Source organism: Coptis chinensis, chromosome 8, assembly GCF_015680905.1.
Source record: "Coptis chinensis isolate HL-2020 chromosome 8, ASM1568090v1, whole genome shotgun sequence".
Lineage (NCBI taxonomy): Eukaryota > Viridiplantae > Streptophyta > Magnoliopsida > Ranunculales > Ranunculaceae > Coptis > Coptis chinensis.
The window spans coordinates 55,645,906-55,717,994 of NC_141463.1; the positions used below are offsets into that span (position 1 = coordinate 55,645,906).

At 36.7% G+C, this 72,089-nt stretch overlaps 4 protein-coding genes, 2 long non-coding RNA genes and 1 pseudogene across 12 annotated transcripts; 6 read left to right on the top strand and 1 right to left on the bottom strand.

The window, feature by feature from the left end:
• The first annotated feature begins 585 nt into the window (after positions 1-585).
• Positions 586-8,474, top strand: LOC147482017 (uncharacterized; annotated as a pseudogene).
• Positions 8,475-15,804: 7,330 nt separating this feature from the next.
• Positions 15,805-18,084, top strand: LOC147482018 (uncharacterized). Its single transcript, XM_086579162.1, has one exon. The coding sequence runs from the start codon at positions 15,805-15,807 to the stop codon at positions 18,082-18,084; it is 2,280 nt and encodes a 759-aa protein (XP_086435288.1).
• A 6,968-nt stretch (positions 18,085-25,052) lies between these two features.
• Positions 25,053-26,090, bottom strand: LOC147482019 (uncharacterized). Its single transcript, XM_086579163.1, has one exon. The coding sequence runs from the start codon at positions 26,088-26,090 to the stop codon at positions 25,053-25,055; it is 1,038 nt and encodes a 345-aa protein (XP_086435289.1).
• Positions 26,091-29,554: 3,464 nt separating this feature from the next.
• On the top strand, positions 29,555-35,116 carry LOC147482020 (uncharacterized). 7 transcript variants are annotated; one of them, XR_015204019.1, is made up of 10 exons: positions 29,742-29,880; positions 30,233-30,344; positions 31,149-31,204; positions 31,282-31,335; positions 31,605-31,830; positions 31,916-32,056; positions 32,178-32,335; positions 32,411-32,473; positions 32,615-32,674; positions 34,896-35,116. It is a non-coding gene; the product is annotated as an uncharacterized LOC147482020 (long non-coding RNA). The 7 variants fall into 7 exon arrangements; XR_015204017.1 differs by lacking the exon at positions 31,149-31,204 and having other exon boundaries at positions 29,618-29,880; XR_015204018.1 differs by lacking the exon at positions 31,149-31,204 and having other exon boundaries at positions 31,592-31,830.
• Positions 35,117-52,214: 17,098 nt separating this feature from the next.
• Positions 52,215-53,272, top strand: LOC147482021 (uncharacterized). The gene is made up of 3 exons (XM_086579164.1): positions 52,215-52,365; positions 52,621-52,769; positions 52,868-53,272. The coding sequence occupies exons 1-3, from the start codon at positions 52,215-52,217 to the stop codon at positions 53,270-53,272; spliced, it is 705 nt and encodes a 234-aa protein (XP_086435290.1).
• A 192-nt stretch (positions 53,273-53,464) lies between these two features.
• Positions 53,465-54,168, top strand: LOC147482022 (uncharacterized). The gene is made up of 3 exons (XR_015204204.1): positions 53,465-53,648; positions 53,758-53,815; positions 54,016-54,168. It is a non-coding gene; the product is annotated as an uncharacterized LOC147482022 (long non-coding RNA).
• A 5,515-nt stretch (positions 54,169-59,683) lies between these two features.
• Positions 59,684-65,273, top strand: LOC147482023 (type I inositol polyphosphate 5-phosphatase 8-like). Its single transcript, XM_086579849.1, is given in 12 exon segments — positions 59,684-59,915; positions 60,535-60,649; positions 60,753-60,837; positions 60,924-61,001; positions 61,232-61,319; positions 61,629-61,733; positions 62,188-62,632; positions 62,733-62,923; positions 63,168-63,276; positions 63,463-63,611; positions 64,434-64,641; positions 64,644-65,273. Coding segments are annotated over 11 exon segments (1,608 nt in total). The 5' UTR covers positions 59,684-59,915; positions 60,535-60,619; the 3' UTR covers positions 64,764-65,273.
• The last annotated feature ends 6,816 nt before the right edge of the window (positions 65,274-72,089 follow it).

The following is a 72,089-nucleotide window of genomic DNA, read 5'->3' on the forward strand; positions in this document are numbered from 1 at the left end:
CCTCCATATCGGATGAGTCTAATTACAGATTACTAGAACAAATTTCTAAAGGACAACTATATGAAGTTATTAATGTATGGATTCACTTCTCCATATGAAGGGATTCATTAGAAATAATGGACTAAGAAGTTGAGTAATGGTATACACTTAGATGCAAGTAATAGTATCCTCCCTATCGGAGTCACTGCTATTATTTGTAGGACCAAAGAAGATCAGCATTTTAGTTTTACTTGTCTAGATGGCATGTGTCCACTCTAACTAGTGGTGTGTTATTAAGTTGACGAGAAGTAGAACTAATAGGAAAAACCTCTCTACACGAATGTAGATAGGGTAAACGTCCACACTATCGTGGCTTACTACATCTCGGTGTGTAGGGTGCTGATGGGTTAATTAATTAATTTTTAAGTTAACTCCATAAGTATTTCCACGAATGTAGAATGGTAAACGTCCACACTATCGTGGCTTACTATTTCTCGGTGTGGAAGGTGCAAGTGATGGGTTGATTAATTAATTAATTTTTGTTATTAACTCAAGAATTTTTTGCTCTACATAATAGTTATTTTATATGATTTTCAGGTTTTCAAAATGGTTACTTTCAACCCACTAGCAACTATTCTTAAGGAAAACAAACTTCTTGGCCCTAATTACATGAAACGCAACTTGGATATTGTGTTGACTGCTGAAGAGTACAAATATGTACTCAATGAAAAATGCCCACCTAAGCCTGAAGATATTGCTGGAGAAGAGGAGAAAGAAGCATTTAAGAAGTGGAACAAGGCAGATGAGATGTCGCGGTGTTACATTCTGGCATCTATGTCAGGTGTGCTACAACATCAGCATCAGGCCATGACCATGGCTTATGATATGATGCTCAATCTCAAGGAACTCTTCGGACACCAGAATAGGGCTGCTAGGCAAACTGCCATGAAAAACTTGATGACCACAACTATGACTGAAGGGACTCCTATAAGGGATCATATACTCAGGATGATGGCTTATCTGAATTAGTTGGAGATCCTTGGAGCTGATATCGATGCGGAAACGCAAGTCGATATCATTCTCATGACGCTACCTGAAAGGTTTGAACCGTTCTGCCTTAACTACAACATGAACAAAAGGTTGTATTCTTTGGCGAAACTGATGACAGAACTTCAGTCAGCTGAGAGTCTCTTTAAGCAAAGTTATGTTCAGGTTTATGCTACTGAGAAGGTTTCTACTTCTACGCCTAATAGCGGAAAGAAGAAGAATAATGTTCAGAAGCATAAGAATATGGCAAAGAAGGGCATGGGACCTCAAGGAGCTGTGAAAAAGCTAAGGTCAAATGCTACAAGTGCAAGCAGTCAAGACACTAGAAGCCAGATTGTCCTCTTCTCAACAAAGAGAATAATGGAGGTATGTCTCATGCACTAGTAGTTTAAACATGTTTAGCTGTGTTATCTACCAGAACCTGGTGTGTAGATACGGGAACCACTAACCATGTCTGCATTTTCGTTCTTAGGTTCCAAGAAACCGAGAAAACTTAGTCTTTGGAGAGATTGCCTTATCTTTGGGGATGCTACGAGTAGTAGGCTTTATTGCGATGGGAGATGTTTGTTTATCTTTTGGTAGAAATAAGACGAAGGTGTTAAAGAATTGTCTTTATGTGCCTAATTTTAGAAAGAACTTGATTTCAATTTCTATGTTAATTAAGGATGGATATTCTGTTTCTTTTAAATGACAAGATTGTCATTAAGAAAAATAAACTTTTTATCTGTTCTGGTACATTAAAAGGCAATTTATACATCATTAATCTTATTCCACCCACAGTGCATTAAATTTTACCCAAAGTAGTATTATTCTAGAAGTATTGAGAGGAGAGACATTAAACTACTTCAGTACCAATTGTACAAGAATAGGAACCACAACGTGTCACCAATGACATACAAGAACAAGAGGTGCTTCGTCGTAGTGGGAGGGTTGTTAGACAACCTGACAAGAAGATTGGTTTGGGACTGTCTACAGACATAACCACTGATAACCAAGATCCTGATCCCTAGACCTACAATGAAGCACTCCAAGATAGAGATGTAATATCTTGGCAAAAGGCAATGAATTCTGAGATGGAATCTATGGATTCTAATCAGATCTAGGAGCTTGTCGAGCCACCCAATGATGTAAAACCCATTGGATGCAAGTGGGTCTATAAAATGGATGTCAAGATAGCTTTCCTTAATGGAAGTCTTGAGGAAACCATCTATATGGAGCAACCAGAAGGATTCATTGAAAAAGGTCAAGAGCATCTTGTTTTGTACAAGAAATTTGATGGAAACATAGTGGTAATTCTTGTGCTTTATGTAGATGACATCTTACTCATTGGAAACAATGTGAAGGTGTTGTCAGGCATAAGGGTATGATTATCAAACCAATTTGATATGAAGAACATGGGAGACCCACGTCCTTGGGATCAAAATTATAAGAGATCGCAAGAAAAAGATGTTGTGCTTATCTCAGGCTACCTATATTGATATTGTGTTGACTCGTTCTAACATGCAAAACTCCAAGAAAGGTTTTTGCCTTTCAGGCATGGAGTTCCTCTATCAAAGGATATGTGTCCCAAGACACCAAAAGAGATAGAGGACATGAAAGCGATTCCTTATGATTTACCGTTTGCATGGTTAGCATATATCAGAAGAACCCAGGACAAGGGCACTGGACTGTGGTAAAACATATACTGAAGTACCTGAAAAGGACTAAGGATTATATGTTAGTATACCATGTAGATAGTTTGGTTCCCTTAGGGTATACAGTTTACACTATCGTGAACTCCTAAAAGTATTTCCACAAATGAAGAATGGTAAACATCCACACTATCGTGGCTTACTACTTCTCAGTGTGGAGGGTGCTGAAGGGTAAGATAGGGACAAGAGTAAGTCTACCTCAAGTTGTGTGTTTACCTTGTGAGGTGGAGCCATAGTATGGAAGAGTGTCAAGCAGAATTGCTTGTCTGACTCCACTATGGAAGCTGAATATGTGGCAGCCACTGAGGCAGCCAAAGAATCAGTTTTGGGTCCGGAACTTCTTGTAAGCAAGTAAACACATTGAGCGCAAGTACCACCTAGAAAAGAGGAGATGTTTATGTTACCAAGATAGCATCAGAAGATAACCTAGCTGACCCCTTGACAGGCATGTTGAGGGGATGGGAATCAGATGCTTGGCAGCATAGCTTTAAGTATAAGTGGGAGATTCGTTAGTAGTATACCAAAAAGCAATGCTTTGAGTATAAGTGGGAGATTGATAGGGTTATATACTAAAAGCATTACTTTTGTATTAATTCTAATTCTTTATATTTTGAATGAGAATCATATGGGCAAATGTTATGCATATTATATATGTTATTAGTTATATGCATGTGTCTAATACTTTATGTTGTAAATGATATGGTGTGAACACACAGAAAATTATATCATCAGTACGTTATAAAGTATAAGTAATCGTTCACAACCTAGATGGATTTGGACAAACCATTAGTACGGTTGTAGTATAATCTAGTATTAGTCTATCTTGACTATAGGATTACACTAGTACACTTTGTGTATATTGAACAGGACCAAGTGAAGTTGTTTCTCCTTATACTGACTATATAAGAGAACAAACGCCTCTGTTATTATGGATGTTTGTCCTCCTAATCCGGATATAATAACGGGCACTTACATGCATTGTACATTGCTTTAAATCATCAATGAGTGAGATTCATTTGTGAATCAACAAACTCGATGGATTGGGTAATGATATTGTATGTAAAGTGTGATGTTGATTATAGAAGGAATCCGTGTCCCGCAAGAAGTCGGGTTGATGATGTCCCCTTGAAGAGCTCAAAAAGATTGTCATGTAAACCCTGCAGATGGATTTATTCTGACATGACAATGAGGTTGAGTGGTACTACTTAAGGACATAAGAAGTTGATTAATGTAGTTGTCAGTAATTTGACTTAATCAACGGACATTCGATATCTTAAACACGGGGATATCAATGAGTATATAATATGGAGCCCATAAACGCTGACACGTAATTTGGGATTAGGGCGGTAGTGCAACAATGGCCTTTAGTGAAATAAGCCATTTGTTGACGGACTTGGGCCGTGTGTTCGGGGCGAACATGGGAAGCCCAAGCCCGTCAGGAGGCCCAACCCTAATTTCTCCTCATGGTCCTTGTTATAGCCTATAAATAGAATAATCTCTCTCTTCCTGAAATTAACTATTCACTATATTAGAAAAAGAGGCAAGGAAAGATAGATCCAAAATTGGATCTAGCTTTGTGAGAAAGAAGGGGATTGGTAGATCGTTGTCCACACAACGTCCAATTTGTTCTAAAGGAATACAACAGAAGATCAAGGGGTTGATTTCAGATTTGATAAAGCTTAGATTTTCATAGTTATCTAAACCGATTCTCAAAGGTATGTTTTCCATTAACAAATCGTGGACACCCATTAATTCCGCTGCGCGTGGTGTTCGCGGTTTGTAGAAATATTGATTCTGAAAATAACGGTTCCTGCAGTATCCACCACGACTTCATATTAACACTATATCAACTTCCTGGTACCTCACTCCCACCATAACCACAGCTTGAATTCCCAACAGCCCCATCAATATTAAATTTGTGAAAGGTTACATGAGCATAGAGTTGGTCCATTTGTCACAGACAACATTCTGATGTTTAGACATTTTTGTTCCCTCCTCACCTCAATGGAGTCTATGCATGACTTTAATGTATTAGTTAACCGATTGAATTTGTTTATCCATGATTTTCGTATAGTCAATTACAATATTTGTTATACACCCTTTTGTAACTAAGCGTTCTTAAAATATTAATTGGATACTCAGATGGAAGCAGGCTGGAAACTCAATTATAATCAAACTTCATAACTTACGCAGCTCATGTGTTTAAAAGCTACTCTGATGGTTTTTTACCACTAACATTTTCCATTTCTAATTTTAACACTAAAAAAAAATTAGTGTACGTTCGTTAGTTGCTATAAGAGTTCCTTCAACACCATGAAACCTTTCAAGACGTAAAGGAATCGTAACTTCTCTCACTTTTGTTCCAGTCTTTGTAACTCCCATGAAAAACTTGGGGCCTAGCCTCTTATCCCAAGTTAAAGTTCGTATAAATTGGTTTACTAGCCAGACTATTTATCTTTATTTGTTTTGTGTGATGGTTGTTTTGTTTTCAACGTCTTCAAGTTGCATATAAAAGCCACATATTGGTTGAGTATTATTTGCTTATTTATTTTTTGCTTTTGGCATAGTTATGTAGGAAATCAAAATATGAAACATAAACAGTTGAAAATATCCATCGTTTACTTCTTTGTTGTGCGATCCTAGGGAATAGAAAACACATCAAAAACTAGATTTGCCAATACGTTTAGGTCCCAATCTCAGTATTTCCTTCTTGCATGTGTAAGTGTGATGTAGTTTGTTTTTTTTTTCACTACTATAAATAAACTAACTTTTTGTACTACTGTTTTTCCTAGCTTTAAAGTTTCTTCAGTCATGGAATCAAATGATAGGCAAGTTATATCTGTAGGAACCGTTATGGTTGCAGTTTATAAACCGTGAAAACCATGCGCAATAGAATAAAGGTTCTCACGATTTTGGTTAGAATCATACATTTTAGATCAGCTGTGATTTCTCTGAGAATTCGAATTAGCAACCTCTTGATCTTCTGTTGTATTCCTATCCTTAGAATGGACGTTATGTGGGCAATGATCTACCAGCCCCTTCTTTCTCTCTTGGCCTCTCTCACTCACAAAGTTAGAACTGATTTTGGAACTCTCTTTTCTTGAGCAAAACCTGAGTTTCTCTTAGTGTAAAAACGGCCAAGAAAGAGGGGTTTCTTTTTATAGGCTACAACAGGAACCATGAGGAGAAATTAGGGTTGGGCCTCCTGATGGGCTTGGGCTTCCCATGTTCGCCCAGAACACACAGCCCAAGTCCTTCAACAAATGCCTTATTCCGCTAAAGGCCATTGTTGCACTACTGCCCTAATCCCAAACCGTGTATTACGTTTCTGGGCTCCATATTATATGTTCGTTGATCTCCCCATGATTAAGTCAAGTTACTAACAACTACATTAATCAACTTCTTATGTCCTTGAGTAGTACCACTCAACCTCATTATCATATCGGATTAAATCCACCTGCAGGGTTTACATGACAATCCTTATGAGCTCCTTAAGGGGACATCATCAACCCGACTTTCTGCAGGTCACAGATTCCTTCTATAATCAACAGCACACCTTACATACAATGTCATTACCCAATCCATCGAGTTTGTTGATTCACAAATGAATCTCACTCATTGATGATTTAAAGTAATGTACAATGTACGTAAGTGCCCGTTATTATATCCGGATTAGGAGGACAAGCATCCATAATAACAGAGGTGTTTGTTCTCTTATATAGTTAGTATAAAGAGAAACAACCTCACTTGGTCCTGTTCAATACACACAAAGTGTACTAGTGTAATCCTGTAGTCAAGATAGACTAATACCAGATTATACTACAACCGTACCAATGGTTTGTCCAAATCCATCTAGGTTGTGAACGTTTACTTATACTTTATAAGGTATTGATAATATGATCTTCTGTGTGTCACCACACACCATATCATCTACAACATAAATTATTAGACGCATGCATATAACTAATAACATATATAATATGCATAACATTTGCCCATATGATTCTCATTCAAAATATAAAAAATTAGAGTTAATACAAAAGTAATGTTTTTAGTATATAACCCTATCAATATCTATGGCAAAAATTTGGTTGAACATGGAGACTCTTTATTTTGACCACATAATACTAAATGAGAGGAAACCAACCTATGGAAGAGAATCTCGTTTTAAGACATTTGTAGGTGAGGTTTTTATTCAACATGGCACCTTTGACGTACAGAAGTTCTGTCTATTGGAAGCAATATTAGAGTTTTTAATACCAGTCCAACAATTTTTTTTTTTTTTTGGTTATGAAGAACACTAGCATGTTTCCTAGTACACCAGTTTGTATTATGGATGTTTCTATAATCAAAATTGTTGCCGCTAGACAAACTGTTTCTATAATCATCTAGGCATAGCATAGTGAGTATGCACAATGGATCATGCTTATAATGCCTCTGCGCTCCTTCACCATGCACTCTGCACCTGTTGCTAACTACTCGATCATTACACTTAATTTGACTATCAAAGAACCAACATTCCATTGCATTATATTAATCAAGTGGAAGCCCAAAACCTGCCAAAGTTCTGCATGTGGAGTTGGGTGCTAATAACATTTTCATAATGGGGACCAATAACCAGTGTAAGAATTTATCAAAGGATTGTGCGACAAATAATAGTGTGAAACAGATGTAATTTAACGATGCGACTAGCATCTATAATTTCTTCCTTTTGTCGCCTCCATACAGATGGTTTGAAAAAATCAACACTCCATCATTTGAATCATTCAATCTCCATACACTACAAGAGATGGGACATTTTGCGACCATATTATTACCGACGCTTTCAAACTGTTGCTGATATACAGCATCTGCGACGCTTTTAAGGGTAGCAAATAAATTTTGGTAGTGTACATTGTGGGGCACTAATTGCTACGCTTTTAACAGTTAGTAAAGATATTCCATATTTTATTTTCTAAAGAAAATAGTTTATATTTTGCTAAAGTTCAAGAGTAGCAACAGCTATAACATCGGCTACGCTTTTGTATACGTCGCTAGTGTTCTCTAAGGTAATAGATGCTTTCATTTTCTTTTGGCCCCCCTTTTAACTACGCTTTTAAGCGTCGACAATGATAATAATTATCAGCAACGCTCAAATGGTAGCAACAACTATAACATCAACTACGCTTCCGTATATGTCGCTGGTCTTCTTTACGTAAGTGGTAGATGTTGTCGTTTTGTTTTTACCCCCCCTTTTAGTTATTTGGCCGCTAACTTTTCACTAAACGTGCCCAATGTTTCAGATATTTTGCGCTTATGTTTTCAGGAAAGTTGAAAAAGAAAACAACACAAAACCAAAACTTCAAAACTTCATCAGTTTGTCTCACGCCACCACTACAAAAAGCAAAAGCAAAAAAAAAAAAAAGGTTACAACTTGCGATTTCCAGTCTGTCTCACACCACCAGTAAGTCTCTCTCTCTCTCACTCTATATATATTTCTCCTCTCTCTCTCTCCAATTGAGAACTTATGTATTTATGAATATTCTCCTCTTCCTGTTGGCAGGTATATCCAAATTTTCATATTGTTGCTCAGGTATCTCGAAATTTCTTCAGTTTTTATCTCAGAATTCCTGTTGGCAGGTATTTTAATTATTTGATTATGACTTCAACTGTTACTAATTTTGGGTTTTGTTATAGTGCAAATTATGACTTCTGGGGTTTTGCTATAGTGCAAATTATGCTTCAGGTGTTTTCAGTTTTGGGGTTTGGGGTGTTTAAATTTTTGATTTTTTTTTGTTCACTTAGTGTTGGTTATATGATCTATGAAGGGTAGTGAAAATTTACACCTTTCTAATGTGAATTGTTTGCTTCATTTTGCTATAACGTGGGGTTTGTTTTAATGGAGTTTGTTTAGATGGGGTTTGGTTAATTTTGGGTTTTTTTTCTTCAATACTCTAAAAATCAAAACTTTTAAGTTTATACTTCAATTGCTCTCTTTGTCTACTGAATACTACTTTGTTTAGATACTTTAGGTAGAAAAGCTAAGGCTTTGTCGCAACCGAAAAATTTGCTGAAATAGTTCTTTAGCGGAAAAGCTAAGGTACTTTTGGGGTTTTTGTTCTAATCACGCTAGAATTTATTTTTTGGATTATCTTGTTTGATGTGCTCTTGACTATTCTTTCAGAAATATCGTTGTACTGTTGAAATGAACTGTGTTGTAGAATCCATTGCTAGATACTTAACATTGTCTGAAATTTGTGAATGTGTTATTTGATTAAGTGCATGTAGGGGGTTCACTATTACTATCAAAGCGATTGTCGGAAAAAAAAAAAAAAAAAAAAAAAAAAAAAAAAAAAAAAAAAAAAAAAAAAAAAAAAAAAAAAAAACTATTACTATCAAAAGCCGAATTTAGTTGACCAATGCATTTTTTTTGAGTTTAGACTTGAAGTTGTATTCACTTCACTCTATAAAAAAAAAATTGGGTAGATTCTTTGTTTGAATATTAATACAAACTCTTGCTCACTTAGTAAGAAAAAAAAGAATAAATTTGGTCGATATCTAGAAGCATAATAAATCTTGGTCGATATACGACCCTTTTAGTTAAATATGTTATAAAGGGACAACTCAGGAAACATGTCTTGAAGTGTACAGTCTATAATTTGGTGGGCAAAAACTAGAGATGTAATTTGGCAATGCTATTTTTTTTTTTTTTTTGTCCGCTTTGCAAGTGTAGAAGTAGTATAAGTATTTGATTATGAACTTAAGTTTGGTCCACTCTGTATTTTTTCTTCTTCTTTGCCATGTTCTTGGACAATCTCTTGAATTATTAATTGAGCTGGAATTATTATTTTCTTAGCTTGAGTGAAAGGGGCTGTTCTTCTTCTTCTTCTTTGCCATGTTCTGGGACAATCTCTTGAATTATTAATTGACCTAGAATTATTATTTTCTTAGCACCATCAAGCTTGAGTGAAAAGTGGGGGAGGTTCGGTCTATTAGGTTCTTTCTGGGTTCTGCCCAGAGGATGGCGAAATAAAAGGTTAACTCTTTCCAACACTACATAAAGACGAGATATACGGACAATACAAACAACTAAAAATCTATTACCATTCAGAAAACTAAAACTGGCCTATCTCGGCTCTATGCCGCAAGCCATCTCGAAAGCTTACAGGATTTCTCCTTGGTTAGGGTATCTCACGTGGCTATCAAGAATGAGAATGCCTCTAAGAATTTATTCCTTTTCTTACTATGTGGTACTCTTTAGGGTAAAAATAGATTTTAGTACTCCCTACTGAGTTATCCTAGCAAGCGCCGCTTCCCTTCTAGTTATTCCACTATATGTTAGTTGGGTGGTCCTCTTCTTCTTCTTCTTTGCCATGTTCTGGGACAATCTCTTGAATTATTAATTGACCTAGAATTATTATTTTCTTAGCACCATCAAGCTTGAGTGAAAAGGGGGGGGGAGGTTCGGTCCATTAGGTTCTTTCTGGGTTCTGCCCAGAGGATGGCGAAATAAAAGGTTAACTCTTTCGAACACTACATAAAGACGAGATATACAGACAATACAAACAACTAAAAATCTATTACCATTCAGAAAACTAAAACTGGCCTATCTCGGCTCTATGTCGCAAGCCATCTCGAAAGCGTACAGGATTTCTCCTTGGTTAGGGTATCTCACGTGGCTATCAAGAATGAGAATGCCTCTAAGAATTTATTCCTTTTCTTACTATGTGGTACTCTTTAGGGTAAAAATAGATTTTAGTACTCCCTACTGAGTTATCCTAGCAAGCACGGCTCCCCTTCTAGTTATTCCACTATATGTTAGTTGGGTGGTCCTCAGAGTAGCGGCTCATTATTGGCATAAAAGCAAAGAAAGAATTTGAAGAAAAGATTCCGCTCGTGTTGTGTACTATAAGAAAGGGGTTTTACCCCAGGATTTAGTTTGATCCTTTCTCTCTACTCTTTATTAACTAGAATAGCTCAACGCAATAGAAAAAATGACTAGAGGGAGCGGGATTGCCCTAAATGAGAACCGAGACTAGGCAATGGAGAAAAAAGAAGCGAAGCGAGAAGTAGGAGAAGTGCATCGCTTGAATTGAATCACCATTTAGTGGGCGTAGATTGGCCTTTCGCAGCACTGGTTGATGTAGTTAAATCAATCAAGTGATTTTATTCGTTCGACGAGCAAGCATTAGTAGGACGAAGCCCTAGTTGATTGATACCTAGGGTACGCTTTTCTCTTTCTTTATTGATTCCTTTCACTTCCTCTAACCCTGCCTTTGAGAATGAATATCGGGCCTTCCGGTCGGTATACCATGGATGAGGAAGAGGGCCTAAGCCATCTCTGTAATGTAATAGAGAGCCGGCCCTGCAACATTGGAATCAGCCATTCACTTCCTTTTCGCCAGGTTTCATTTTTGACATAGCGAGCCAAAGGCTCTTGCTTGAGGGAACATTTTCTGCTTTGTTTTCTCTGGGTCTTCCCACTGCCCTAATTATAGAATCTAGTCATGGAAATTGCTTTTATCCATCAATGGCCAAGGGTGAACCCTTTAAGGCAAGGCTAGCCTTCCTTATGAGCCAGGATCAAAGCCCCACGTTTACAGCTATTGTAGAAGGGAGTAGTTCCCTTGTGGCAGACGCAACACTTAACATCCTATTTTACAACATCAGAAGGAAGGAGTATGCCCAGAATCAATCATCTGTACATCTTTCATCTCAGAAAAGCGCACCTATAGCTAGGCTAGAATCCGGTGTGTTAAATACGGCGTGAAATTTTGTTCAGTTCATCGAGAGGCCTTGCGGAAGTTGGTATGTCATAAATACGATCATTCCCTATCTCCTCCCGTGGAGATGCATGTTAATCATTCTTATAGACTGTTATTGATTTGTTTTCTTTCTCGTTAGCTAGGAAAGCAAAGCTTCCCTATGATTCAACAACTGTTCCTGTTTGCGTTCGGGCCAACGGGACTTTTCCCACTTGCTTGGGATTGCCTCTCCCGACAAACTGTTGGAGCTTTTGCTTCGTCATGTGAGAATGTATTAAGCATGAATAGCAATAAAGGTTCATTAAAAGAGGCTTTTTCTTCCAAAGGCGCTTTCTCTCTTTAGCGTTCAATCCACAACTCAAAGCTCACAAAAGAAGCTACCCTATTTCGCTACTTTATGTGTTTTCACACTTAGAAAAACACTTTTCTTCATCCTGCCTACACCATCTATAGGCATTGGTCCATCTACTGGTTCTTCCCATGGAAAAAAACAGAATGATTCAAGAAAAGTCGAAAGCGATGTTGAACTCATGCATATTTGAGAAAGTCAACACATAGAGTTTGACTCATTAACTGCTTTCTTATCTAAAGAACACGTTTTTTACCTTCCATGCACCATCTATCATTAGAGTCTTTAAGTGAACTATCTTTGTCTTTCTGATTGATTGACTGAAGCAGGAATGTCTCCTATGGTATGGTTTATTCCCGTGCTGTTCTCTTTCATTAATCTCAGATTGCTATCTTTCAACCCCGGCTTGGTATGGTACAGTTCGGTACGGTATGGTTCACTCGGTAGGGTCAAGGTCGGTGCGCAAAGGAGTGCTTTTCCGCAGGGGCGAATGGACAAGGGGACTGTCCATCCAGGTATGCTCTTATGTTATGAGATCCCAGACTCGCGGTAGGAACTTTCGATTTCTAGTCAGATTCAAATCTTTCAATGTGACGGGGTGCATTTTCAAGAAGATGCGAGTGAGATTACTACCAGATCAGACGGTTCAAGGTTAGGAAGGCGCTAGAAGCATCAAGTGGGACAGGTTAAGTGAAGTTGCAAATGGAAAGAAGATGGGCTCAGATCAGACACCTCCCCTTCCTGCTTTCCGTAGGGTGGGACATTGAATTGACCCAATGATCTTCCTGAATTTGCCACCACAGTTACTGGTTTGTTGAAGGGGCTTTCCCCTCTCTCACACATAATGCCGAGAAAGGTTTTCCGCTCTCCGATCATGTCCTGAATCTCATTTATGCCGAGAAAGGTTTGTAGTTAAGGACGACTTTACCGATGCGTGAATACGCATTCACGCAAGGAAGAAAGGGCAGGGCTCACCCGAACCGATCTTACTGTTGTTGTTCCCTTACTCGCATTCATTCTCCGCGGCGACCATTCCCTTCGTTGGCAGAATGTAAGTATTCAAGAAATCTCGATTGGTGTGAAGCAAGCAGGAAGAGCCCAACCTTATATCCCTGCTTGCTTTCCCTTGTATCCCACCCCCTTCTCTTATGAAGTCAAGCAGGAATAGATAGCCGTAGGTTCACATCCCTGTACTCTTTCATCAATCTAGGCTCGGGGAAGGAAGGAAGAGAGAGGGCAAGTAAGCTAGGAATTGCGTATTGCATAGTGTAATGCACGCGTGCTACATTGACGCTTCTACCGCGCCGTGTGCGCCACGCACGTTCTTCCTTTCGCTTCGCCCTCTCCTTAGTTTAGGGAATTAAAGTAACCCGGGGAATGAATCCTATCAACAATTTATGTAGCTTCTGGGGTACGATCCAGATCAGGCTCCCGATTACGAGACTCGTACTCCTCACCTCTATAACGAACCATAGTTTCTCCTCTGTCAGAAGGAATTACTTCGATCTATAGACCATTTCTCCTTAGTTCAAAGGCGTCTTCAATCTATCCCATCCCTGGCCCGTTCTGCCCCCAACTCTTTGCTCTCTAGGTTAGCTATAGGTCAAGTTCTCCCATAGCCGGAGACACCAAAAGAAACTGGGAATCTACAAGGAAGGATAGACATCTTTCGACAAGGTTATTACCGTGTTGCAAACTAATTGAAATCTTGCTTCATTCCTTATACGATTCCTCGAATGATTGATTGAAAGAAAGAATAAGTGCAGAGTTCATCCCATTCAGAAATGAACCAATGAATGCCTATGGGAAATAGTGAGTGCCTATATTGCTATCACCGGACGAGAGGTTGATAGCATCAAGTAACGTCCGCCTGTACTTTCTTACCTTTGGTACTTTAATTATACCCCCCGAAGTTGGGATTTCCTTGCTTCATAAGGATAGGACAATACTAGCAATTGTATTCTATCTACGGGTAAATGAAAGTGAATTTCACTTTATTACGATTAATGGGTGGTTAGAAAACAACAAAGGATGGTCTTAAGCAAATGACTTTGGTAAATCGAGTAGAGAGAGGCTCGAGAAAAAGTCAATGTCTGGCTAATGAAACCTCATGTTGTTAGGAGAGAGGACAATTCTGGACAAGGCACACTCTCATTCACGGTCAGTTCCGAACATTTACAATTCACACTCAGTTGGGAAGATTGACTATCGATTGAATAGAAGGGTTTACAACTAGAGATTGAATGCGACGTTTTACAAAGAGTCGAAAAGAAAAATATTTTGAAGTGGACGACAACAGGTGTTTTAAGTTTTGCATCATATATGTGAATAGTTGATCCACTTGTCTAAATCAAAATAAAAGAGAGTCTGATCGCATTGAAAAAGAAAGAGATATATGTGAATAGTTGATCCATTGCCTAGTCTCGGTTCTCGTTTAGGGCAAGCCCGCTCCCTCTAGTCATTTTTTCTATTTTGTTGAGCTATTCCGGTTAATAAAGAGTATGGAGAAAGGATCAAACTAAATCCTAGGGTAAAACCCTTTCTTATAGTACAAAACACGAGCGGAATCTTTTCTTCAAATTCTTTCTTTGCTTTTATGCCAATAATGAGTCGCTACTCTGAGGACCACCCAACTGACTTATAGTGGAATAACTAGAAGGGGACCCCGCGCTTGCTAGGATAACTCAGTAGGGAGTACTAAAATCTTTTTTTACCCTAAAGAGTACCATTACTTAATTTGATCCTGGGAATAGAGGAATAAGAGGTGAATGTTAGTGTTTTCTTTTAAAATATTGTTTAAATTGGTGGACAAAAACTAGATTTGTAATTTGACATTGCTACTTTTTTTGTCCATTTTGCAAGTGTAGAAGTAATCTAAGTATTTGATTATGAACTTAAGTTTGGTCCACTTTATAATTTTTTTTCTTCTTTTTTACCATGTTTACAATAAGATTGAGCATTATTTTTGCGACAAACTCATGAAATGTTAATTGATCTAGGATTATTATATTCTTAGCACCATCAAACTTGATAACGGCTGAAAATATCATCTATATGGCTAACACGTGATAATGGGATAAGCTTATAATAAATACTTTGTATGATTTGTTGGTCTGTTTGAACCATTTGGCTTGTTTGGTTGAGTTTTGTTTAGCTAGTTTTGGATGCGAACACCTTTTGAATTCAAATTGATTTTGTTCAATGTGGGTCTGTGTACCTTAGTGCCTTTAGAGAGCCGGGGGGGTTGATAAAGTCTGATAGTATCATCTATATGGCTAACACGTGATAATGGGATAAGCTTATAATAAATACTTTGTATGATTTGTTGGTCTGTTTGAACCCTTTTACTTGTTTGGTTGAGTTTTGTTTAGCTAGTTTTGGATGCGAACATCTTCTGAATTCAAATTGATTTTGTTCAATGTGGGTCTGTGTACCTTAGTGCCTTTAGAGGGGGGGGGGTCCTTACAAGTAGTCTTTTTCAATTCAATGTTCTTTAGAGAAGCCACTTACGTGTGTGTACTGCTATTAACATATTGTTTTCACTTACAATGTTGAGTTTTGTTTAGCTAGTTTTGGATGCGAACACCTTTTGAATTCAAATTGATTTTGTTCAATGTGGGTCTGTGTACCTTAGTGCCTTTAGAGAGCCGGGGGGGCGGGGGTTGATAAAGTCTGATAGTATCATCTATATGGCTAACACGTGATAATGGGATAAGCTTATAATAAATACTTTGTATGATTTGTTGGTTTGTTTGAACCCTTTTACTTGTTTGGTTGAGTTTTGTTTAGCTAGTTTTGGATGCGAACATCTTCTGAATTCAAATTGATTTTGTTCAATGTGGGTCTGTGTACCTTAGTGCCTTTAGAGAGGGGGGGGGGGTGTCCTTACAAGTAGTCTTTTTCAATTCAATGTTCTTTAGAGAAGCCACTTACGTGTGTGTACTGCTATTAACATATTGTTTTCACTTACAATGCATAGCAATTGCACGTAAATATGGACAAGAGTTGGATGAATCTGCCAGATCGGTTAGACACTCAATTTATTGAAGGCGTTAAGGCATTCATTGTGGTTGCTACTAATCATGCAGATAGCGCTGGTAGGACTCTTTGCCCTTATAAAATCTGCAATAATAGGTACTACAAGCAAATCAGTGAAGTAAGAGATCATTTGCTTGAACATGGAATGGACAAGCATTACACTCATTGGCTCCATCATGGTGAAGGTTATGAAGAGCACCTTGCTGATGACGATGATGATTATGATGATGCTGGTAGTGATGAAGGAGTTCGTTTTGATGGGTTGGAAGACATGCTTCAAGATTTAAGAGGACCAACTCCTATGGATAATTATGTACCATACATGCAATATGGGGGTGGAGATAATTATACTACCACAACACAACATGCAGATAACTCTTCTGGTCTTAATGGGGGTAATGGTGACAATCCGAATTTGTTTGATAAACTTTTGAGTGAAGCACGACAGCCTTTGTATCCAGGTTGCCAAAAGTTTTCCAAATTAGATTATCTCATGAAGTTGTTCCATCTGAAGGTGATTAATCGTTGGAGTAAAAAATCATTTGATATGATTCTTGAATTGATTAAAGCTGCATTGCCTGCGGGTGAGACGCTGCCAGAGTCCTATCATGAGGCTAAGACATTAATGCCAGAACTAGGACTTGGGTATATTGCTATACATGCATGCAAATACGATTGTGCTCTTTTCTGGGACAAATACAAAGATTCTCAAAGTTGTCTGGTATATTGTGAACCGAGGTATAAAGCTTCTGAAGGCAAGTGTAAGAAAGTACCACATAAGGTTTTGCGCTATTTCCCACTAAAACCAAGGCTTCAAAGGTTGTTTAATCCAAGGATGACTGCTATAGATATGAGGTGGCACAAAGAAAAACGAGTCCCGGAAGAGAATGTATTCAAGCACCCAGCGGATTCTAAAACATGGAAAGATTTCGACAAGGAGTATGAGTGGTTTTCCAATGATCCTCGCAATGTCCGCCTTGGCCTTGCAAGTGATGGGTTCAACCCTTTTGGTGCCATGAGTACCTCTTATAGCATGTGGCCAGTAATGCTTGTGCCTTATAATTTGCCTCCTTGGAAATGTATGAAAGATCCTTTCCTTTTCATGTCGCTTCTTATTCCTGGTCCCAAATCCCCAGGAAATGACATTGATGTATATTTACAGCCTCTAGTAGATGAATTAAGAGATTTGTGGGACAATGGCGTGGAGACATACGATGTTGTGACTAACCAAACATTTAAGTTGCATATTGCATTATTGTGGACCGTAAATGACTTTCCTGCATTTGGGAACTTGTCTGGTTGGAGCACCAAAGGCAAAATGGCCTGCCTAAATTGTAACAAAGACACGGTCTCTATGTATTTAAAAAATGGCCACAAGTTATGCTATATAGCCAATCGTTGTTTCTTGCGACCACGACATTCTTGGCGAAGACGTGGTAAAAATCTGTTCGACGGGAAGGTTGAAAACAGACCAAAACCAAAGGATTTGGATGGGGATGATGTGTTATCACAAGTTGATTTGGTCGAGGAACAAAAACTTGAAAAGAATCCGATTAACAAGAAAAGGAAGCGTACCGAGTTTGAGTTAAATTTGACAAAGAATAGTGTATTTTTTTATTTACCATATTGGCCATCCCTTGAGTTGCGTCATAATCTTGATGTGATGCATATTGAAAAGAACGTTTGTGAGAATGTGTTGGGAACATTGTTGAATATTGATGGTAAAACAAAAGATTCATTTAAAGCTCGACTAGATTTGGCTGAATTGGGTATTAGAAAGGAGTTGCATCTAATTTCGAATGGTAATAAGTATATCATGTCGGTTGCATCCTATACAATGTTATCTACCGATAAAAAGGTATTCCGCGAATGGCTGAAATCTGTGAAATTTCCAGATGTTTATACATCAAATATATCTCGATGTGTGAATGCCAATGAGGGTAAAGTATCTGGAATGAAAAGCTATGACTGCCATGTGCTTTTACAACTTCTTCTTCCAGCTACAGTACGTGGTTTCTTGTGTAGTGATGTAGCAATTGCATTGATTAAGTTGGGTGTGTTTTTCCAAGAGTTGTGTTGCAAGACACTAATGTTAGAAGTGCTCGAGAATATGGAGAAGGATATTGCCGTGATACTTTGTAAACTCGAACAAATATTTCCACCGACATTTTTTGATGTAATGGTTCACTTGGCTGTTCACTTACCACACGAGGCACTACTTGGTGGACATGTATAGTATCGGTGGATGTATCCCATTGAAAGGTAACATGTATATCATTTGTAACTTTTAATATATACTTTGTTTTGCTTTCAATTAATATAATTTGTTAAACATGTTTTTACATACTTTAAAACAATATGTCAGAAACAAGGTGCGTCCAGAAGGTTCAATTGCGGAAGCATACATCGATAATGAATGCCTCACTTTATGTTCCATGTATCTCCAAGATATTGAAACACGTTTCAACCATGAAGAACGGAATTTTGATGGTGGCCAAGAGAAACAACCCACAGGGCTGCTTGTTTTCTCACAGAATGTGCGACCATTGGGGGCTTTTAAAGTTATCAGCCTAAGCTTAAACGATTATGACAAGGCCCGTTATTACATTTTAAATAATTCTGAAGAAGTATTACCATACCTTGAGTAAGTACAGCTTTTAGTAAGACACAATATATGCACATTATTAACATGTTTTCTTATATATACAACATTTTCTATATGTAGTGAACATAGGGCAGAGCTTATTACGCAAAGTCCACATAATATGGAAGAGAGGCAGGAACTATATTTTCTTGAATGGTTTGAGCGACGAGTAAGTTTTCACAGGAAATACCTTCTTGCGGTTTTTCATTATTATTATATTTTCTATTGATTGTTGTTCATTTTGTTGATAGATGCATGAATTGCGATCTCAGAATTCCCCAGAAGCTACTGATGAGTTATATTCATTAGCTTGTGGGCCTGATCCTCGTGCAATTCGATATAGTGGCTGCATTGTGAATGGGATCAGGTTTCACACGAAGGATAGAGAAATAAATCTTTGAACACAAAATAGTGGTGTTGTTGTCGAGGGGTGTCACCAATCAAAAGAGATTGATTTCTATGGTGTTTTAACTGATGTCATAGTCTTAAACTATTTATCTTCCAAGAAAGTTTATCTTTTCCAGTGTGATTGGGGGGATGTCGGCAACGGAAGGAGTGGAATACAAACAGATGGCCATGTTACTAGTGTTAATGTCTAACGAACTTGGTACAAAGATGACCGATTTGTGCTAGCTACCCAAGCAGGTCAAGTCTTTTATGTGAGTGATACTAAACTGCGAGGTAGTTGGCAAGTTGTCCAGAAGATAAAGCCTAGAAATGTGTACGACGCGTTCTTTTGAGAGGAAGAGATTGTAGCAGGGCATGGCGTCGCATTTCAAGAAGAAGAGCAGGATGCAGTGGATGGCATTGTCCAACACTATCAAACACTTGAAGAAAGTAACAATGATAATATTCAAATGGAAGAACTTGCACCTGTACTTTTGAATAGGGATGATTTGATCCCAACTGAAGTTGATGCGGATGTGGTCTTGACCAATATAAATAGAACCCAGATGGATGATCATTTCATTGTTGATGACGAATCTGATGAAGAAGATGATATGCTCATAAACTATTGTAGTTCTAAAGAAGAGAAAGTCATATCAAGTAATGATGATACTGACATAGATTAAGTTTAAACGTGAAAGTTTATATGTGTTCTCTAAAGTGTTCTCTATGTTTTGAATTCCTTGTTAGTAATGTCAGTAGCGACTTCCTATCTACTTGTTTGTATTTGGTTTTTTGTTTTTTGTTTTTTGTTTTTTTTCAGTTTTAGTGTCTGGCCACACTTGGGAGAATTGAATGCAGCTATTTACACTTGAAAAATGATTTCTGTTCAATAAGAATTTCTTAATTTTCTGCTGGTAAGTATATATTTCTTGTACAGTCATGGGCCCAGGTAGAAGAACCACTAGAAGCTCTAATGCACAGCGTCAACCTCAATCTATGCCAAGCTCCCAATCAGCAGATGCTTCTCTTGGTGGTATGATATCAATTTTTATTGGCATCTTTGTTTTTAGTCCATCTAAATTATAGGTTATATTGAGTTAAAGACTTCCAACTTTTCTCTCCATGTATATTTTTTTGTAGTCATGGAACCTGGTGGTCATATTGTAAGTTATCGTACACTGCCTTAGTCTAGGCCCAATGTTTCTGCAGGATTGTCTAGCGGGTCTGGTGCTGGTAAGACAATTTTTTTTCCCATACAAACAGCATAAATGGAAGAGGTAAAGCAAATAAGAAGTAAAACTTTTAGCTTTTTGCGGCATACTGAGTTTTTTTTTTTTTTATAAACAGCTTCGACACCATTACTCCCCACTAAAAAAACAGGTAAAGCAAAGAACACAACTCTAATCAATCATAAAGCAAGGACAGGTCAAAAACTGAGAATTAAGATTCCACCAGGGAGGTCAAAACCTGTAGGGAGTTGGAGTGAACAATTTGCTTATGAAGTTGGCATAATTTGCCGCAGGTATGCACCTCTAGCAGTTCAAAACTGGAGAAAGGTGAAGAAGGAGTTCAAGTCAAAAGTTAATATGATGCACGAACATATAATGGTAATAAAACATCATTACTAGTTATATTGTTTCTTTATTTATCTTTTTTAACATTGTATTGCATGCATAACTTGTTTGCAGAAGAGCTTTGACATTGATATACATCTGCCGCATGTAGAAAGGGTTGTTAATAAGTATCTTGGGCAGCACCTCAAAGAGTACAGGTGCAGGCTGCACAAATATTACAAAGGTCTCCCAAATGACCAACGTAGACGGGAGCCATATGAGGGGATGGTCACACAAGGGGATTGGGAATTGCTTTCTGATTGGTTTGAAACAGAAAAATCCAAAGTAATTTATATGATTTTTTGTAATTATCTTTTATTGTATTTCTAACTAAATATTTCCTATGGTAGAAACTCAGCACAAAAAACAAGGCAAATCGTGGGTAGAAGAAGGTTAATCACCATGGTGGTTCAAGGTCCTTTCTAAATCACTGAGCAGATAAGGTAGTATAAACCGTTTATTATTTTTTAGTAGCCTTCTTTTCATCTGTTACTTTTTCTACTTCAAGATTTTGTATCAACATATTGATGTATCTTTCTAAGCTTGTTACAGGTTAATGCAGAGACTCAACAAGAGCCCGGAAGGATTGAATTTTATCGCATGATGTATTATAACCCAGGCAAAGGCTTGTCTGGCCTTGTAGCTCAAGAAAATTATGTAATGACCAAGTTTGGTTTTTCTTATTTGTGTGCAATTCTAGTTTTATGAATAGTGTATTCATTTAATACTTGTGTCGTATTTCAAATCATAGGATAAAATGTTGGAGATGCAGACTTAGTCCCTACAAGAAGGCTCTACCCCTATGACCGAGGATGAAATTGCTGACAAAGTCTTAGGTACAAAACCTGGTTATGTCATGGGTCTTGGATACGTCGTGGATCCACTATCATCCTCCAGTTACAATAATCCAGAGGTTGAAGACCTTAGGATGAGAGCTGAGGCGGCTGAGAGACAGGCTGAGGACTATGAGAGACAAGCGCAAGAGCTCACAACTCGCTTGCACGAAAATGAGGGTAGGGTTGAGGAGCTACAGAATTGGAAAACGACTTCTGAAGCTAAATTGGAGTTTCTCATGGTGCACAGTGGGGCCCATTTTTCTGTGGTATGAATTTATACCCTGAACACCACCAAAGTGAAGCTGAAAGCTTGAGGATGGAAAATGCTGAGTTGATGAGGGATAATAAAGAGTTAAGGAAACTTAGTAAAGATTTAAGGGGTGAACTTGGTAGACTGACGAGAATAGTTTGTGAAGAGAGTCTAGAATATATGTTTGAAAATCATGAACATAGAGATGTAGATATAGTTGAAGGGGTAGAGAACTGAGATGTGGATTTGGTTGAAAAGGAGGGCAAAAGAGAGTCTGAGTTGTCCGAGAAAGAGTTGGCTGAAAAGGAAGAGTTGTCTGAGAAAGAGACATGTGGAGAGTTGGTTGAGTTGGCTGAAAAGGAATAATTCGAGTTGGATAGAGAAGAGGAAAGCAGCGAGACAAAGTCAGATGAAGAGGAGGAGGGAAAAGGTGAGGGAAAACCTAACTCGATGTTTAAGAAAGTGAAGGAAAGGGAACGGATGAAGAAAACATCAACAATATATGAGTTCAGAAATATTAAGAAGCAAACAAGGAATACTAAAGTTGTTGAATTGGATGATGAACCAGTGATTGATGCAGATGATTTCGAGACTCCACCACCCTCGCCCATAGGAAGGCCTATGTCAAAACCACATTCAACCAAGCTGTGGAGTCTACTTGATAAAGAGAAGTTGACATTGGTGGAAAGTTTTTTCAGAAAAGCAAACCAGAAGTAAAATTTACTTTTCATAAATATTTGCAAGTTTTTCTTATCGTCTATGTAATTGCACAAATTGTTTTGATCGTGTATGCATATTGCAGTACAATTGCGTTGATGGACATTCAAATGCACTTGAAAATACAGGGGGAACACATGAACCACCTGATGTTGAACTTCTTCGTCAGTGACAAGGTAAATCTTTTGAAATGAAAAAACTTGCAATTTAGTAATTTTTCGTACTGTTTATGGTAGATCATTGATTGGTACGTGCACTTCCAACTCTCCAAGGAAGTGGAAAAGCTAATTGGATCTTCTCCACCAAAGTGTCTCCATTTCTCATCATTTGCATGGGTAAGCATCTTCCATGTAATTTAATTACTGAAGTTGAATATGTAAATTCAACTGAATATGCATACAAGGCATAAAGATGTTGTTGTTCTTATTTGTTGTAGCTGGCTTTAAAAGATAACCAGAAACAAGGCATGAAAGTCTATGTCACAGATGTCCTAAAACAGTTGGACAACAAGGTCACTCATCAATTTTTCATCATAAATAGTCCCAAGTTAAGAAAATTCAAAAATGGTTATCACTGGACTTTGCTTCATGTTGATACTTTGAATTGGGAATGGGCACACTATGACTCTTTAAGACCAAGGAACTACGAGAAGAAGAAATACATTCCGTTAGAATATGCTAAAATGTTGGTAAGTGAAATTTTATTTTAAGTTACTTTGTAAATCTATATTTACATAGGTCAGTTACTATGTAAATATAGATTTGCATATATATTTACATAGTTTTGGTAATTTTTTGTTCAATTTAATGCAGCAAGAGAGGGTGGTGGAAGCTATTAGATGTAGGCGTCAGGAGCTAAGGTTGCCAGATGTGGATTTGATGAAAGATATCAAAGTTGGAGCATGCCCACAACAAGGAGAATCGTAAGAACTTAACTTCTCAAACTTAAATGTCTTTTTAATCTCTTATCTCTTATCTTAAACTTCTTTTTTTGCATTTTCAATTCAGATTGTGGTTTTTTCGTCATTTTGTTTGTGAAGGCTATAATATGTGGAAAAGCTATCCAAGATATAATGCTAGAAGCCGTGAAACAATTGAGGGTTAACCTGACATATGAGATCATATCAAGCCAACAAGAAAAATGGGATCCAAAAGAAGAATGCAAGAAATGAAGAACTGATTTTCCGTATTTCTAGTTTATTACGTTGTGCTTATTTGTGTTAAAACATTGGAACCATTCTAACTCGGGAGTGTTCGATTATGATGTACTGTTACTGTTAATGTGTTGGAGTTATTTAATATTGGTCTGCATATTCTGCAACTAGCTTCAGATTGCATTTATATATAATGTGGTTCTTTATGCATTTATATTTACTGTCAATTCTGTTTAATATGTTTTTCAACTCTTTAGGTCGTTATGCTCTTTTAAATGTAATATGTGCTTCTTGATATTTTAATGTGCAAAATACAGGGACCATGGTCCCGCATTTGTGCTTCAGAGATTGCTAAATGCATTACAATAGAGTCCCATTGTAAATCCTTGGTTACGTAACAACTGAAAGTAGGTTATGCATTTCGCAATCTGCACAAAGCATTAACAACAACAAAGTAAGTTTCTGGAACCATGCTTGCTATAAATTACTGGTTAGGTGATTTTGGATTGTAGGTGAGAGGTGAGCCTTTAGGTTAATGATGTTTTTTGTAGGAAGCTTATTCTTGTATGAAACTCATCTAGCTCAGGCAACTGTTAAAATGTAACATTTTTCAATTCTTGACCCAACAAAGAAAATCTAATTACCAGTAATTTCTCTCCTGTTATATGCTTGGCATTTGCATACCGAAGGAGTTTTGCATAGACATCGGGCCGACCCCAAAGGAATAGCTTCACTCACTCTTGAGTTCGATAAAATGAGTAGTATAGCTTCAATCACTCTTCACTCTTGTTCATAACCTCCCTTAGATATAAGAGCCAAACACATGACGGCTACCTTCCTGTTCATTTCATTATTTATTACCTTTGTACAAGTGCATGACCTATGTTAGCGAGAAAAAAAAAGAGTCCATGGCGTATATGTCCATTTTATGTTAAAGCCAAGAGTTATCATGCATGCACAAGTTTTGCTCTTTTGTTGTCATCCAAGGTTGTGCAAATTGGAAAGACGACAAACCTAAACTCCTGGAGTGGACAGATTTAGTATATATGAATCCAACTGATCACCATTTCATCTCAAACATCTACTAAATTGGATAGCAAAGCTAGCTCAAACATCTACTAAATTGCAAAGCAAAGCTTAAGTGTCTATGTAAATATAGATTTACATATATAATGACTATGTAAATATAGATTTACATATATTCTGTCAGGTGTCAGGCCAATTTCATTCCCAAAAGGTATTATGTAAATTTAAGTTTGCATAGCTTTAGTGACTATGTAAATATAGTTTTACATATATATGACTATGTAAAAATACATTTACATACATTTGGTCTGTCTGGAACTTTTCAATCCCAAAAGTTATTATGTAAATATATATTTACATATATAATGACTATGTAAAAATACATTTACATAAAATTTGTCAGGTGTCAGGTTAATTTCATCCCCAAAAGTTACTATGTAAAACTATATTTTCATTCTCCAACTAAAAAACGTAACATATAAAATCCAACATCAAACTATAAAATCCAACAAGTTCATTGACATCTTGTTTTTCATATACGAGCAACATCAAAGAATAGATGAAAAAATGCAAATTCATTGAACCGGTGCAGAGCATGTTGTAGGAGTGGAGCCCACTCTTGGGTTGTGGTAGCCATAGCAAGGGCCCTTGTTCTTCTTCCTACCTCTTGTAGCACCCGTGCTGTGCTTCCATTTCTTGTCTAGTCTCCCCATCTTCTTTTTCAGATCCGGAGGTAGTAAATCAGGCACACTTGGTATCTTAGCAGGCATTTTACTATTCTCCACAGGTACTATATCTCTTGAATAACTATCATGGTATGTCTGAGAATAGAAGAATTTATCACAGTAAGTATACACATTCAATCCATCAGCCAAAATAGAGCGCAGTGCGTGTGCACAAGGGAATCCTTCGATTCTCCACCAATTACAAGAGCAGTGACTTCTATTCAAGTCAACCAAGTGAGTATGAGTAGCATGCAACTCAAAAATACCCTCCCTTGACTTGAGAACCACCCAACTTCTCCCCACCTCGATCCTCTCAACCAATAAAGTTTCCATAGATGGACATAAGATAGTAGTCCAGCTCCTAGCTAACTCCCACCGATCAGACATCATTTTCATAATTTTTCCACGGATCTTGTCCACCATTGCAGTGATAGGCAAGTGCCGTTCTAGTAGGATCCAAGAGTTGAAGCTTTCAGCAATATTGGAACACATATCGCCATATCTATTTCCTTGAAAATAAGCATTACACCAATGCTCATAACCTATGGTGGACAAAAATGTTTTCACTTGATTGCCACAAACATCTCGAAAATCAGTCATCACTTTCTCAAACTCATGGTGCGTCCCAGCATAGGTAAGGTCTGAAAAAAGATCCAGGGTATACAAGCGGAAGCAATGGTTGCTGGGCATAGCTGAATTAAGATTATTTTTAAGGTGCCACAAACAATAACCATGATGGGAATTAGGAAAAATGCGAGGGACACCCATGAGTAGACCATGGTTTCTGTCAAATATAAAAGTTAGCCTACGATCTTTGGAGACCACCAACCTAAGTTGCTCCAAGAACCAATCCCAATTATCAGCAGTTTCAGAAAGTACAACCGCCATAGCTACTGGAAAAATACCTGGAACACAAATAAACATCAATTACTGATTTGGTTTTGCGTACCATACTCATTATGAAAACTTAACTCATATATATAAAAATAAATTTTCATAGACTAAACATCTGATGTGAACATAAATTTTCATAGTTTATGCTTGTTCAGTTTTACAAACTACTATGAACTACTATGTAAAAAGTCACAAACTCAAAAAGACATACTCCTATTTGCATTTTTGGCAGTAGCTAACAAGACACACCCTTTGTATTTTGTTTTCACGAAAGTTCCATCCAAACAAAGCATAGGACGACAGAAGTTAAAGCCGTGAATATAAGCACCAAATGCAACAAATAATCTCTTGAACTTTCCTGCTGTTGATTCCTTTTCCAAAACAAAATGACTCCCTGGATTGGTTTCTTTCAGCTTTCCAACATACCAATGTAACTGATGATAAGATAAAGCATAGTCCTTATGTATCTCCTTCAATGCAACATCTACGCCGATATGCCCAAAGTAATAATTCAAGTTCACACCATATACCCTTAGAAAATGGTCAATGATTTCACCTGGCTTAATCAAAGGCTTGTCTCTCACCATATTTAAAACAATACTCTTTACAAGTTTACTATTCACTGGGGGATTGTTAACGTCAGCGAATCCAGCTCCACATGTGTGTTTTGCTTCCATTGTCTTTATTTCAAAGAACTTTGGCATCTTATACTTCTTGGATGCGTGAACTCTCCATAGACACCCGGTTTCAGTCTTCAAATAACACTCAATCGTGACTCTATCAGGATAATTCTTCTTAGTAAGAACTCTATAATTATTAACAAGACAATGGCGTAAAAGCACAACACGAAAATTGGCAGCACCACCAGGAGATCTCTGTCCCACACCAGTCAAAATAGGCAAAAAAGCGACATTAACATATTTTTCATCATATGTAGCAGAAGACATAGAAGAACTAGAAGTACAAGAAGAAGCCTGAAGAGAGATTTTGGAACTAGAACCATCGTCACACAAAGCAAAAATGTTGTTATAAAAAATGTATCAGAACTTTTAACCAAATTGAAGCAAACAAGGGATTGAAGCTCCGAGTCAGTATCTATCACAATACGCTTTGAATCCCTTACAAAAGACAGTTCTATAGACAATGGAGTAAGGTCTGGCCACTTTTCAGAAATCGTACGCTTCAAATCAGAAATCATATCGTTAGTCCCGACACGGACGCTCATAATTTGCGTCTCGTACATAATAGCAAAAAGAGCAGTCCCATCCATGTCTGCATTTGCGAAAAACAACAAAATCAAATTAATGAACATATGTAAATGTATTTTTACATAGTCAATATCACCACCGAAACAATATTTTCAGCAATTTAACTTTTAAATTTTCATGGCCAAATTGTGTTATCCAAGCAATTTAACTCATAGATTCATCGCAAAGAAGATGGAAAAGAGGTGAATCTCTTCAGCGTCTAACCTTCTTTCGTCAATTGAGAAACAAAGTAAGTCAAATCGTGTTATACAAGCAGATGAATCGGTGTTTTTCTCAATTGAGAAACAAAAGAGGTCAAATTGTGTTATCCAAACAGATGAATCGGTGTTCTCTGGTTCTTCTTGGTCGAAATTACGATGAATATGTAAAAAGGGTAAAACGGGTAATAAAATAAAATAGGAAATAGAAATCGGATTGGATTTTTGCTGTTATTGGAAAGCAGGGAGTTTATGTAATATGGCCGATAAATAGGGAGGTTATGTGGTATGGGCCAATAGAAAGGGGTCTATACTCATCCGGATCAAAACCAAAGGGCTGAGCCCCATTTCTTGGTGATGAAGATGTAGACAGTGGGAATGTTGACGAGACTTCGAAAGAGAGACAGTCTTTGATATTTATCCTCTCTCTCTCTCTTTTTACTTGTAAATTGGTGAACTGCTAGTTTGTCTACGTCGCTATGAGAAAGGACTTATTTCTAGGGTGTGACAACATTCTAATACTAATAGCTCAATGAAAGGGACGGAGAAATGTAACACCTCGCCTTTTTTCCAACTCTTTTAAGTTATTTTGTAAAATAGGTGTAGACTAGGGGTGGGAATTTGGCCCTAACGACCCTAACCCGGCCCTGACCGACCCGACCCTAAGCCCTATAAAGCCCTCACAACTAAAGCCCTCACAGAGTTTAGGGTCGGCCCGGCCCGGCCCTAATGCCTTCTAGGCGTGGCTAGGGGCTAAGATTCTAAAACATAGGCCGACCCTAATTCAAATTACTTTATTAGCCCGAATTCCAACCAAGCCCTAACCGCCCCTGTTTCACACTTTCACTATAAATACACATACCATAATTGTCCAACTCTTTGTTAAATATTTTCAATTAAAATAACATTGTCCTTTGTAATTTATCACTTACACCCAAGGGTACTTCCAATAACTTGTCTTATATAACAAAAACTTGTCAACTTAATGTACCATGAAGAACAATGAGCACTAGCCTAATAAAAATAAAACTTTATTCCTTTGATCATCAAGTCAAAGTCCATAACTTATTATTCTCAATTTCTTTTCTCACTTATTTCTTATAAATTATATTTTTATTCACATCCAAGCCAAGTCTAAAACTAAAGATTTCCTTCCACACCATTAAAAAAAAAAAATACTGAGCGGACATTTGTAACATAGAAACCAAAAAACAACCTTTGTCAAAAAAATGACATTTGTAATCTCAAACCTTTCTCCATCACTTGTTCAAAAGCCAATATTTTCATTTCCATATACAAAGCTTGAATCACTTTTTAAATTAGAAGAAAGGTAATATTATATTTGTTTGAATCTATTATAGAAATAATTTATGATATTACAAATAGTTTAACAACTTCCATGACCCTTAACCAAAACTATTATGTTTCTTCTTTATATCTATTACTTCTTCCTTTAAAATGATAATATAATTATTTGTCTATGTATTTCAATTTAAAATGTAATTTTAGTGAGGTTTGAGTCTGAGGAAGAACAAATTCGAACTCTCGATGTCTTGATTCATTAGATTGTGGATGTGCATTTTAAATTTTGGACTTATACAAGATTATTACTAGATTGGTTGGACTTTGAGTTTGTAGATTATTGTACATTTTGTAATATAAATGAGTTTTAAAAACCCGATGTAGTAAAAAAAAAAGAAAATATATAGGCCCAGCCCTAAAGCCTTTAAAGAGGGCTTAGGGTAGGGTAAGGGCTTGAGGTTTAGACTTGTGACCCGGCCCTATACTAACTTTAAGGCCGGGCCGACCCGGCCCTAATATTTGAAAGACTTTAAATGTTTAGGGCCGGGCTAGCCCGACCCGGCCCATTGCCCACCCCTAGTGTAGACTTGGTGAGTGTTCAGTTTCGGTATTGGGCCTTATTCATGACATGTATGGGTCAATGGGTCGGTTTTGGATTGCTAAAGAATATGGGAAGGCTTTAACTGTTGGTGGGTTATTCTTTAGTAGAGGGGGGATCGAAAAAAAAAAAACTCAGTCGTGTTGGAAAAGAGGAGGGGGACGTACAGGAGAGGCTTATATATCACCTTCGAGGGAGTCAACAGAGAGACTAGAAAAGGAAGAGGACGAAATCATTCTTATGCCTTCTTTCCCTCAAATTTTTCTTATAAGCAATTGAGGCTTATTGCCATTTCTATTGGGGTCCCGCTTTTGTGAACTTCTTGTATTTTTAGAAGTTTGTAAGAAAAAGAGTTGGTTTTCTTTTGTTCTTATCGATCATGTGAGGAATTAGAGGAAGCAAGGAGAAAATTACTAAGGGTGAAGTATAGAGGAACATCATCTCTTCTATTTTTCCAACATATTTTAATTGTGGCTTTTATAAATCCTTATTAACCCACCTTCTTAGTTTATTCCCTATTATTTTAGAAAGCTTTATATAGACAATTGAAAGTTTGTTTGCTGTTAATAATAGTTGGAGGTTGAAGGAGGTTAGCATATAATTGTTACTAGGGGATTTTGAGGGACTATTACAATCATTTAGAACAAGCTCTTAGTTACTCTTTGGTGAAATTGACACTATTGGCATCTGAATTAAGGATTATTTTGGGTTGCTGAAGTGTACCTTCAATAAACATGAGTCTGATTTTATTATTTGCTTGAATGATTGAAGTTGAAGTGACTCAAGTGAGTACCGTACCAAAGTTTGATGCTGGACTCTTCTTTCTTGGAGACTTCAACTTATCAAATGTTGGAGGAGACGTTTGAATTGCAAGGAGGATCTGGTAAGTATTATCTCAAATGTTTCATATTGGTGGTTCATTTGCTATAGAATTAAAACTTAGAGAACACTTGTCCTGCTGCCTGTCCTGGAATAGTTTCACTGGACTGAGTTTATGCTCGTTTTTATCGTAGTTAGAGTTGGATTTGGGTTTCAGTGACCTAGGATGAAAAGTTAGGTCTCTATATCTAATTTCTAACGGTTCTAGTGCTGGGAGTTATGGGTTTTGAAAGTTGGACTATTCCAGCTCAATTTCCTACACCTTTTGCATATAGTTATTTTAATCTAATCACCACCATGCACTGGTCTGATCTTTTCTTGCTTTCTTTGTATCTTTGGATGTTCAAGGGTCAAGTCAGTAGTTACTCTAAGGTATCCATAGTCTTGGTTTACAACTTGTAGGCTTAATAGAAGGATGGACACACGTGTCGTAGGCTGACCAGTTCACTAGTACTGGACTGATTTCCAGCTGCGTTTTAGCATAGTTAAAGAGTCAAATTTAAGCTTCAGTGACCTAGGCAGAAAAGTTGGCACGTTGTCCGTATTTTCAAACTAACCAAGTTTCATTGCATTTGAATATGGGAGTCAGAAGTTAGCTTTGTCGAATATAGGTGGCCAACTGAATTTTACTTGTTGGTTTAATTCTTAATGAATTTAAATTGGTATTTATGTGATGTGTTGTAGTATACATTATGCTCTATGGCTTCCTTCTGTTTGTAAGTCAAATGACGATATAGGATTTAGATGACATCTCGTCTTGAAACAGTTAATTTAAAATGTACGTCTAATACTGATTTACTGGTCGTAGTAACTGCAATTGGTGCAAGTTTAGTCGATAAAGTTGGAAGATGATCCCTTCATGTGGTATGTGGTAGTAATAGTGCACTGAAAACCTTTTCTTTGAACTGAGTAGCTCTTATACATGGGTTCATTCTCAATAGGAATGGGAGCAGTTCATTGGGTTGTAATGTCTAAGGGAGCTCTACTGATGAATGGTATGATCATTTGTTTGAATGGTACAAAAAATGTTTGGTTTATATACTTGAATGCAAACACAATTACTTTTAACATGAAGAACTAGAATGATAAAAGTAGAAAGTAGAAACTGAGTTGTCAACTGGTGTTAGTTACATTACCTCTTGGACTCACTAAACGGACACTAAACGTCGATCCTTCTTCCACCAAATGACATGTTCAAAAAATAAATGCATTCGTCGTATAATTGCACTTGAATTATCATTTCTTACTTAGGCTATGTTTTTAGTCACCGGAGTTGTGTTGAATGGTTTGGCAAGGATTGAATGCTACTTTGAAGCAGCATCCGCCTTCTGACTGGGCTACACACTACATCAGGTGGAGGACCAAGTTTATTTCAGAACTGTTTGGCTGCATGGTCAAATATTCTATCTAGGGTTAAGAATTTTTCTTAAATGATGGTGAAATGCCATTTTCATAAGGATCATCCAAGTCTATGAAACTAGCAGATGAAGGTATTAATGTCAAATTCAGAACTAGTAGGTTAAGATGACTTAAGAATTAATTGGATTTTTGATGATGGGTATTTTGGTTTTGCAGTTTTGAATAAAGAATATAACTCTACCTAAGCTGTATGCTAAGATGAAGTACTGTGTTTCGTGTGCGATTCACTCACATGTTGTGAGGGTTCATTCTCGTACTAACAAAAGGAACCGTGAGCCACCAGAGATTCAGACGCAGGTTATAGTTATTAATTTGGGTTTTGTTAGTTTTTTTTTTTATTATTATTGGTTGATTGGTATGCATCTGAAGGTTGTTGGTTTTTACTGTCTTGTTGCATATTATTATTATTATGACGCAGGTTATTATTATTATTGGTTGATTGGTATGTTTGAGAAGCTAGCATGTTGCAGAAGCTATCTTCACCAAGTTAAGATATATACTAATGGAGATGCAACACACTCTTCTGTCTTGGAAGATCGAATTGCAATGCCACACACAGATCACTCTCACGGAATGGTACATTTTTCATGTTTATTTTCTGATTAACTGCCCAATCTATAGGTTGTTTTACATTTTCCCTTTTAATTGCAGGCCAACTTAGCTGATAGAATCAAACAATTAGAGAATGATAAGGAGTCTTTGGTCTTAGAAGAGGTAATCATGTTTTATTTTAATATTAGCTGTGTTTCTTTCAATTTTTTTAAGGTTTCCAGAAGAGATTAGATACGAAGAGAACCAACTTGTGTCGTGTCCTATTAATAAGCATATTGTTTTTCGGCCTCTTGCATTTGACAGAATCTATTGAAGGAAACAATTGCTAAGATGACTAAAAATCAAATGGAAGTACAGGCTCAGGTATGGCTCATTGGCTCCACTGGATAGAGTCTATCTAGAAACATTAAATACTTTTTTGATATAGCATTGTCTAGGCTGTTTGTTGAACTGGACAAAAAAATCGTAGGTTTAAAGGTCAGAAAAGACCATGTTAAACCACCAAGGAATACAACAAAAAGTGGAGCATGAGAAAACTGCCACTGACCTCAATATCAAAAAACTTAAAAACCTTTTTATAATAGAGGATGTTGCTTACAAGCAACTAGGTGTAAAGAAATTACTCCCCCCCCCCAAATGTCAAACTGTAAAACCCCATTTTTGTTGGGCCTTTGGATGAGTTGGGCTTTTGGGCCTAAGGCGGATGGATGGCAAGGAATGAGGGGATAAGGGCAGGGGAAAACAGAAAAAAGGGGGGATACTCTCGGTCTTCTCTCTCGCTCTCTCTCTGGAATTTGGGGGTTTCTCTTCCTTGGTCTCCTTCTCACAATTTTGAGGATACACTCATCCACCTCGTACAATACAAGCTAGGGTTTTTAGTGGGGTGTTGTATTGGAAGCGAGTTCTAAGAAATTTCATGAAATTGGAGTAATTAAGCACCATGGGAGTTAAGCTAAGTAATCTCTACCATAAATCCCTTAAGTTTAATTAGAAGTTGAAATTTCTGAGTAGAAATATATGTAACGACTATTGTTTGTCGCATGCTTGTTAGATAAACATTTTTTGTTATTCTATTCATAGTTATCATTATCGATATGGTGTGACATGTTTGAAATGCATGTAGCTAACTACTAAAATCAATTTGATTGGTACGACGAATTGCTTGAGTCGAGTGGTGGTTGTATAAGGGATGAGTTGTTTAATCATCCCATAGTTTGGTTTTTCACGTTCTAATGGTATGTGCAGGAGATTATAGTTTGATATTTATGGCTTTTATAGCTAAGGTTTTAGTTTGTGTATGACTATTGTTAAATTTTTATTCTTGGCATTGAATACGCATGGGACCTAGTATTCTAATGTTGAACTGTTGAGTTCTAAGGAAAAACTACGTATGGCTTGATCCCTGAAAGGGTACGTAGGCAGCCACCTGACACAGCCGCTTCCATAGATACCCACCCTGTAGAGTTTTTTGTTTTTAATGATGGATCGTTGTTTTATTTCGTAACTATATATGTTAGAGCGTGCTTAGTGTGATATGTTTAATATCGAATCCTTACATATTTTTCCTTAGAACTAAAATTAAGTGATTCAAGTTTAATGTTTTACGTATGTCATTTGGTTACAAATAGACAGATACGGGAATGACACTGAGAGTAAGTTTTACTATAACTAAAATATTTATTGCTATAAATGTCATAATTTCTAGTCATGTATTAGGGTTTTTGGGATGTTTGTATATTTATAGTTTTCTTCTTGTTCGAGGATTGGTTAGTTGACTTAACTGGCATTGGTCGAGATAGTTAAGTAACTGGTTTTACGAATTAGTATATCGTTTAGTAATTGAATTTACGACTGAGTTATGAGGTTTTATATTTGGTTTGGATGTATTTTTATTAAATTTTCAGGTTATGACAGGTTTTATATTTATGAAATGTCGAAAATACAGAAGAGATTTTGTCGAAATTTTACTATAAAAGTCACGTATCTTAGGTATATAATTGCATGAGATTTGGGGCGTTACACAAACCTAGGACCTCCGGATACAACCACGAGAGCCTTAACTAGATGAGCTATTGGACACTTACAATACACACATGGTTCGGTGGATATCATCTTAAAAGTCCTAAGATCACAGTCTCACTATTAATTAAATAGAAATCTTGCTTTGGTATGTGGATATGCATAACCTGAGTTTTTGTGTGGGGTTCAAAACTTCGATGATCTTTCCATATCTTACAGTTACATGTTTTGCTACCTATTAGTGGAAAGGTTAGGTACTATTTTGCAATTTCATTTAAGGAACCTCTATAGTTTATATGTTAAGTTTTTGTATGTTAGGAAAGGTTGGTTCCCTTGGAAGTTATTAAATTTTGAATGGCATATAAACTATTTTATTTCATTACGAACGTAATTTAGATTTTATCGAGTTGTTTCTAGCTTAAACCCTTTTGACCTATTACGCATATTTTATAGTTTCTTAACGTCTTGGTTTTATGAATCTAACTTACACAAATTTTACTTACTACTGTGTATCGATTCTATCTATTTTCTTAATTTCTTTTTGGTGTCATTGGTCTGGTTGCAGGTGTCGATAACTTTTATGATTGCTAGAGGAAGGACAATATGAGAGATCAAAAAGTTTCGTTTTAGAGCTATTAGAACTTATTCTATCTATGTATCAAAAGACTTAATGAGTTTTTGATTGTTATTATATTTTTGGTTATTGTCTCATTGTTGAATAAAATGTAATCAAAGTTAAGACTTGCGATTTATGAATGAATTATGGAGTATATATGTTTGGTTTAAGTGTTTTCGTTCTCGTTATTGTACCTAAGTGTATGTTTAAGTTTTTAGTGGGATGGATAGGCTGTGTATAATATGTGGGATATATGTATGTTAGAAGGTGACAGGAACGATTGGGGCCAGAATATTTAAATATTTTTTTCAGATGTTTCCAAATTTAGCAACGGTTGTGTATCCGTTACTAATGGAAGCATATATAACGGTTACGTATTCATTAGAAATGAAAATTGCTAAACTTTCATTTGTTGGAAATGAATTAAGAACAAAATTAATAACTGTTACTAATAATTTACTAATGGTTGATAAGTGTGGTTGAAATTAATTTCAGTAACATTTGCTAACCGTTGGTAAATTTGCTAACTCTTTATAACCGTTACTAATATCCGTTACTAATATTTGTCACGTTTTTGTGTCGATGGAAAGTAATCATTATTAATATTTTTTGTAACGGATATACATCCGTTACAAATAAGTTGTTATGATATAGTGATTCCGAACTTGAACATGTTTTCTTGTTGTTCAAGTCAATAAAGAAAACTTATTGATTTGGGAAACATAAACTTCTAGAAAAGTCTGGATAAGACTTTACAAGAGATTGTTTCGTAGTTAAACACTAATTACTTAATTCACAAACAATTATGGAAACCTAATCTATTCTTATAAAGGTTTTTTAGACTTTGGTCCTACACATAGTTGATTTATTATATTTTGCTCCAGAAAAGCTTGAATATTAGACTTTAGTCCTAGTTTTGTTTGTTGACTGACAGTCAACTCAATCGTATGTAAGCCAACTATGCGTAGGACCAAAGTCTAAAAAACTCTTCTTATAAATAGGATAGGTGAACTACGTTTTGAGTTTGATTTCTCTTCACAAGATACGTAAGTAGCTATTAAATAACGTGGTTCAACTCATCATCTTCTAGATATATCTTCTTCTTAATGATTCAATACTTCTCATTGTTCTTTGATCATTAACAAAATATTTGTGTTCCTAGATTAGGAAAAATCATCACACATGAATCATCTGTGCGTATTGCCAATAGCCTAACCTTTTCAGGGTTTTTTATCTATTCAATTATTATTCCAGCTAATAGAAAAACTACTTTTTTTATTATGTAGTAATTGGTATTTATGATTGAAATCCTCAACATTCTTTCTCACTGGTAGTTGTTTTAAATTAATTGAAATAGATTTTATGATGTTAGTGGTTGGTTACTTTTCCAATTTTGATAGTAGATCATGACTCCAAACAGCTGTATCACTCTGACCTCTTAAAACTATAGGGCAGAGTCCAAAAAATGATGGAGGCAAATGGAAAATTGTGTTGTTTGACATTGTATAACTAAGCCTGAAAACATGTGATAAATGCTCAAAAAGTGCATTTTAACCCTCAATTATACCTCTTGTTTAGCCATCTTAGTAGACTAATAATGCTTATAAATTATGTTTTATGATTCTACAGGTGAAAAAGAGAGTTTTGTAGAATATTAGAAAAAAAAAAAGGGGGTAAAACGGAGCATTAAGGATCACATGCGAAGCCCGTGGACAATCATGGAGAAGGCCAACATATTGAAGCTATGAAATATGCGACTTGGACCTATTTTAAAGCCTATTTGGAAGCCCAAGGCGAAAGGATTCGTTGCTTGGACCAAAGCCCACAAAAGAGGAAAGAAGGATGGAGCAAAAGAGAAAAATAGACTCTCGCGTCTGGGACACAAGGATCGTGCATCCAGATGCGACTCTCGCATCTGAGACGCAAGGATCGTGCATCTAGACGCATGAACCAACACTGTAGCCACTTCTTTCACAATTTTGGAAATGAAGTTGGACTCTCAAAGAAGTTGATTTGTATTAGGAAACAAACCACGATTTGGGATGCTTCTAGAACTCATTATAACCCTATAAATAGAGGACCTAAGTGCCTCATGAAACTGGCCAATTCACTTACATTCTTGTCTCCAAAACTTGAGGCAGAGAGAGATTAATAATAAAAGATTCGGTTTTAACTAGTCGAGTCTTAATAAATTAGTCTTTCTAGTTTTATGATCTTCGACTCTTCTTCTTCTCATTCTTCGTGTTATTCCTTCTTTATGGAAGGCTCTTCTTCTTCAAGGGAGAAGATGTTGATTATTCTGGTTCATGGTTTTCTCCAATCAGGTTAGTTCTTTATGTTTTTAGTTATTAGTTCCATTACCTAGACTAGGAGATGGAAGTATAGATTAAGGTTTTTATTTATTGCAATTGAATATCATGATAGTTTAGGGTTTTATTTAGTGCAATTGAATATTTTCTAGTGACATGATTTTTTTTATTGCAGTTGAATATAATGCTAGAATAGGGTTTTATTTTCTTGTAATTGAATATTATACTATTATTCTCTACTTTTCTTCTAGTTGTGTAGTGTTTTAGAGTAAGAGAAGTATTCATTGTGTTTGCCTTAGATGTTGATTCATTGAATAGCTGCCCAAACTTACATAAAAGGAAAAAAAATATTAATATCATAAACATAGGAACAACCTTAAGTAGAGTTATTCGTTAACGATATTTCGTCCAAGAGGGTATTGGCACTCGCTCAATTGCCTAATTGTAGTCTACTTGTGAGAACAACCATGAAGCAAAAGGTCACAGATCAAAGGTATCGGTGGATTCTAATCTCTTGAGTTCCCTCTCTTATAAATTCTCAATAGTTTATTTAGTTTAGTTTAGATTAGCATTAGAATCTATAATATCTATAATCATAGTTTTTAATCCCTCAAACCCCCTTTCCAGTCCTGTCCTTCACATAACATACACTTAAAAGTGGAATGATATCCTACTTATCCTTTACTCATTGAGGGATAATTAGGTTTTGATACGCTTATGTTTTGTTCAACTACCATCATCAATATACCATCTCTTACACACAAAAGGAGCGCGTGTCAACATGCAATTTTATGAATAAAACATTTGAAAAATCTATATTCTTATACCACATTGCCAATTAAGCTAACACATACTAAATAGCTTACTAAGCCAAGAGCTAAACTACACTAAATAATCTCGGCTACTGAATAGGGATTTATTTAGAACAACTAAATATAGGTGTTGGTCTGCATTCAGAATCTTTTTTACATATGGAGTTGTTTTGAGCCTTCATGCTCATGTCAGGCTGTGGTTAGTTTGATACCATCCTACTTCACATCAGTTTGAACTTTGAAGCACAAGTACACCACAAACAAGTCAATGACAGTGTTTGTATAACCCTTGAGCTTTAGGTTCTTATTGATAGGAATATATACCTTGGATTATAGGATTATAGGACTTTGCTATTGACTTTTATAAAGGGACATAGCATCTATTCAAGTTTTGCTGGCGTAAGGCATATTTACTATTTGGTTTTAAGTTTAGGCAATTTGTTCGGAAGGATAAAATGTATAAGCTTTCGGCTCTTATTGATAGCAATATATACCATGAATTATAGGAGTTTGTTATTGACTTTCTTATCAGTGTTTTACTATCTGCCATTTTGGTATCAATGTTTAATTATCAGCCATAGAGAAGGCACTACCTACTGGTGCAAGTGCGTTTGATGTTTCTTTTGTCAACGCACCACCTACATCTACCAGTGAACCTACTGCGTTTGTTTAGGTATTTTAAAATTTTTTTTTCACAGTTTGATTACACTTCATTCTTACATGATCTGTAAAAGCCTTTTAATGAAGTTAAAACACAAATGATTGTATTTTCTTTTGATAACTTTTTTTATAATATATTTGATGGTGTGCGTGCAACTAAAAAAATTGTAACAAAGAAAAGTTCTTTTGTCAATTTGATAATGTTACCATTCTCATTTTAATTTTTTATGTGGCATAAGGCACCACCCATTGTTGCAAGTGCATTTGATGTTTCCGTTGTCAACGCATCACCTACATCTACCAGTGAAGCTACTGCGCCTGTTCAGGTATTTGAAGTTTTTATAATATCTTTGACATTATGGGTGCAATAGAAACAAATTTGTAACAAAGAAAAGCTCTTTTGTTAATTTGATAACGTTCTTATTTTAATTTTTTATGTGGGTAATTTCATCATGTAGCAATTTATTTATTTTTTGCTAAGGGTAATTGGTTGTATTGATAGCAAAAATGAAATAATGTTACATTGTTAGCTAGTGAGAACCTTCAGTAGGCTCTCCGACATTACAAGAGTTCAAAACAGAAATCGAAAATATGTTGAATGAGGGCTTTCCAACATGCGCACAAAAGTAGGCATGTTCGACCACCATTGATTCAGTCCTTCAGGCAGCGTTGCTCATCTCTTAGCACACTGGTCGGCAGCAAAGTTTACTTCCCTCCAAGTGCTTATGACAATGATGTTAGCTTTATGTTTCACTCAGTTCCATTGTGATTGAACTTTCCAATGGACGTTATCTCTTTGGAAGGTTTTAATTGTAGCGGTGGAATCTAACTCAACCCATATGCAACTTGCACCCTTATGGCCTTTTCAATTCCATGCGCTATAGTTTTCGACTCGGCAAGATAGCTTGTAGTGATGTCAAGCTCTCCAATGTATGTTCCAATAACTTCACATCGGTGTGTCCTTAGGACTACCCCCCTAGCCAGCAGGACATGGGTTTCCTCTTTCACAGGCATCGGTGTTGAGTTTGAGCACATTAAGAGGTGGAGCAATACATCCAGTAACATTCCAAGTACCTTGGTGCTCTCCTGAGCTTGTTAGATAGACACAGAGCATGCAGAGTTTCTAGGTTCTAAGTTGTGTTATCCATTGAGTGAGAAGTTAGCTCATGAGCTCTCTTAATTGATTTATTTACGTGAATCCGTATATGGGCTTCATTGATTTTGCCATCTTCATACAAAATCTTGTTTCTTGTTTTCCAAATGGTGACCAAGCTTGCAATAGATGCAGCAGACTAGATGTCCTAAGTGAGAGGGATTTTAGCATTGCATGCAATCAACATATCGTTCATAGTTCTGACGGGCTCTCGAATATGAAACCAATCCTATAGTTTTTGCCATTGTTTTTGTGCGACCGTGCAACCAAAAAGTAGGTGCTCTTGAGTTTTTTCATGATTTTGGCACATGCAACACCTTAACACAATTTTAAAACCTTTTCCTTTGAGCTTGTCATCTGTACGTATCACCCCCTGTAAAATATCCAACCAATGCCTTTAATGCTAGGTTGTGCATTACATTTCGATAGAAAAGTATGCCAAGTCTTAATAGTTTCCTTGTTTTTAATAGCTTCGAAAGCATATTTCACACTGAATTTACCATTTGTTGTAGGCAACCAGACTCGGGAATCGGCTTGATTAGAGTTAGGTGCTTGCAAATGACTTGTATTCACTCCAACACTGATAAGGATCTCACTAAACTTAGGAGAGAAGTCCGCCATTGATTGTCCTTGATAGATGCACTCAACTTGGACCTGCATTGCCTCCAAAAGGATGCATTCATGTCTATGACATCAGAAAGAGCATTATTTCCTGTCCAGTTGTCCTTCCACAAATTTATTCTGGCTCCATTCCCTATGATCTAACCGGTGTGTGGTATGGCTTCTTCAAGCGCCCACCTCATTCCTAACCATATAGTGGACTGCTTATAAGTAGTTTACTCATCTAATTTGTTAGTGTACTTCCCTCTTATATAGCATGCCCAATCGTTTTCATCATTTAATAGGCTCCAAGCCATTTTAAGAAGCATCGAGAGATTGATTTCCTTAAGCTTTTTCAAACCCAGTCCACCCTCCTCTTTAGGCTTGCATGTTTTATCCCATCTCAAAGTCATGAGCTTCCTTTCCGAGGGATTCCCTGACCAAATGAAGTTTCTTATGATCTTTTCACATTCTTTTAAGGTGGTCACAAGCCATTTATATACAAACATGTTGTGCACTGGGATCCTATTTAGTATATGCTTGATTAGTTTCATCCTTCCTTGAAAAGATAGCATTTGCCCAGCCCAGCTTGATGCCTTCAATCTGATTTTATCAACCAGAGCAAGTGCCGCCTTTGTGATTCTGCCTGTGAGAATAGGAACTCCAAGATAATTATTAGGTAAGCATCCTTCTTGAATGCCTAGTAGTTCCGTAGTTGCTTCCTTCCTTATAGTTGTCATTAGGCTGAGAAAGATCTTACATTTTTCTTTATTGATGTATTGCCTTACGAAATGTTAATACCTATCTAGAAGATCCAACAGATTCATAAGGTACCTCTTGTTAGCATTACAAAAAAGAAATATGTCATTGGCCAACATTAGGTGAGATGGGCTTACATAGCTTTCATGTGTTACCATTATCTTTACTTTGTTATTTCTGATGAGCCAATTTATCCCCTTGCTAAGACAGTCTTCCACAAATGCAAAGAGAAGTGGTGAGAGGGGTCACCTTGCCTGAGACCCCTAGTTACTTTGAAATAACCCTATGCCCTCCATTGATCATGATTGAGATGCAATTGTTAGTGATTGCCCCTTGAATCCATGATATCCATGTCTGTGAGAAGCCAAATCTAGCAAGCACCGACCATAAGAAGCTCCAATCCAATGTATCAAAGGCTTGAGAGATATCAAGCTTCATAGCTATACTGCCTCCATGCCTTTTAATCTTGAGTTCATTGATCATTTTCTGATGCTAATCCAATGGCTTGATGGGAACTCCTACTAGTGATAAAGCTATATTGTTCCTTGGAGATAACCCTTGCAGCAATATAACCTTGTAAGAGAAATTTGAAAGACACATAAGTTTGAACCTACAAAGTTGAGAGGCATTCCTTTCTTCATGTATAAGCACTATGAAGTTTGAGTTAAAGCTTGTAAGCAATATGCTTTTGATGAAGAAATATTTAACAGCCCCCCCTTACGACATCTTCACCTATGATATTCCAACAAACTTGAAAGAAATGACCATTGAACCTATCAGGTCCTGGAGAACTTTCTGGGCAAAGAGTGAACACTGCATCAATACCTCGTCCATTTGCAGTTGCTCTGCTTTGAATTTTTAGTGTAGTGCTCCACTACATGTCTTCTTATATCCTCTTGATCCTTTAGCAAGTTTCCTTGGTCATCTTTAAGCTCTTTGATCAATGCTTTGGACAGTCTGATGCTGACCAGATTGTGAAAGTATTTGGTGCTTCGGTCCACCTCTTTCTCCCATTTATTCCGTGTTTTCTGCTTCCAATGCATTGCTTCCATATCTAGTTAAGTCTCGACTTTAATTTTTTGTTTGGCAACCTCAAGAGCTAGGAATTCATTATCATCATGTTCGAACTTAGTCTGGAGTGATTCCAGAATAGATGTCTCTTCCTCGATTCTACTGGAAAGGTGCCTAAAGACTTGTGTATTCCACTTCTTAAGGACTTGTTTGAATCACTTAAGCTTCTGTGTGAGGACAAAAAGAGAATGACCCTCTAGTGGTAGGTTCCAGTTCTCTGTTACCAAATCCATGAAGCTAGGGTGCTTTGCCCACATATTATGAAATCTAAATGGCAAATTAGAAGGTTTTGGAATGAGTTCCTGCCAACCAACCAGTGGTGAGTGGTCCGACTATAGCCTACTCAGAACATTGTAGCTCCATCCTGTGTACTTTGTAGCCCAACTACTATTGAAAAAGACCCTGTCAATCTTACCTCTAATCCTTCTTGTGCCTTTCTGCTTATTGGTCCAAGTATAAAGAAAGCTAGAGCTAGGTGCTTCGATGAGGTGGTTTTTGTTAATTGCTTCCCTAAACTCGCCCATTGCTGCTGCTGTAGGCCAAAGACCACCTTTCTTTTCTATAGTACTAAGGTAGGAATTGAAGTCTCCCATTATCAACCAAGGGCTATTACTAGGATTTATGAGAGATAAATCATGCCAAAGCAATCGTCTGCGAATGCATAAAGAACTGGCATGAACCATGGCTATGATCGAGCCATTGAATTCCACAGATAGTTGCTGACTTGAGCTGGAAATAAGATTAGGACATGGGAGAGCAACTTTCCAGAGCAACCAAATATTCGGTAGACTAGTATTTTAAGTGATAATATTGATATTGAAACCAAGAGAGTGAATAAATTTGCTAGAAATAGTAGAAAAGATGATTTTAGGTTCAGCCAAGCCAATTACATCAAGATCCCAATCACTAACTAGCTTTATGATAAGCACCCAAAATTGTAGTTTAAACCTCTTAATAGTATTTTACTTAGACCAATTATATTTATACTAAATAAGAGTTAGTACTGTTTACGTGTTTTTGTGTATTTCAGGTCTTGAAGCTGTTTATGAGCTTAAAGACACTATTTTACATGGAAAACGAGTCAAGATGATTTATAGAAGAGTTCTATGTTGAAAGCCCAAGAATCAAGAAGAAAAAGTCTTTTCAAGCCCAGCAAAAGCTGGTAAGTCAAAGTCAATTTGAGTATAAAAAAGATAAAAAACCAACAAAACTTCAAAAGGGGTATCTTTAGACTCAAACCTCGGAATTAGGCCTACTTTATGTCAAAACGACCACCTCAGAATACGATTTCCAATGGATCCAGCCTTGCCCCAATCAGAGCTGTAAAAATAGACAAAAAGGGTACTAAAGTAATTTCCAACAGAATTGGCCATTTTTTACTTGACCTAATGGACTTTGGGCTCACATTAGAGGCACAAAGTCTAGCTTTCAGGCCTATGCATGAAAATATAACCCTAATCCTCTCCTATATAAAGAAGATTAAGGCTAAACCTAAGTTGGCTACTCCCTCATTATTTTAGTTTTAATTTAGGTCTCTCTCTCTCCCTTTTTCTTTAGTTTAGTTTAGTTTAGGATTTGTAACCTCCATTACAATCATTCAATAAAAGCTTTAGTTAAATTCAATTCCTTTTATTATTATGTCTTTAGTTTATTATTTTAGTATAGAGCATCCAATGACTGAAGGCTAAAACCTCCATTAGAGGGGGTTTATGAAGCCACGTGAGGATGATAGCTAAGTAGTATAGTTGTTGTTAGTTTAAGAGCTTCAAGTTCTTCGTTGTGAGTTTCTAAAGATAGAACTCATAACAATGAACTAGAGTTTAGAGCCACCATCAAAGAGATTTGTAGGGGAGCTAAACCCTCATGCTAGTAAACCCATTGTAACGCCCGTATTTAAAATACGTATTTATTAATTAATTTAAATATTTATTTAATAATTGGTTGGATTGGATTTGGGATATGTGGGCCTGGTTTATGGGCCCAAGTCTGCGTTGGGCTTGGGTTTCAAACCTAAGTATATATTCGTATTGTTCTGGAGAATAGGGTTCTAAGAAAAATAAAATAGTAAAAATGGAGGCAGAGATAGAAACTCGTTTGCTGGAAGGTGGAGCGTGACGATTCTGACTAGGAGGATTCATGGAGCTTGGGATTAAGGTGAGTAGCTATATTTGCTATTTCACTGAATTTATAGTTTTTCGTATATCGGTGTATACTGTCTAAGATTTCTGCCTATTTATACTGCTTAATATTCTGTTTTATTCGATGTCGTGTCTGCCGTGTTGTTAAAACTCCATTGAAATTCGGAAAAAATGGAGGTTTGAACTGTCGAACCTTGTTTGGGCCCGTTAATGGCGGCTAAAGCCCAAAGAAGGTATCGGCCAAGATATATGGGTTGACCGGTATACGATCTTGATGGTTGGCTGATGTGGGGTTTATGGATGGATGTTAGGTTGTGGTGGTACATTGTTAGGGAGCCGTTCAAGCTCAACGGGAAGGCTTAAATGGCGTCGCCCAGCCCAAAGGAATGGAATCGTCCTATTCATATTTGTTTAAACTATGTTTTTTTGTGATGTTAAACTGTCGTATGTTGTTATGGGATTGATTGATGATTGGGGATGATTTGGTGGTGGAGAAAGGGTGTTGTCGAAGCTTTGAAAGGGTGTTAATGGCAGTGACAAGGGATCGCCCAGTTTTATTTAAAACTCTATTGTTAGCTGGTGGGTTTTGGTTGGGTATTTGGATGTTGGGTTGTTGGTGATGGGATTAGGAGGATTGATTGAGGGGATGAGTGCTGCTGCGAGTGAGGTGCTGTCGAAGCTTGAGTGTCCATTAATGGCGTCGAAACGCGATGTTGGAGGAGTGATGGAATTTAAGTTGGATAGTATCGGTATGTTGGGTTTTTCAAGGGGTACAAAACCGAGTGGTTAGGTTTGGTTTGGAGTGCTAGTGAGTGGTGGATGGTGGCTGGAAGTGGCGGAGGTAGCTGCTGGAGGAAGAAGAAGTCTGAAGAAGACAACCTGTTCCATCTGTTGGGCCGGGCTGAAATGTTTAAGTTCCTTGGGCCAATTTCGATTTTTTGTTTGGGCCGTAACTTAGTTTTGTTCTTTGGGCCAAAGTTCTATTATTTTGTCTTGGGCCTTAGTTGGTTTTAGGCCAGTTTAATTTAAAGTTTTTGGGCCGGTTTCAGTTCAATTTTTGGACCGAACCACTTAACTGTTTTGGGCCAGTTTCTAATATTGTTTGGGGCCAGTCCATAAGACTTAAAATAGAGATCCAAATGGGTCTTTCAACATTTAGACCTTTGGGTTCTAAGGTTTGGGCTTGGCCAGTTGGGTCCAAACCATTACCTTGGTCATGAGCCCATGCACCTTTGACTTTAGCCATGAACCATGGCTACGACCCTGAACTGTTGAACATGGAAATGACAGTTTGACTTTGACCATGATGTGTTGACTTTGACCGTTGACCTTTGACTTTGACCGTTGACTGTGGAATGTTGACTTTTTCTAGTTTTTCACATGTTTAAGAATATGGACAAATGTAGTAATAAAAGATTGTCAGAAATTGTATAACCTTGTTTGTCATTATCTAATTAAGTTTTGACGTGAGTAGTGCAATATAATATTGGCACGTAACTAGAGGGGAATTCTGATAATAAGAATGTGATATATATGTTTTTATGAGTATTAAATTATATACGGACTTAGATTTATGAACTTTAGTATTGGGATTTGATTGTGGATTGTGGACTGTTTAATTGTGCTACGTTTTATGTTGTAAATTGTATGGACAAATCAAATGCTAAAATGTTGTGGAAGCTTGTATAAATTTGGTTGTCATTATCTAAGAAAGATTTGACGTTGATATTGTGTATATTTTGACACTTGACGAGATAGAAACTTTAGGAGATATAATATTCCTAAAACGCTATAAAAATGTATGCGATACGTTTGAAGCAATTCTGACGTTATATAATATGTTGGGATATATATATTAAATGCAATAGTTTTGGAGAAATAAATGTATAAACACTCCATTATTATATATGTGAGATGCTACTATGAGGTAGTATAGTATTGGTGAATATTTGCCCACGGGATTGTGGCTTAGTGTAATAATATATTGGCACGTGAAAGAATGAAAATGGTTATGAGATATATTGAGATATTTCTAAATATTGTGGCTTAGTGCAATAAGGTATTTGACCTGCACGTGATATAGTGGAATTTTTATGAGTCATAAATGTATGACATTTGAATAAATTACGTAACGAAAATCCTAGAACCTAGCTACCACAACTCATGTGATTTGCCCTGTGTGGGCGTGTGCAATTTGATTGGCCCTTCTGGCGTTTCAGTGAATCTGAATGGCCTTCAGGCGTAAGTAATGTGATTGGCCTTTCGGTGTTTTGATAGAAAGCTGAATGGCCCTTCTAAGCGAAATGTATAATAGTGGCTTGATTATTCCGTTCGCAAAATTAGAACGAGACGCGCGATATTTTATGCCAAATAGTGGCAGTACTTGCATAATGGCTTTCGTGTGAGGGTTACCTGGTGTGCGGCATCCCGCTCAGGGTAGTTACGCACGGAGTGGTTCATTATGTAAGGGGAGGCATGTGGATGTACATGTTCGGCTTTGGGAAGCGATTATGGTAGCCAGGGAAACTAGGTAAGACATAGATACGACGTGATTTTAGGGACACACAAAGAAAGCCGTAAATAATATAATTATGGTAATATGTTGGTTAATTATATATCTGTAAATATATGATTGTATATGGCTTTGCTGAAAGGTGGGTCAAACTAATTACTTAGGCAGAGACGACCCACTCTGTAATTGAGCATGAAATGAGGTAAGTATAGAATATGTTTGGTTGGTTATTTGTTTAGTTCGAACCTAAGGCGCCTCGATGGAGGAACTACATGCCTTATTTATTATGCGTATAGTTTGTTGTGTGGTTAGTGGGAAGTTAAGGAGCCTTAGTGGAGGAACTACCTGCCTTAGTTATTGTACTTAAGGATGTCGTATTAGTTGTTGAAAGTTAAGGCGCCTCGATGGAGGAACTAACTGCCGTATGGATTGTGTATATATATGTATAATAATTATATGTTGTATTTTAGAGCTACTCACACCAGCATTTTTATAATGCTGACCCGATTTGCATGTTTGCTTATCGGGTGTGTTCATTAAATGAATATAGTTGATAAGTCTTGACAGGTTTAGTGTTGAAGAAGACTGGTTGCTGCTTGTGGTTTGTATTAGCGTCGCATTTCAAGATAGGTTTTGTTTTCCTTTGAGGTGATATAGATTTTCAGTTGAGATAAGGTTATTTGCATTTGCATTTTCATTTGTTAATGTTTGTAATGAAGATGACTTTTGCTAATTTGAAATTTTTATTGGTTTTTAAATTATCCGCATATTTAAACTGTTTATGGGTTTTTGGAAGTGGAGAGTGCGTCACACCTCGGAGATCGAAGAGTCGGGAACAAATAATGTTTTTCCGAATTCTGTCGAAATTCGGGTTGTGACACCCATGATTAGAGATAACTTGGTGTTTACTAGGGATCAAGATAAGCGATTCGATAACTAAACTAATAGTCAATCGAATTGCGTGGTAGATTACCCCTCTCTATATCTTTCTTCCAATCTTTAAATCTACTATTTTTCAATCTTATATACTGTTTTCATCTCATATTACTCTCATCATTAGTTAATAGTAGTTTATTCTAGATTCATTTACAAGTACGTGCAAACAAGAGTGGATCGAACACAACTACTCCTATATATATCAACATGTTTAGAGAGTATGATTATTGATTGATTAGAATGACTTTAGCATATAGAAACACTATTTTTACATGTAATTTTATTATCTTATCACTTGAGTAACCTTTTTTTAGTTTTGGCATTTGCAATGCCTCTTAAATTCCAAAAGATGCACCTCATTATTAAAAAATGATATGCTTATTTATATATAAAATGGTGAGAAGTCACCTTGAATGCCTTTTCTTACCAATCTTTGTCATAGTAAGAGGAAGACTCTGGCGTTGTATATGTGAGTTGATACTGCTTGAGGCTTGAGAATCACTCACTGTCTGAATGTTGTTCTCATCGTCCACCATGTCAGACCATCTATTTGTAGTCTTTAAGGGTATATCAGGTGGGTCTCTATCAATCTCTTGCTGATTAAGTTCTTGAAGAACCCCATTCACCTCTCCTTGCATGGTTATTTGCTTTAAGGATCCATCTACTCTTGAAAAAAATCTTGCACATGAAGAAGGAGAAATGTCGTTATCTTGAACCTAAGAAGCAAGTTGAATTTGTGCAGGACCTACAAGAGGTGACAGAGCAAAGAGATCCCAATTATATAAAACGAGTATGTTAGCATAGAAAGCGGGTTTGTGATCGTGTTCTTGCTACCCTTGCTAAGGTATGTAACACACACACACACACACACACACAAGTACGTTATTTTGCGGTGGTTGTTTACTGCCTTATGATGTCTTTTATGTTCTATCAAATATGAAATGCAGGTTTTGAAAAAACAAAGAGATGACTGCCAATCAAGTCCGATCACCTCCCGTGCAAAATGAGGTTGTGGTGACACCTCCATAATCTACTCTTATTGTTAGTCTGGCCAATGCTTTTACACCTTCTCAGCCTTCTAGGCGCAAGTTGGCTCAATGCAGTAAGAAAGAGAGAGAGAGAGAGCGCACAAGCGGTACAAGGAACAAGTGAACTAGAAGGAACTTAGAAGCAGACCTTTAGAACATTCCAGTGTCCATGTCTTCCAATATGTAAGTTTCATTCCTTTGTGCGTGTGCTTCATATAGGATTTTTTTCTACATGTTAGTGACACCGAAAGTGAAATGGGCGTGAATGATTATGTTCAACCTCCTATGGTGTGTGTTAATATGGTAGAACCTTCTACTAATATGAATAATAAAGTCCGCCATTATCTTTGAAAGATGGATGTGGAATGCCCCTTCTATAAAGCTCTGCACTAGGGAGATGAAAGGCTAGCAAATACATCAATCAAAAGACCCTTTTTTGGGATGTGTTGCAAACAAGGAAAAGTCAGTCTTCCTCTACCTAGTCCATTGCCTCCTGTGTTTCAAGACCTATATGATGGTAGTAACGCCAAAGCCAGGTCATTTAGACTACATCTTCATCAATATAGCTTGGCTAATACATTTACCAGTTTTGTTTGTCAACCGGATGACCGAATATTCAGCGGTAGTGGTCTTATTTCATTCACCGTTCATGGTGAGTTACGCCATCAAATTGGATCATTAGTACCAGAACCTGGGAAAGATCAGACTTATGCTTAGCTTTATGTTTATGACCTAGCCAGTGCCCTTGACGTGCGTCATCGCCGAAATCCAGAATTGAGATATGATGTTTTAGATGTCATTCTAAATACACTGTCGGGTTATAATAGATTTGCTGAAATTTTTTGTCAAGCATATGATATATTGAGTGCACGCGCAGCTGAGGAAAATGATGTGGCAGCTTATCTCCATTATAATACATCTACTGATCAACGGCGATACAATCTTCCTTCAACAAATGAAATTGCAGTTGTTATACCTAGGGATGGAATTGAAATTAGAATCACAAGAGATATCATTTTTCATTATAGATCAGGCAATTAATGCACTAAAGTGGATTGATGAATGTAATCCCGCTTATCTACCCTTGCATTATCCTTTGTTTTTCCCTCGGTGTGAGCTTGGATGGTAAACCGAAATGAAACTTTATGACGTCAATGACAACGATTCGAGGCGAATGACTCAGATGGTGTTCTATGCATATTTTTTGTTCGAATGTCATACTAAATATTCAGCAATACTCTATGGTGGAAAATTATTTTAGGAGCTTCTATGTGATGCTTGGGATTCTACTGAGCAAAATCGGCTATACTATCATTATACCCACCAAAAGGATCTTCGTGTTGAAGTGTACATGAATTTGATAGATGCAGCTGAGGGTACGAATCCTGATCAGGTTAGTCAGCAGTTTATTTTGCCATCATCATTCAGTGGAAGTCCAAGGTACATGTATGAGATCTTTCAAGACTCAATGGCTATAACATGTTACAATAAGCATCCAGATATATTCCTTATGATGATGGCTAATCCTCACTGGCCAGAAGTGCAAGAAGCCCTTTTGAAGAAGCAAAATGCATTTGATCGACCTGATGTTCTTGCCCGTGTTTTAGAACTGAAGAGAAGAGCTTTAATGAAATTTGTTATTAAGAAATATGTTATTGGCTGTGAAGTAGCTCATGTGTACACCATTGAATTTCATAAGCATGGCCTCCCACACATGCATGCACCCTTTTTCCTCAAGCATAAAGATAAAATTTGTACCGCAGCCCAAATTGATTGAGTTATATCTGCAGAATTTCCCGACCCAGATAAGGATCCGTTTCTCTTTGATACAATAAAGAGTTTTATGATCCATGAACCGTGTGGGGTTAAAAATATGAACTCATCATATATGGAAAATGGCAAGTGCACAAAGCATTTTCCACATGGGTTTACAAATGCGACAACCATACAAAAAGACGGTTACCCACTTTATATGCGTCATAACATGGGACATGTCTATATGGTGAAAGACAAAGAGGTTGACAATAGGAATGTTGTCCCATATAATCCATAGTTGGTGAGAATGTTTAATTGTCACATTAATGTCGAAATGTGTGCGGGATTGCAATATGTTAAGTACATCCACAAGTACATGTACAAGGGTAATGACAGAACAATAATGGTGTTGAACGGCGGAAATGAGATTAAACAGTACATTAATGCTAGATATATTGGACCACTAGAAGCAGCTTGGCAGCTATTTGGGTTTTCCTAATATAAAGAGTTTCCAACTATTGTAAGGTTATCTCTTCACTTGCCAAGTATTTAACACCTGATTAAACCAATTTCATCAATATACTATTAAGTTATACTGGAATGCCACACTGTTAAGTTATGATTTGTTACCAAGTATGCATCATGTTGTGTTCAACCCTAAGGAACCGATGGAGAATATTCTTGAGAGGGTGAAACGATAAAAGTTAAGTCTCACTGCATTCTTCGACTGTTATGCTTCAAATCCAGATGCTTGGGCCTATTCTTACCAAAAATTCCCCAAACACTTTGTTTTGTACAAAAGAGAAAAGGTATGGACTAAAAGAAGCAGTGGTTATGCTATTGGCAGGAAATATTTTCCCAAGCCCAACGAGGGAGAGAGGTTTTACTTGCATCTACTATTGACTATCATAAAGGGCCCAATATCATTTGAGGATCTACGCAAATTTGAAGGTGTTCCTCATCAAACATTCAAGATTGTGTGTGTTACACGAGGATTTCTTGAAGATGATGGAGAGTGGATATATACATTGTTTAGAAGAAGCGGCGATAATGAATACTGGATATCATCAGCTAAGGAGATTGTTTGGCATTATTCTATTGGAGTGCAATCTAATGCAACCACATCTGTTGTGGGATAGATTCTCAACAGGTGTATGTGATGATCTGACACACAAATTACGAACTATCTTCAACAATATTCCTAATCATATCCATCTAAAGAGTAGGTGATAGATATCATATTGATGCCTCCTTCATGTAGCTTATATTATATTTTTAATACACAATTTTCCTCCAGGTGACAGATTACGAGTTGCATCTATTGAAGCAGTTCCTCATAGGATCTAAACAAAACTCTAGAAGTCTTTCCCCCAAGGCCCTGACCACTCAAAAATTGGAACAAAGGGATTGGAAATAGACTAATTTGGGAGCAACACCAACTCCAATTTGATTTACAAGATGAACAAATCCATTGTAACATTGATTGTCTTAACAATGAGCAACGCCATGCGTTTGATACCGTGGTTGATTCAGTCATGAAAACTGCAGGGGGAATTTTCTTCTTAAATGGAGTTGCAGGTATAAGAAAGACATTTGTATATAATATGATTGCAGCTAAATGTCGTCATCTAGGACATATTATGATTGCAGTTGCCTCATCTGGTATTGCGTCGCTTTTATTAGATGGTGATAGAACAACTCATTCTACTTTTTCTATTCCTTTTGATGTGTTGGAGAACTCTATGTGCGGCTTTAAAAAGGATTTGCTCTAAGCAGGTCTGTTTAAAGAAACAAAACTAATAATTTGGGATGAAGTCTCGATGCAGCATAGGTTTTGTATTGAAGAAATCGAGCGTTCACTCTGGGATGTTTGTAACAATGAAAGACCATTTAGTGGAATCACTGTTGTTCTAGGCGGTGACTTCTGACAAATTCTGCCAGTTATACAAGGTGAACGTGACGATATTGTAGGTGCATTACTGAGAAGGTCTTTGATCAAGAAACACATCAATGTTTTATCTTTGGTGCAAAATATGAGATTAGACAGTGACTTGCCAGAGAATGTGTTGTTCTCCAATTTCTTGATGGAGGTATTACTTAATTTCTTGAAAAAACATAATGTTTTTTGCCTACCATTTTAAATTATACACAATCACTCATCTTATATGCTCTCATTTGAAAATTTCAGGTTGGAATGAAACCAGACGAAAGTGTTCAATTTCCGCCGAAGATTCAAAATTGTAGTAATCTTCATGACTTGCTAAATAATGTATATCCCGATCTAAGTGAGCAGTATGAAACTGACCCAAATTATTTGACTGAGTGGACTATCCTTTCAGCACGCAACGATGATGTTAGCACTATAAATGCTACTGCACTAGATACATTTCCTGGGGCAAAAATTGTTTGCTTAGGTGCTGACAAGTTAGGCGATGCCAGTGTTGTTGATAGTGGCAGCGCAAATAGCTATCTGATAGAGTACTTGAACTCACTCGATTCTTCTGGGTTGCGTCAATTCAAGCTTACGCTCAAGAAGGGATGCCTAGTAATATATGTTGCTGATAAATATAGCTCTAACATATGGACTTTGTAACGGCACACACCTGATGATTGTGTGCACAAAGCCACACATGGTCCAAGTTCTAATCTTAACTAGAGAAAAAGCAGGGAACATACGCTTTATCCCAAGAATATCATTAACGCTTTCGACCAATGAAATACCATTTCAAATGACCAGATGACAATTTCCGATTCGATTGTCATTTGCAATGACAATAAACAAATCACAAGGGCAGTCTATTAAGTACGTTGGTATTGATTTGCGAAACCCGGTGTTTAGCCATGGTCAATTATATGTGGCATTATAAAGATGCACTTCTTCAAAACGAATCAGCGTCATCCACCCTCTTGATTCTTCAAACCATAACTAATATCGTGGATCCTGAAGTCCTGCTTAAGTTTGAGAGAAGGTATATTTCATAACTTTTGAGCTTCAATGTTTATTTCTCAATTTCTTTTTATACAAGATTTAAAGTTTATACAAAATTACTTCTAAAGTTACTAATATTATTCTTGCAGTGGAATTATCTTATTATGTCGCATCATTAGTGACTTTGAAGATAATTAACATATTACGGTAAGCACAACTATTTACATTCATTCTTTGATTTATCTAGAATCTCTTCGGCTATTGTGGAATGTCAGTGTTAATGGTTCAAACTCTTATTTGTTGTGAAGCCACTGTAGTTAATGAAATTTTAGTGATTGATACAACAACGTATCTTCTTTCGCATGCATCCAAGACTTATTTATTTGTTGATAACATTATATGTGCAGTTATTTGTGTCCAAGCCATCAGATAGTACTTCTTAGTTGACATACTATACAAATCTACAAGGAACCAATGGAAGTATTTTCAGTGCAGATCTCATGGCATAAGTTAGCGCAACCTTCCACCCGCCTCTTTTCCGACATCCCATTCTTTATCCGGCAATCATATGGTAATCTATCTTACACGCCAATTCATCATTATAATAATTTCTAGGGTTAACGAGCCCCATTAGGGTCTCCCCCCACCCCACAAAATAAAAAAAAAAAAAAAAAAATTGGATTGACCGTGTTGTTTTTGTGTTTATTTAGGTGAGAGACCCTAATTTCTCATCTAGTAGGGGGGAAATCCTAATTGGCTCATCTAGTGGGACGGGGGGGGTAATACTGTACGTGTTTATGAGTTTTCCGTTTAACCTCTTTCAAATGTTTTAGTTTTCAAATGCGGTGGTTTTTGCATCTGTCAATTTATTCTTCAAGTAGTTGCAGCTAATCAATTTTGGTGTAAAATCCATGACAAAGCATTGATACGATTATTAGTGGATTTTTTTCCAAAAGATCCACTTGAGTGATACACAACTGCTCTATTTCTAAAACACAGAAGTGATCAAATTTATCATCTATAAATAAGGTGATTATCTAAGGTTGGTTTGTTTTTCTGCGATTTGAGTTGATTTCTTGCTTGCTTTGATAAACAGTAATGGTAAGTATATAATGATATCCCTATCTAGAACCATTTAATCAGTGTATATGGGTATGGTCATTGTGATCATTTTTAGATTTCTTATCTAGATAGATTAATCTGTTTAATCTTTTCCATTTGCACTTATTATTGTGAAACTACAGTGCCAAGAGGGTAGTATTAAAATGGTTAGGAAGCTGCAATCTGAGGGAAAAAAAATCATCAAAAGTCAAACGTCAGACTATTACGAATAGTATACCAAGTAGGAATGTTTCAATCCTAATTAAAGACCTTTTCACTCTCCATTTTGTTTTATTAGAATCATGGGGGGCGTGAGAGAGAGGGACTTAAAGATCATAATTTTGAAAACATACTTATTACTGTGAAACTGTAGTGCCATACTTCAGGTGTTATGCATGAATATTGGTGTTAACAAGTTGTTTGGCCGAGTGTTTGGTGATTTTGGATAGGGGTGGAACTCGGGCGGGTTGGGTCGGGTTGAGGCATAACCCGAGCCCAACCCGAGTTTCAAATGTTTCAACCTGAGCCCGGGATCAAACCCTAGTCGGTCTTTAAATTTTCAGCCCAATTAAGCGTTATCCCGACCAATTCGAGTTGGGTCGGATTATGTCGGGTTACTCAAACTTCTCGGGTTTTTTTTGGAATTATGAGATAAAAAAGCACTAAGATTGAAATCTTCTAATGAAATCAAAGAGATTTGATTGTTTGAAAGGGAAACTAACCTTGTTGATTACATTATTCTCTCTAAAATAGAGATTCTCAACCTTATTTTTTACAAAAATAGAATGATTGAAAGATATGCGTACATATATGCACACGGGCTCAGGTTTTTTGGTTTTTTAATATTCTAACCCAAGCCCAACCCAAAACCGAGTCGGGTTTTGATTTTACAAAACCAAACCCAGACCACGGATTTGACATGTTAGCCTAGGACCAACAAAAGTCAGGTTTTAGTCCATTGAGCTTGGGCTAACCTGACCCAAGTTCCACCCCTAATTTTGGAGGGCATAGAGGAGGGCATCAAGAAAGGGTACAGGAGACTACGGGTGGAAAAAGACTCTGTGGTTGCTGTGACGACATATGGATTTTCGGAGTTACCATAGTTCGTGAAGCCTAGATGGTTAAAGTGTAATAGATTGCTAGAACTCTCTTTTCTGTCAAGTACTGGGCATGAAGCAAACTTTGTTGCCATTACTCTATTCTGTCTTCCCTTTCTCAGGTATGACGTAAATCAGTTCTTAGTTACATCGAAATGAGATTCTCAATTTTTCTACCCTTAAATATGTTTCTTAAACAATTAAACTACACTATGATTAATGTCCCTTTTTCTTTTTTACTAAGGGAAAGCCTTTATGGTTGACCTTTTTAAAAAAGACAATGATCTATAGAGTTTTAATAGTGGCATGGACGCCTGGTGGGTATTTACTTCATTATTAGGGTTTATTCATTTGTTTGTTTTTGAACATTTGTGTTAAAGGCACAGATCTTTCATTAAGTGAACGTGTTCAAGTTTATATATGGGATTAATTTGTTAAAAGGCTTGCATCAAATCTATGGTTGAATTTGTGGTTGAAAATACTGACTTGAGTACAAATTGGACCTTTGGTGTAGTAAAATATCAGTGAATAAATCTTTTCTAATGAATAAGATTCCTCGGGATTAAATGGCAGTTGTGAAAGCAAGTACATTTTAACATTATTTCCTTCTAATTGTTCAAGTTTATTTCTATGCACATAACAACAAAGAATCTACATTCATTTCGGTATATACAGAGTGCAGAGACTTCAACGGTTCTTTTGCAAGGTTGAACTAATCAATGGAAGGTTTACGTATTGTTGAATGGGAATTTTTTCAGTCAACATAATTGAGAACGTGTCTGAGTTACAAGAAAATATAAGAGTGAAGAATTAGCTATAATGGAAGCAAATAAGTTAGTAGGTAAGTTATTTTTTACTATTTATATTTGAAAAGGTATGTCTTATTTGTCTGTAGATGTATGCTTCATTTTGTGCATTTTCTAGTTGTAAAGACGTGTTGAGTGGGAGACTAAATGCAGAAGAATGTATCGTTTCCCAATCCCAAATGTTTGTGCTTGACTCATTTCCCATGTTAATTGTGTTGCATAAGTGCATGGTCAAGGATGCAACAACAACCAAAAGAGTATAAGCCAAGGCACAAGTAGAACTTCTACTTCTTATGATATCACTTGAGTATCGAGGATCAGTATCCTCCCTTCTTATCAGATTTTTGAATCCTTAGAATTTCTAATATGACATTTTAGTTTTGATAAATTTTTATATTAAGGTTGTAGTTTCTTGGATGGTTTCGGCCTCTTTGTATTGTGACTTTGTGTGCACTTATTAGGACTTCATAACCTCACAGTATATGAATTTAGTTATCGTTTGACAATTATTAATTATGTTAAATCCAGGTACAAGGGAATGCGCGTTGAATTGAAACCAACATTTTGAGAATGTGACACATGAAGACTACCTCGCACTAAGATCGAAACAAGTAAATAAAGGTAGGCAAGAAATCACCCTTTTCATCAGATACAATTGAGTTGCATATTTGGGTAAGAAGTTTGGAAGCTAATGGTTTATATCCTTGGATTGTCTAACGAACGTAGCCGGATTGACAATATATTATATTTTCATCATTGCATTATGAAAGGTTGGCTATGGATTTGTGATTAAGATTTAGTTGCAAGAAGTGGCTACAGAAGTTCAGATTTCATTGTCAATTGGGCTTACTTCTTAATAGCTAGCTACTAAACTGCCCTATGTTGTCTTGAGCTTTGGTTGTGGGTTGTCTTTAGCTTCTTATGTAGTAGTGTTGGTTGCATGTATGCTGGATTTAGCAAGGATCCTTTTTGTTTTTACTTATTAATAGATCTATAACTTTCATTATTATTATATTTATGCAAGAACTATCCAACTAAAGAAATAAAGATGACAATATTTTGGCAACTGACTGATTCCATACCCCGCCCATTGAAGTTTGCAAATTAGGTATTAGCGATATTAAGAGCAAATTTTGGAAATTCATTTGGGTAGCAAACCTATTCCCAGTGGTATCTTTGAGTGGCAAATCAAACTATTCCCAGTACAGTAGTATTTTTGAGTAGCAGACTTATAAATTTGCTTATAGGAGCCATGTTTTAACAGTGCCTATTTGAAGCTCCATGGGCTCTATATTAGTGATTTGAAATATCTTTGTTTGTTCAATGTAATGTCATAATTTGTAGTGTAGCATACATATGATCTTTTATGCATTTTTGTAGTAATTGTGTAATGGATGTGATTAATTAGATGCATTGAATTCAGTTAGCTACTGTCTTCGAACTTTTGATGTTGACAAAATCAAGAAAACTTGAGAACGTTTTGTTACTTTAGCAGTTCATATTAGTTACTACTTTTGTTGTTGGCTGTTGACACTTCGTTTGGCAGTCCAGTAGATTGCATGCTTGTAAACATGTCCTTTAGTAGGAAATATTTGATATCAATTTGGGATCTTATTTGTTTGATCCAAGCATGTTCTGCTACAGGACTATCTGCAGAACTATTGATGGTAATAATTATGTGCTCATGAATAAGCTAATCTCGCTATGTATTTAGCAAGATTAAAAGCAAGTAAGCCAAAAGACCCACACAATTTCTCTCTAGAAGATTGTCATTGGCGAAAATTGCATTTGCTTACTTAATGCGGATGGGGTGTGCTTCAATGTTCACTCTAAATATACACATGTGCGACAAGTTCTCACTAAGAGCCTACTAGTGCTCCAACAGTGTTTGTATAACCCTTGAGCTTTAGGTTTTTATTGATAACAATATATATCTTGAATTATAGGAGTTTGCTATTAACTTTTTATTTATTTTCTAATTCTTATAAAGGGACTTATCAACTATTCAAGTTTCGTTGGTGTAAGACATATTTACTCATGGGATTTGAAGCACTTGTGGGTGCATCAGTTTTATGGGCATATTGCCATATGAAATTGAGTATGTATGATGCACAAAAGTTCAATTTAAATGTAAAAAAATAGTGGAAACGCTCTTGATTTTTTCCCAATAAAATTGGGGTTAAAATAATAAATTGACACAATTTTATTTTATTAAATTCACCCATAATGACTCGAGTGACGTAGCTACGGCTTAAAATCTAGTATATATATATAAATACGAGACATTTAAAACAAGATAACTCAGTATAACTCAGTTAGCACTAAGACTGAATTTCGAGCTTGTTTATGGTCAACTTTCACTACGGTTTTTTGGATATTTGAGATTACCAAAATTCTATAGCAACCGAATCTTTTGAACCGAATTTGTGAACACACTGACGTGGCACTCATCAGGCAGGAGGTGCGTGTGTATTGGTCAAAGAAGTACTGAAAATCAAGGTCTCTCTGCTTGCCACGTCTGTGTTCACAAATTCGGTTCAAAAGTGTGAGTTGCTGTAGAAACACTCTTGAGATTAACATTCTAGCTACTCCCCCTAGTTGGAATTCGTCTTGGCCCCCAAAGTCTTCCCTGACATATGGCATCTCTTCTTGCACACAAGACCATACACCTTTAATTAATTATTATTATTATTGTTTGAGTTTTAACTTTTAAAGGTCCATTGAGTTAATCTTTAAACTTTCGGAGTTGGTGTTACATCCAGTTCAGAATTTCAGATTACACGTCTAACGTCTAGGCATCTGTGAGGCTTAGCTGGTCAACACTGTTGATTGATTTGGTATGATACTTTGATTTGATTTGTTATTGGAAAAGTTAATTGATAGAGGACGGCCACCCTAAAAACGAAAAAAAAAAAAAAAAAAGCTCATATTTCGTTCATAAGTAAATTTTGCAATAAAGCTAAGCCAGTCATCAAATCTTCATTTCCATTTTTAGTTATTTTTTAAATCTCCAATTCTCCTTTATAAATACAAAAAGCCTATACCTGTATACTTTAACAAGAAGAACCTCCATATGCATTTCACTCGTACTGCCTTGTTTTTTCTCAAGCCTCTCTCTCAATCAGTCCGGCCTTGAACTCTTTTGTATACATACTGACCCAGAAAAGGAAACAACATATATAGAAAACTATAGAGCATCAAAGAAAAGGCTATTTTTTCTTCTCTGTTGGAGTAATGTTCTCTCATTAGTCATTAACGTATTCTCCATAGCAGTTGTAAGCTTTTCTTGTGTCTTCTTTTCCTGTAAGTTCTCTTCCTTTACTCGGTTTTCAGTGCTATTACTTGATTTAGTGTTGTTCCTCAGTATGACAAGTGTAAGTTTCCAAGTTAAGTTCTTCTATAAAGAATGATACAGAGCTCATGGACAAACTAGATTTCAATATCTTTTTTAACAATGTCCTTCTATTCAATCTTGTAACATTTCATTCGGATGGGTAGTAAGAATTTCAAATATAAAAGTTTTGTCCTCGGATTGATGTAGTCAAGATCACCATTTCTAAAAGTAGACCATCTGAAATATTCTCCCCCGCCTTTAGTTCCATTTTTATCAACTTCCAGGAAAAGAATAGTGTTTCTTTCTCAGAAGACATCTAAACATTCTAGCCAATATCTACTCAACCTCTGAAGTTAGTTTTTCATGCTTCACTCTTCTTCTCTCTGTTTCTCTTTTTCTAAAGAGACACATTCTTCAAGCAAACGGAAGACAACTATTTATCAATTATTTTATTAGAATATATTTAAATTCTCACATTTTGTCCCCTTCTCCCATTTTTGTTACGTTCTTCTTTAATTCAGCCATAAAACATCCCTAAGCTCTATTTCGACTAGGCACTAAAGTAAATTCTTTTATTGTTCCCGACAGGGAAAATCAGTTGTGGTATCAGTCCTTTTTCTACTTATCTAGTTATCTAGTAAGATCTTTTGCTGTTTTGTTAAGTGAAAACCAAATGAGAAAGGATCCTTCAAAAACCTACAAGGTATGCGCTAATATTTGTCGTGCAATTACTGTTAATCTGATTTGTAAATCGAATAAATGATCCTAATATTTTTACGTTGAAACTATATTTAAACATCTTGTAGACTTCGTGGCCAAAAGTCATTGTGAAAAAATGGTTGAATATAAAGAGCAAAACTGATGTGTTTTATTCAGATTTTGAAACAAAAGGTATAGTTTCAATTCTCAAATGTGGTCAATTTATGTTTTATTATTTCATTTAATTATTCATTATTATTTTGTTTTTGAAATTGAAGTGGCAACTTGTGGAACTGAAAGAAGGAAGAGCTGCTCAGATGAAAGATGCTATGTCTATATTCCGGGACAGTTTTCAGGTATCATTTTCATAACATGCTAATACTTTATGGTTTTCTTAACCAATACAACATTGGTTATCGATGGGTCAATAAACCAATCTATAATGACGTGCCACGTGCAGAAAGATTTTGTGACTAACCTGGCTTTTCTTAATCAATCTACCATTGATTATTGTTTTGGTGATTATGCGTTGCTCACATAATTTTGGGTTAATAAAATACTAATCATTTCGTACTTCTGATACCAGAGGATTGGGTAATGCAGGCTCCTGAGACTCCGAAAAGACTAAGGTTTGAACAAGAGATACAAGCTGTGACAAACGTTCAGAATCTTAGGTTCAACTACTTCCACTTGTAGACACTGAATTGGCTACTCAATTTCAAAATCTTAGTTTTCATTTGTCAGTCAAACTACGGTTATTAGTACTGCTCCGACTGTATACAATTTGACTACGGTGGACATCCTTACTCCCTTTTTTTGCTACTGTTATGCTTAGCAATAACATTATTTTATTTTCTTCAATAAAAAAAAAGGATTTGTGAACTTGTTGTGTTAAACTTGTCATTAGGTAGATACAATCTTAATTGGTACGACGTTGGAAATTTAAAATTGAGAAAAATATATGTTGTATTTATTGAATGTAGGATGTTTGTGGGTACATGGAACGTAGGAGGAAAATCACCAAACAAGGACTTGAACTTAAGAGACTGGCTCCGGACACCTGCTCTTGCTGACATCTATGTAATTGGGTAAGAATTCAATTAACTACTTGGCTCTATCTACGTTGTGTTTGGCCTTTACTCTTTAATTACCACCCCACCAAACTACCATCGATCTGTCTCATTTTATATCCAATATTTCAAGTTAAACTTAGGACACATCAATTTGTCACAAGTATTTATGATCTGTCCCCTGCAAATCTCAAATGATTGCTTGCTTTTAATTTCTTTCTATGAATAGTACATCCCATATTTTTCACGGTGGTTATTTGTAGGTCTTTTGTTATTAATTATTCATCTCTGGCTTGTCTACTATCTACTGTCTACACTCTGAAACACTAAAACATTGGTACACAACTACACACCAGAAGCATGGAAAGACAACGTGCTATTCAGTTCTAACACTAGGCGTGCATTTTCTGTTCGGGTCAGTTTTGACATGTTTGAATGATGACTGATTCTTTCTTTCTGTGCCCGAAATCAGGTTCCAGGAAATCGTCCCTTTAAACGCAGGGAATGTGTTTGGTGCAGAGGACAAGGGTCCGGCTTCTAGATGGCTTTCCCTCATACGCCAAGCATTAAATAGTTCGGAAAGAGACCAAGAGTTTGGATCAAACTACACAAGAAGCACTACCACCAAACCCCGAGTCAGTTTTTCTGATTTGCTTTCATTGGACGATGATTTTGATTCAGAACGATGTTCAACTTCAAATTCGAACTCAAGTGAAGAAGGTTCACCAATAACTCCTAGTCCACTGCTAAGACATGACGATGCAAAGAGTAGTAGCAGTCGTTATCACTTGGCCGCAAGTAAACAAATGGTGGGCATATTTTTATGTGTGTGGGTACGTAGTGACCTTAACTGTCACATAAACAATATGAAGGTCTCTTGTGTTGGAAGAGGCATAATGGGATACCTAGGAAACAAGGTATTATTAATAACTAAATTTACTCGAAAGAAATGTAAATAATTCTTCAATCATATTATTTTCCAAACTTTTTCATACATTTCCATTTTGTTCTATGTAGGGGTCGGTTTCAATTAGTATGAAGTTTTACCAAACAAGCTTTTGCTTCGTATGCACCCACTTGACCTCTGGTGAGAAAGATGGAGATGAGGTTCGCAGAAATTTGGACGTAGGTGAAATAATGAAGAAAACCATATTTTCTAAATCTCAACGAACACCGGCATTGTACCCTAATCATATTTTGGACCATGAGTAAGCTAGTATTATCCCCTTCGAAATTTTAACAAGAGTTTGGACTAGCTAGGCGTTCACCAAAGAACCCTTTTCCTATAAATTTTATCAGTGTAAATCTTTAAGGAAGTAAACACACTTAGAGATATGCAAACTTACAAAGATCGCACCACAAAATCGCTAGGGAATTGAAGCACTACTAGGTTTAATTTAATAACAAAATGTGCTACTTAAGTTAATTAAAGTTTTACTTCTGTTTTTACAGCAACATTATTTGGCTTGGGGATCTTAATTATCGCCTTACGTCTCGCTCTGGTGAGACGAATGAGCTCCTAAAGAAGAATGACTGGGAAGCACTTCTAGAAAGAGATCAGGTAAAACATGATGTGGTACTGTGGTATTTACAAATTTTGTAGAACACGTTAGGGGTGACAAATCTGGTGGAACGATTTTTCGTACACCTATGGCTAAATATGTGTTTGTGTTAATCAGTCCAAAAGGAGTATTATCATAGGAAATGTTATCAATCATTAGATAACATTTGATTATTTTGGATGCAGCTAAAGATAGAGCAGAGGGCTGGTCGGGTATTTAAAGGATGGCAAGAGGGACAGATATTTTTCGCTCCAACTTACAAATACCTTGCCAACTCTGACGATTATGTCGTTCAAACCTCCAATTGTAAGGAAAAGAGACGCACTCCTGCCTGGTAAGTGGTAGCTATCCGCATGTTACCTGCTTCAACTTTTTCCATGATCCCAAATTTATTTTTAATATTTAATCTTAATCAACAAACCAGGATATTCTCCCCTGTTCTGATGGAGCTGAGAGAAGTACAACTCCAACAACTAATCGAAAGAAAAAAAAAACCCACATTGACACCATTACTAATGATTACAAGCATTATCATTTTGAAAGAGAGCGAGACTCAGACGTGCTAGGAAGTAAGAACATTTTGTTAAATAATCCTCTGTACTTCCTAAGAATAAAAGCAAATGGCACATATAATCACATTTAATTAGAACGGCACACCATCTTTCATTGCATAATAATCTAGTTTCTGATTTTGTACCACCTTTCATTTTGAGGACATGTTTTAATTTAATTAAAAATTCCTAGAAAGTAGCATGAGAATATTTGGAGCTGCCTCACCAAACAAGGAACCTCCAAATTTTGTATTGATTATCTCCTCGGGAAAAAAAAAATCAAATAAAAATGTATAACTGTCCAGATGAGTGCTACCGCTAATTTCGAAGCATCGCATTCGGAATTTTCATTTTCGGTTACTATGAAAACTTGGATTGAAATCCTAAATTAGACATCTTATTATGTGATCATTATTCGAAATAAATCTTATTCAAAAGTCAAGAATTTCTAACGAGTAAACATTTGCTAGTTTCATCAACAGACTTAGTACACTTTATGAATTTTCAAAACAGAAGCTTTGTGTTCTCGTGAGAAGTATGTGCAGCTCATTTGTGAGTCCCTTCATTGTATTGCTCAATTATATGGTAAAATTTTGGTTGGATAGGTGCGATCGAATACTATGGAGAGGAGAGGAGCTGAAGCAGATGAATTATGTAAGAGGAGAATCACGGTTTTCAGACCACAGGCCAGTCTACTCCTTATTCTCCATACAGATTGACGTAGCAAGCAAGTACAAATTTATGCGACCCAACAACCCGTTCTTAGCAGCAAAGACGTCCTTGGCATGCGTGGCCAAAGTCGATGCTGAAGAAAGACTCTTGCATTGCTAACAAGAGTACAAAGCTGCATAGAGACAGCAACAAGATTCAATCAGATAAAAGAGACACACAGTGACGATGACTGCAGAGAAGACAGTTACACGACAGCGCGCTAAATGGACCATAATCATGATGGCGATGATGATGTTGTTGAAAGTGATAGCACTTTCCATTGGTACACCTAAATATAGAACAATAGAATAGAAAGCAAGCGTGCTTTTTAACAACACATGCCTGATGTTAGCCAGATGGTGCAGATGGTGCAATGGGATAATGTAGGAAGAAGTGAGCTCGTAGACTTATATCATTATATAGTAACCAGTTATTTGTTAAACCTGAGTGTCCAACAATGTGAGGAGTGTTGAGAAAGCAAAAACAGAAGCATAGAGAGGGCCAGTGTAATTCCTGCACTTTGTCTTGCGTCTTAAAATGTGAGAAGAGAATGTTTATTGAGCAGCTTTTTCCCCAATGAGTGTTTAACTTTTTTGTTTGTTTTGAGAACTAGAGGCCGGAGATAAAAGACAGAGGGTATTAAAGTGCGTGTAACGTACAAGGCGGCAAATGAGGGAGAGTGGAGCCTGTCAAGAAATGATATTAATTTGATTTTGATTTTGATTTTTTTTTTTAAATTTTAATTTTAATTTTTTTTATTGAATTACCTGTCCACAAATATTGGTCAGCACTAAAACTGGCCAATCGGCATTTACATAACAACATCATAAGCAGCTGTTAGTGTTAGTGAGGTACTTTTTACTGAGGAAAATGACCGGGAAACAAGTCTTTTTCATCACTAAAACTCCTACCGGGCCAGAAACTAGATACTCGCATATGGAAAAGCATAAATTTAGGCCCAAACACATAAATTGACCAAGAATTTCGGTTTTAAACTCGAATGAATAGTAATTTTGGTTTTAGGACAAAGAGGGGCTGATATCAGCAACTATCATTAATTATTTCGGGTTTAGGATATTTTTGGGCTGACGTCCACAATTTACTTTTCTTTAATACCAATTATGACCTTTTTCTCCATCTAGCAAAAAAAAAAAAAAAAAAAACTCCAAATAGAAACTTGTAAAATATTTTTAAGATATAATTGTTTCCATATTTAAACTAGCTGATTTGTGTGTTGTGAACTTATGATTAGTGATTTAAGATATGAGAAAACATCTATCTTCTTCTCCATCTAGCAAAAAAAAAGTCCAACTAGAAATTTGTAAATTTTTTTGAGATCTAGTTGGTTCCATTTTTTAGCTAGTTGATTTGAGTATTGTGATTAGTGATTTAAACTATAAGAAAACATTTTATTCTCTCATGACAGACACTCTTCTCACTTTGCAATCTACTTTTTCACTTTTCAATTCTAGATTATTGATAATTGAAGAATAATTGAGTCGATTTCGGTCCGGTTCAACAAGCAATTGAACAACAATTGAAATTCTTTTTTAAATCTTCGAATCTTATGTTAACCAGCTAGAAACTTGTAAATACTTTTGAGATCTAGTTGTTTTCATCTTTGAGGTAGTTGATTTGTGTGTTGTGATTAGTAATTTAAGCTAGAAGAAAACATCTTATTCTCTCATGACAAACACACTTCTCACTTTGCAATCTACTTTTTCACTTTTCAATTCTAGATTATTAATAATTGAAGAATAATTGGGTCAATTTTGGCTCCGGTTCGACAAGCAATTGAACAACAATTGAAATTCTTTTTAAAATCCTCGAATCTTATGTTAACCAACTAGAAACTTGTAAACTTTTTTGAGATTTAATTGTTTCTATCTTTGAGCTAGTTGATTTGTGTGTTGTGATTAGTGATTTAAGCTATAAGAAAACATCTTAGTCTCTCATGACAAACTTATGCAGAGTTATAGATGAATAGCTCGCAATACTCACAACAGAGAACAGATAATCTTTATTCTGTTTAATTATTCAAATAAAAAGCTGCTTTTCCTAAAACCCTAAGAAGTCTTTATATAGGCAGCCTAAAATACATGCGAAATAAGAATTGGACTCATGCTTTGCGATACTCACAAAGCCCACAAATCTACTAAACGAAAATAACAACTGAAAAGTAAAACCCAAAGGGGCACTCCCCCTCTTATACTGCCTGGGATAGTGGCACACGCCCTCCTTCTCTGACAGTGTTATACCAACTCATTTTCTGACATGAGTTATTCTGCATCATTCCCCCCAACTTAGGAGAAATTCGAATTTGGAATGTCATCACCGGAAGAATCATCATCATGAAAAGGGATTAGATGCTTTATATTGAAGACATCTGAAGTGCGGATATGGCTTGGCAATTGCAACTTGTAGGAATTAGGATTGTTCTTGCGAATCACTTCAAACAAACCAATCTTACGTGGACCCAACTTATTGTAGGCACTAGTAGGAACATGATCTTTAGTAAAGACAACCCACACGAAATCATTTGCTTCAAAGTTAGCAACTTGATAGTGTTTATCAGCAGCCACTTTGTACTTGGAATTAGAAGCAACTAAATGCTTTTGGGCAGCGCTTTGGATCTCCTAAATCTGTTTAATAAACTCATCCGCTGTCCCATGAATACGAGTTAAATCTGGAACAGGAGCAAGCTCAATAGGAGAATGAGGATTACCCATACACGATTAAACGTGAATTCTGCCTGAAACAGTTCTTGTTCCCACTTCCTTACATTAGTACCCACCAAACTACAGAGAAGATTTCCCAAAGAACGGTTCACTACTTCAGTCTGTCCATCTATTTGAAGATGATATGCACTACAAAAATGAAGGTCAGTGTGAACTAGCTTCCACAAATTCAGCTAGAAATGGCTCAAAAACTTCGTATCTCTACCCGACACAATAGATTCAGGAAGGCCATGAAGATGATAACCATCACAAAAGAAAAGCTGAGCCACATTCACAGCATCAGTTGTCACTACTAGAAAACTGTAAATAGATAGCATTGATTTAATAGCACTTATAAAAAACTGCTATAAAATTTTGGAGGATAGCGTTTATCGTCTAGTGCTATCCTACGGTTTGTACTGGTACACTAAGTATTGCGTTTGGACAGAAAATGCGATCAAATTCATTGCGTTTGTTGCGTACTGCTATAAACGGCAAGCCTTTGTTGGGCTTCAGCACCAAAAATTTAAGCCCACCAGGCCACCTCAACTGAAATTCCCCGAAATGAAAATGAAAGAGGCGGCTTCTTTATTTCTATTTTCTTTCTTTCCCCAAAAAAAACCCCTCTCCGAAAAACAGTCACCACCATCTCTAAAATTTATTTTGGATTCACCCTCTCTCCACCACCACCATCCACCCTCTCTCCATCGACTACCCCACAACCACGTCTACCATTACCGCTCCATCACAATTCCTTCGTTCTCTCATCTCAAAAGAAAGCAAAAACTTCATCTATCACGTCTACCATTACCGCTCCATTTTAGTGGATTCAATTTTATTTTATTTCATTTTATGTACCACTTCATTAATACTTTATTCTTTACTGTAGAAAAGACAGGAGTCTAATTTAGGCAAGGAACGAGGTAATCTGAATATTGCTCCTTCAGCAATAGATCGCAGAGGTATACCTATCAATTTGAGATTCTCCATTTCCATTCAGTAAGTTTTTCGCTTCTAAATGTTGATGTATACTGGTGCCTTTCTCTGAAAGATAATGGATATTACTGCTTATTTTTTATTGAGTTATTTAACATTCGAATCTTTTGGTGAAACCTTGATTAAAACTTGATTGTGTAGTGTAGAATCGTTCTAAGAGTCTATTCCACTCTAGAAGGTCATTGATTCGCCATGAGAATGGGTTGGATTTTCTTACATGCAAGTTATGAATTGGTAGAGATGCCATGTATAATTAGGGATTAGAACGACCAATTCTTATCATAAGAACGTAAGAATTGGATTACAACAATCTATGCTAGTTTATTAAGTTGGATTCAAGGTGGATTCAATTCCCCCCTAATTCTTATTCTAGATTCAAACCTTAGTATTCCATAGCATTTTGTAGTTGAATCATTATAGTTAGTATCTTGTTCTTAGAATTCACATCGTAGTATTATTCCTTCGTAAAACTCTCATTGACTTTGGTAGGATTGATAGTCGTAGAAAACTTTGAATGCTAAAGAACTAGGAGTGGAACGAATCTTCTATTCCAACTCTATTTCGATAGATTCGAGAGTAGAAATCTTTGATAAATATAGTATTCGTAAAAGTTTTAATTTTACTTGCGTTTGAATTTCAACATTTATTCATGAGTAGAACTATTCAAATTGTATCATTTATCAAATGGCGTCGCTGCCATCTTAGTTCCCTTTAGTATTGTTTTCTTTAGAATTGTTAGTTTTCCAAAGTCCCATAACCTACCCACCATTGTTTGATTCTCACTGTGGTTTTCCGTTTCAGCACTGAAAATTTTCCTCGCAGAATTACATGGAGCGTGACTCGTGCCCTGGGCAAGCTAAATTGGAGCGCCACCCGCACCTAAACGCATGAAACTCCACTTTTTGGCTGAGCGTGACCCGCGCCCTACCAAGGCAAAACACGAGCGCCCCGCGCACTGAAGCGCCTGGACCTTGAGTTTTTCCCTGAGCGCGACCTGCGCCCTACCAAGGCTAAATTGGAGCATGACTCGTGCCCAAACGCCTGGAACTCCAGTTTGACCTAAGCGCGACCTGCGCCCTCTGTTGAAACTGCCCGATTTCCACAGGTTTGTTTCAAATTTCCATTTCTTCATAGTTTTCAGTGTTCTAACTTGTTATACACATTGAGCACGCGTAAACAAGACGCTATTCATAAGCGAAGCAAGGAGGCATTCAGGTACTCTTTTCTTCCACACCTCGCATCTCCTGTTAGAGGTTCATACTAGCATATTAGGATTGTTTGGAGTGTTGTTGTGTTTCGTTAAGATTGGCTTAGCCTTGCATGAGATTAAGGTCAGGCCGAAGAAAAATGCCTAACGTAATCAACCGACAACATCAACAAACACGCCTTTCTAGTATACCACTCACTACACCTCTAGCTAATATACCACACACACCACCTGAAATAATGGCTGAAGAAAGAGAGTCTCCTCTTTCTGACTTTTACAAAGCCTTGAACGATAGCCCTAAATCTTGCATCGTTCTATCAGACCCAGTGGGGGATTTCCGAATCCCCCCAAATATATTTAATTTGTTACCCATTTTTCATGAGTTAGACCATGAAAAGCCTTATCAGCACATGCGTTAGATTGACCAAGTCCTTACTACATTCCACCATCCTATGGTTGGTGTTGAACAAATTAAACTAAGGGCATTTCCTTTCACTTTAGCCGATAAGGCAGCGTCTTGGTTAATTGCCCAAGCACCTAATTCTGTGGACTTGTGGGCTAAACTTGTTCAACTATTTATGGAACATTTTTACCCACCACTGAAGACCGATGAAATGCTTTCCAAGATTTATTTCTTACGACAGAATCCTCATGAATCATTTTTAGAGGCTTGGAATCGTTTCACCGATCTTCTTATAGAGTGTCCACACCATAACCTCACGAAAGACACGCTAGTTCGTGCCTTTTTCAAAGGACTTCTACACCACCATAAAGAAGTCCTTGACATAATGAATGGGGGTAGTTTCCTAAGTAAGGGAGCCTCAGAGGCTTATAAATTTTTAGAAAATCAAACTAAGCGTAATAATAACTGGGGGGTAGTGACGATTTCTCCCATTCCGCTAGTTCTTCTACAACAGTTAAAGCCGCCGGTATGTTTGAGATGAAACCTGATCCGGAACTTAAAAATTTAATCGAATGTCTAACTAAAAAGGTAGAGGCTATTTCTGTTCAACAAATGCCTATCCCCGTCATGAATGTCAACTCCAATCCATGTAATTTCTGTTTGAGTCTAGAGCATCCCGACTCCTATTGTCCTCTCGCCTATGAACAATAACAATCACAACAAGATAATGTTTGCTTGATTAATAGTTATCCTATTCCTAACGCCCCTTGGAGACAACATCCCAACTTCAGTTGGAGAAATAATCAACAAGTAACACCTCCAGGGTTTAATAATCAAAATGTTAGGCCAACAAACAATTATAACCAAGGCCCACCACGACAAAGTCAAGGACAAGGTTAGGGTAATTATAATTATAACAACCAAGCTCAACCACGACAAGGACAAGGTCAGGGTAATTATAATAATTATAACAATAATAATTATAATGCTAATAGAGGTATCGTTCCGGTTAATAATAATAACTATCAAAATCCACCAATTAATAATCAACGTGACATAGTTCCTGTCACACAACCAGTAGCAAATACTACTCCATAACCGGATCATTTTGATACCTTTATGCAATCTCAACAGCAGATTTTACAAGCCATCCAACTTTCCTTACAGCAGTTAGCTCAAGAGAAAGTACAACCCAAAGGTGTGTTTCCAGGTCAAGCGATAGCTAATCCTAAAACAATAAACACAACCTTTGAGGTGAATGGTAGTACTAGTACGGAAAATGCAAACGTAGGTGAGCTAAATGCCATCACCACTCTCCCAGAACAGAGAGTGGTTGATAACAAAGTAACTATGCCTATAGTTACCCCACCAGTTGTCCCTACATCGGAGATTGAACTAGATACCGTAATAGAAACTGAAAAGCCTACCCCTGTAAAGGTACCAGTTAAACCACAACCTAAGAAACACAAAACAAAGGTTAGACATCCAGTTGATCCATACGCTAAATGTAGAGAGAAACCACCGTTTCCCTAGAAATTAGCTATGTTAAACAGGGATACAAACTTTGACGAGATTAGGGAAGTTTTTAAAAATCTAATGATAAACTTACCTTTTTTAGAGTTTCTCAAAGAGTCGTGCATGATAAGAGCCCAAAACTGTAGTTTTAACCCCTTAATAATCATATTGTTAGACCAATTATGTGAATAATAAGTAAGAGTTAATACTGATTACGTGTTTTTATGCATTTCAGGCTTCAAAGTCCATTATGTGCAGAAATGTGCCACTTTAGCGAGATAAAGGAGCAAAAGTCAACAGAACTTCCGAATGCCATATCTTTGGACTCAGACCTCGGAATTGGGCCTACCTTATGTCAAAACGACCGGCTCGGAAAGAGCTTTGCAATGGTCCAAGCCTTGACCCAATCAGAGGAGCAGAAGTGGACGAAAAGTCTGTTGAAGCCGAATCTAGCTGAAGAGGCCTTTTTGGACTGAAAGAATTGGGTTTTGGGCCTGATTCTCTGGCCCAAAACATGGCTCCAAGCCCATGCACGATTTTTGGATCTGAATGTATAAAAACAAAAGCTTAGCTGTTTGTTAATGGTAGCTAGTTAGACCTAAATTAATATATAGAATTCTAGATCTAGTTTTATTAATTAATTAAGTGTTAGTTCCATTTCAATTCCTGTTTTAGATTAAATTCTTGAATCATTGTTCTTGATTGATTAGAT

Excerpts from the sequence above, each read along its gene's own strand:
- LOC147482018 (XM_086579162.1), top strand. The coding sequence starts at position 15,805 with ATGGACAAGAGTTGGATGAATCTGCCAGATCGGTTAGACACTCAATTT.
- LOC147482019 (XM_086579163.1), bottom strand. The coding sequence starts at position 26,090 with ATGGCGGTTGTACTTTCTGAAACTGCTGATAATTGGGATTGGTTCTTG.
- LOC147482021 (XM_086579164.1), top strand. The coding sequence starts at position 52,215 with ATGAAAACTGCAGGGGGAATTTTCTTCTTAAATGGAGTTGCAGGTATA. Across the intron at positions 52,366-52,620 it reads TGCGTCGCTTTTATTAGATG|TTATACAAGGTGAACGTGAC; the intron begins GTGATAGAACAA and ends AAATTCTGCCAG. Across the intron at positions 52,770-52,867 it reads TCTCCAATTTCTTGATGGAG|GTTGGAATGAAACCAGACGA; the intron begins GTATTACTTAAT and ends TGAAAATTTCAG.